Source organism: Tachyglossus aculeatus, chromosome 14 (genome assembly GCF_015852505.1).
Source record: "Tachyglossus aculeatus isolate mTacAcu1 chromosome 14, mTacAcu1.pri, whole genome shotgun sequence".
Classification (NCBI taxonomy): domain Eukaryota; kingdom Metazoa; phylum Chordata; class Mammalia; order Monotremata; family Tachyglossidae; genus Tachyglossus; species Tachyglossus aculeatus.
In genome coordinates, this window is record NC_052079.1 from 27,848,684 (window position 1) to 27,920,772 (window position 72,089).

Sequence of the window (72,089 nt, forward strand, 5' to 3'; positions counted from 1 at the left end):
GAAGACCCATTACCTCCCCACAGTGAGCTTACAGTCTAGAAGGGGAGGCAGACATTAATATAAAGAAATAAATCATGGATATGTACATGAGTGATGTGAGGCTAAAGACGGCTTGAATATAAGTGCCTAAAGGGTATGGATCCAAGAGCAGTGGATTCAAGTCACAAGTGGATAAATGATACTTGCACAGGTCTATAATGGATACCTAGCAGGAAGGAATAATCACTCCACTACAAGAGGAAGGTCAAGGTATTTGTCCTTGGTGGTTGTTGAAGAGGAAGCAGTATGGTTTGGTGGCATCTACTTCTCCTGCTCTAGTGCTGCTGAGTACTGTAGATGGAAATCCAGAATTCAGTCCCAGGTCCCCAATTCTAGACTGTCTCCCCACTTCTAGACTGTCTTCCCCCTTCTAAACTGTGAGCCTGTTGTTGGGTAGGGATTGTCTCTATATGTTGCCAAACTGTACTTTCCAAGTGCTTAGTACAGTGCTCTGCACATAGTAAGAGCTCAATAAATATGATTGAATGAATGAATGAATTTCAGCTTCACCCTTATCTGCTACCTCAGCCCTCTTTTCTGCTCAGTGACCTTACTTTTCCTCCCTCATTGACTTTCCCATCACTGTAGACAACAACACTGTCCTTTATGTCTCACAAGCCATGTAACCTTGGCATTATCCTTGACTCCTCTCTCTCAGTCAATCCACACAGTCATTCTGTTACTAAATCCTGTCAGTTCAACCTTCACAACATCACTAAAATCTGTCCTTTTCTCTCCATCCAAACTGCTTTCACATTAATCCAAGCACTTATCCTGTCTCACCTTAATTACTGTTTCGGCCTACTTGCTAACTTCCCTGCTTTCTGTCTCTCCCTTCTCCAGCCCATATTTCACTATGCTACCAGGATCAGTTTTCGACAGAAATTTTCAGTCTGTATCTTGCCATTACGCAAGAACCTCTGTGGTTACCCATACCCCTCCACATCAAACAGAAACTCCTTACCATCAGCTTCAAAGCACTCAATTAACTTACCTCCTCCTACCTCACATCACTACTCTCCTACTACAAACCAGGATGCACACTTTGCTCTTCTAATGCTAATCTACTAACTGTACCTCAGTCTCATTTATATAGCCCACCTACCTCTCACTTATTTCCTCCTCTGTTCTGGAACACCCTTTCTCTTCATATCCAACAGAGAATTGCTCTCCCACCTTCAAAACCCTATTGAAAGCATGTCTTCTCCAAGAGACCTTCCCTGACTCACCCTCTATTCTTTTTCTTCCACTCTCTTCTGTGTCACCCTGACTTGCTCCCTTTATTCATCCCCACTCCCAGCTTCACAGAATTTAGGTACATATCCATAATTTATTTTATTTTTATTAATGTCTGCCTTCCCTTCTAGGCTGTAAGCTTGTTGTGGGCAGGGATTGAATCTGTTGTATTGTTGTATTATATTCTCCCAAGTGCTTAGTACAGTACTCTGCACATAGTAAATACTAAGTACATATAACCAATTGGTTGATTGATCAGATTATCTTGTAAGCACTCCAGTGCCTTGACATAGTAGGTGCTTTATAAATACCACAATTATTTTTAATTAACAGAAACTTAACAAGTCTCTTGCTGCTATTGTTGTTAGTAAATATATTATTTCTCTCTTGTTTAAATTTTAATTTATTTCCATGGATTTCTAACACTAATCCCTTCCTTGGACCCTTATTCCCACTCCTCACCCTCCAAATGTTTGGGATTTTGTCTAGTTCAATGCCCTTGTACTTTTCTCCAGTGCTAATAGAGTGCCTATCACGTGGCTCAGTGGAAAGAGCATGGGCTTTGGAGTCAGAGGTCATGGGTTCAAATACCCGCTCTGCCAATTGTCAGCTGTGTGATTTTGGGCAAGTCACTTCACTTCTCTGGGCCTCAGTTCCCTCATCTGGAAAATGGGGATTAAGACTGTGAGCCCCCCATGGGACAACCTGATCACCTTGTAACCTCCCCAGTGCTTAGAACAGTGCTTTATGCATAATAAGCGCTTAATAAGTGCCATTATTATTATTATTATCACGTGGTAAGTGCTAAACAAATACTAATAATAATGCTAACAATAATGTTAATAATAGCAACCTCGCTGAGAAGAAGAAGGAGGAGGAGGAGGACAAAGATGAGAAGAAGCGGGAGGAAGAGGAGGAGAAGTGTCAGTTTCCTATTTGTTTGTCAACAGTTCTAGATTCTTATTTGGCTTTGTGTATTACCTTTAAGGATTTTAGACGGACATCCATAGATGTTCAGATCAATGTCACAGGGGTAAAACATCAGAGTTCTCTCCCTAGCACTAGGATCTCACTGGTAGTGGAGACCATTCATCTCAAGCTGTCATGACATTGTCTGTTTTGGAAAGTTCACTGTCTCCGGGGTTTTCATATTGTTCAAGATGCCCTTTGCCTTATTCTCTTTCCTATATTTCTATTTTATATTTCTGTGTATAAAATATGAGTATCCAGGCTTGCTCCTTTTTAGCTTCTCTGTTTATCATTCACGTCATTGAACTCTGTTTTACGGCTGGGGGATATTGAAGTGTCAAACTAGGAAGGAACATGTTTGCCTTTCGTTATAGTAAGAGGAATTATCTTGGAAACAGATCACCCTTAAAGTCTAGTGAGATTATTTGTCCGAAATATGAAATGCCAACTGAGAGGCTAGGGTTGTTTCTCAGTCCCCTATGTTCTGCGTAGCATCAGGAAAAATCTTTCAACTTTTTGGATCTTGGTTTCACCACCTATGCCATGGAAACAATTATACTGATAGTGAGCCTAACAGAACTTGAAACTGCCTCAAAAACATCTGTGTTTGTACCCGTAAAACATTATTAGGCATAAAATTCTAAACTACGATAAAGTGAAACTGAAATAATGGCAATGCTATTTTACACATTTCTCTATGGAGAGAACCAGTGCAGCATTCTCACATCTGTGTTTTGGAAAAGGGTGGATTGATGAGCTTTCCTGCTTTTACAAATTAAGACTCAATTAAAAGCTGCACCTGGGAGCATGTATGTTGATTATTTATAATGAAAAAATGTATGTTATCCACTGCCACAAAATGACACAGTCAGTGCGTGGTCTCAGGTGTTTAAGTTAGACAGGATATCAAATCCAAGGTCTTTTTCTTTCTAATGCCTGGATACATTGCTACTACATTGCTCTCATTTGAAATAAATTTTCTAGTCACTTTGCACTGGATTCTTTTCATTTTAACCTTTGTTTGGTGCTAACATCTCAAGCAGTTAGCTTAATTCCAGAGTTTCTGTGTTGTGAAAAATAACATTCATTCAATCGTATTTATTAAGCGCTTACTGGGTGCAGAGCACTGTACGAAGCACCTGGGAAGTACAATTCAGCAACAGAGACAATCCCTGCCCGCAACACGCTAACAGTCTTGAAGGGGGAAGACAGTTATCAAAACAAGTAAATAGTGTGTAACAATTAGGAATCAATAAATAACCCAATCTATAGTATTTATTGAGCATTTATGTTTTGTAGGGTACTGTACTAAGCACCTGGGAGAGTACAATACCACCGATAGACATGATCCTTGTCCTCAAAGGAGCTGATGGTCTGATGGGGAAGATAAAAATTGAAATAAATTATAAATTGAGGTAAAAACTGAGTAGAAGGATATGTACATAGTGCTCTGGGGATAGTGGGGAGTTATTAAGTGTGAAGAGGGTAGGCTTAAGTGCATGGGAGAGGCAATAAGGAGGGAAAATAGGGTGGGGCAATGAAAGTGTAATCTGGGAGGACTTCCTGGAGGATATGTGATTTCAAGAGGATTTGGAAGATGGGGAAGAGTGCAGGCCTGTCTGACATGTAAAGTGAGGAAGGCATTCCACACAGGAGGGAGGCAATAAGCAGCGTAGCTCAGTGAAAAGAGCACGGGCTGTGGAGTCAGAGGTCATGAGTTCAAATCCCAGCTCTGCCAATTGTCAGCTGTGTGACTTTGGGCAAGTCACTTAACTTCTCTGTGCCTCAGTTACCTCATCTGTAAAATGGGGATTAAGACTGTGCTTAGTACAGTGCTCTGCACACAGTAAGCACTCAATAAATACGATTGATGATGACTGTGAACCCCCCGCCCCCCCCCCACCCCGGGACAACCTGATCACCTTGTAACCTCCCCAGTGCTTAGAACAGTGCTTTGTACATAGTAAGCACTTAATAAATGCCATTATTATTAATAATAAGAAAGGGGTTGACAGAATATGAGTCAAAGGGACAGTAAGTACATTGGAAATGGAAGAGTAAACTGTGCAGACTGGTTTTAGTGGGAGAGGAGTGAAGATTAGTAAGAGGGAGAGACGAAATAACTGGAATCCAATGGCAAAGAGTCTTTGCTTGTTGACAAGGTGGTTGAGCATTGAGGAATGAGAAGAATGGCTCTCAGAGAGCAAAGGTATCAAGATCAGGACACCTCTCTTGATTTCCCTGCCTCCAACCCATTGCTCATGCTTTTCCTCTCATCTAGAATGCCTTCCCCCTTCAACTTCAGCAAATCTCATCTCTTCTTCAAAGTCCTTCTAAAAAGTCACATCCTGAGGGAGTTTTGCCCTGATTAATGTCCCCACTTTCCTAATCCACATTAACTTGTGAACATTTGTTGATTATGTCTGCTGTTTGTCCCAAATGACTGAAAATTCCTGGAGAGCAGGGGTCATGCTGTTGACCTTTTTGTTATGGATAAACAGTAACTTTCTACCCAGAGTTGATGCTGATATCCATATTGATGTTCACATTGTCAAATGGAATTTTGGTTCTGCCTTTTCAACCTCTGTGCCTAGAAATGGACACAGCCCCACTTACTACCACATCACCTTTGAATTAGAAGAGCATATATATATTCTCCAGTACAAAACAAGAGAAACACTATGGCCTCATGGATAAAGCACAGGTCTGAGAGTCAGAAGGACCTCAGTTCTAATCCCAAATCTGCAACTTGTCTACTGTGTGACCTTAGGCAAGTTACCTCATCTGTTAAACGGGAATTAAGACTATGAGCCCCATGTGGGACAGGGACTGTGTCCAACTGGATTATCTCCTACCTATCCTAGTACTTAGTACAATTGCCTGGCACATAGTAAATGAGAAATAAATACCATTTTAAAAAAAGAGAAAACAGTAAAATGTAAGCCTAGTTTTTGGACATTTCTTTAAATGGGAAAAGCTAATAAAAATACAAACTGAATGAATTCTTGTATATTCTCATTTAAATAAAACGTTTTGTTTTGCAAATCGAAAGATTTGAAAAAATAAATTACATAGACCGCCTGCTTCCTCAATTGTAAAGATATCAGTGGCCTACTAATTTGCTCTTTGCCTTACACAAAACTCTCTACTTGAATCCCTCCTGGATTTCCCTATCTCCCAGTTGTGGCACTTAAACTGATTGACAGATGTTAAACAAAGCTCTCTCACTTTGGGTCTTCCTGTGATATGCTTCATAAACACCTTTCTTCCAGAAACAATAGGTGAAGATAAACCTGAAAGCCTTCTTTGCAATTCATATATGTTAATTATCCCAGACCTACTCCAAGTGTCTCAACGAGCTGGTCTGTTCACAATAGCAATGTTCAAGAAACAATTTAAACAGCCAGATTTACACTTTTTAAGCGTGTATGTCGCACTCAAACAAATTCATCATTAAAGCTCCCATTGTGATGGCTGGACCATAATGGAATCTGGAATGGAAACTTCTTGTAATGAGATTTTCTTTGAAAAATGCTTTGGAAGTTGACAGAAAAAAATGAATCCTCATTTTTGATTTCAATCAAGCATCTAACCCCCATTTGTTTTCATTGTCTGTTAATGAAATGATAGATTTGGAGTGGAAGAAACTGTTCTTTCTAAGTACAGTCTGTGAGCATTCTGCAAGATCCAGAGAACATGGGTCTCATCCAAAGACCATCAGTCCACAATGCTTTGCTTAGTTCCCGCCTCCACCACCCCACACTGCAGATGGTCCATTTAGTAATGAACACATTGTCCAGGTTTATGTGTCCCCACTTGGAAAATTACAACCTGGAGAGATCCATCAATAGCATATCTTTGGACTTCAGAAAATATTTTTCTCCTAGTCAGTCGATCGATAGCGTTTATTAGTGTTGACCACGGGTGAAGGCCTTTCCTAATGATGGGGATAGTCCATGTGCACTGACTGAGTTTCTGGCCCAGGGGTGAGGGGATGGTAAGGGGAGAAATCATTATCTAAAGGAGTGGGAAGACAGGAATGTGGGGAAAGTAATAAAATAAATACAGCAATTCAATTCCATGTAACTTGCTATGGCTGACAGATAACCAACCAGCTTAGCAGATGCCATGACATATTCTCCTTTGGGAGAGACAGAGAAGACCAGGATGAGATAGGAGTCAGATTCAATGACTGTGTGGCATGCCAGTTTTATACTGGGTGAAACACAAAGACCCCCATTCCTGATGGGGCATAGCCTAAAGGGAAAGAGTACATGATATGGGATGCCAATAGCCTAAACTGTGTTTGTTTGCCTTATGACCATCCATAGGCTCCCCAGTATAATCCTCCTCCATCCAGTCACTGTAAGGGTTGATTTACGACCCATCCAAGAGCTATGATTGTTTCCTGTAGATGTAGATAGGATCTGATTGATTGGAAGACATGTGCCAACACTTGGACATAGTGAAATCATAGTGGAAACTGGAGATTGAGAGCGTGAGACATAGAGAATGTTTCTGAAAAATCAAAATCCGTAACCTTTCCCCACCCTGTCTCCCCACCATCCTCATCTCCCCTCAACCAGGCATGGAGAGAAATTGCAGGAAAATCTTGGGGTGTCATGTTGCCTTCACCACCACCCCAACCAAGGGACAGAGGAGGTGGGGGCTCTGATGGTGTTGTGCTGGCATCAGCTCCATCACCTCTACCACCCTGGGAGGGGACAGAGAGGAGGTGCAAGATGGAACTGGAATGTTGTGTGGGTGGAGGGGGAAGGAGAGAGGCCACTGCAGGATGGGTAGGAAAGGGATTCACTGAAAGACCAGTGTGGGCAGGGTTGTCTCTCTTTATTGCTGAATTGTACTTTCCAAGTGCTTAGTACAGTGCTCTGCACACAGTAAATGCTCAATAAATACAATTGAATGAATGAATGAATGAATGAATGAATGCCTGCCCCACCTCCATTTTCCCCCAGCTGTGCCCCTTTCTTGTTAGGTCAGCAACTGTGCACTTTAGAGCTCTCATCCTGCCTTGCAATCGCATCAGCATCAACAGTCTTGTGAAATTTCCTCAGGCTAGGCCATAAATTTAAAATGTTGGTACAGATATTGTGTTTGAAGATCTCATCTTGATTACTTATAGCACTCGTTAATATTTTGTTGTGTACTAAGCATTGGGATAGATATGTGATAATAAGAAGAGCGCTTAGTACAGTGCTCAAGAGGTTAGTACAGTGCTCCGCACTTAGTAAGTGCTCAATAAATACAATTGAATGAATTCATTCAGAGCTCATGGTTTAAGAATTAGGGAGAGCTGATCTTCATTTTACAGATAGGGAGTCTGGAGCATTGAGAGGTTAAATTACTTGTCTAAGACACAGAACAGGCAAATGACAGAGCCGGGATTAGAACCCAGGGCCTCTGACTCCCAAGGTCATGACCTTTCCATTAGGATACCTTGTCACTCTTGTACGTTTAGAATGCTTTTTCACCTCATGCTGGGGTATTTTCCTGGAGAAGCATCATGGTCTAATGGAAAGAGAATGGGACTGGGAGTCAGATGACCTGGGTTCTAATCCTGGCTTAGGCAATTTTCTGTTGCATGGCCTTCAGCAAGTCACTTAAACTTTCTGTGCCTCAGTTTCCTCATCTGTAAAATAAGGATTGAATCCTCCTCCCTCCTACATGGACTGTGATCCTCATGAAGGTTAGGGACTATCTAGCTCTTTGCTCAGAACAGTGCTTGACCCATAGTAAGTGCTTTAAAAATATTATTATTACTATCATCATTATTATTATGCTTATCATTATTATTATTATTATTATTATTGCACCTTACCCATCCTAGAACCTACCCTGATAATTAAAGCCTAAATCCAAGTTCACCTAAATCATAAAAGTCAAATTTACAAACATAGTCACTCAAATAGGTACCATTTTAACATATAGTGGGCTAGTTACATATATACCCATGTAACGAGCCCGGATGTCTTAAAACACTTAAAAGGGATGGGTTGGGAACACTTTGTGCTATTTGGAAGCTGGGTTTCAAATAGGGAATTAGGCTAGGAATGGTACTTAGAGGATGGGAAGCAAAAGGGAATGAACCGGGTGTGAAAATTGCATTTTAATGGTTGTTGGAAAGATTTAGTAGGTTTTGAAAGTGTGCTTGATGGAGAAGGAGGAGCAGAAGCAAGAATCTAACTTGAGGTAAAATCTGGGAGCATGTAGCTCATCTCCTCTCCCCTGGAATGGAGGGTGAGAATACTAGTTAGCACACTTTGGATCAAAATACTCTACTGCAACCATGCCCTCAAACCTCAAAGACATTTTACTTGCCTCAGAAATTGTTGTGACTAGTAGACATTTAAAATTTTTAAATAAGAGCCTTGGCCCAGAAGGGCAATTTCTTTAGATCAATGATAATCACCCACGTCCGATAACTCACTTGAAAATAGGAAAGATGTTGTAAATTTTATTCCCCCTTGTAAAAAGTATAGGTCTAAAATAGTTCATAGGTGATAGTTTTCTTTCATATTGAGATGGAAAGCATAAAAGATGCTGCATCATTGTGGACTACATCCAAGTAGCCAACTGGGCCTGGAATGCCCTCCCTCCACATATCCATCAAGCTAGCTCTCTTCCCCCCTTCAAAGCCCTACTGAGAGCTCACCTCCTCCAAGAGGCCTTCCCAGACTGAGCCCCCGTTTTCCTCTCCTACTTCCCCTCCCTATACGACCTGTATATATGTTTGTACTGATTTATTACTCTATTTATTTTACTTGTACATATTTACTATTTTATTGATTTTGTTAATGATGTGCATTTAGCTTTAATTCTATTTGGTCTGATGACTTGACACCTGTCCGCATGTTTTGTTTTGTTGTCGGACTCCCCCTTCTAGACTGTGAGCCCATTGTTGGGTAGGGACCGTCTCTATATGTTGCCAACATGTACTTCCCAAGCGCTTAGTACAGTGCTCTGCACACAGTAAGTGCTCAATAAATACGATTGAATGAATGAATGAACTATTTGTATTTCAATGGTTGAGAACCATGAGAAAAATAAATTTATTCTATGTTTACATGTGTAGCTTTGAATATGGCCAGGCTGCAATATTGAAATATCTGGCAGAAAATAACTTTACTTATGGCAAATTCCAGCATTATAAGCTTGCTAATATAACCAGGAGTTGTTTAAAACTCTCCAGAAAATATCCTTCATTCAATTATTATAACCATATTTTTCTCTGGAAAGAATATTAGAATTTTCAGTTCTTGATACAATGTTGATTACTGTTTTTTTTATGCAGAGCATTTCTAACCCTGCTTAATTGGCTTAATCCAGTAGCTGAGTACTTAGCAACCAAGCAAATGATAAAACAAACATGTGGTAGAACTCAGGAAAAATTACTTGTTTGCAATGATAAGTGTATTGACCTGCTCACAAATAACTTCTAAATATCAACATCCTATTGTGCACCATTAAGAATGTTTCCTCTATGAACATTATTAATGATTTATTCTGAGAAATTTTCATTTTTGAAACTGTGCATAGAGGAACTGAGCACAATATGGAATGCAGTCTTCATGGTTTAGAAGAAACACAGCTGTAAAGGACAGAGGAGGAGGAAGAGGAGGAGAAGGAAGAGGAGGAGGAAGAACAAGAAGAAGAAGATCTGTTAAGTGCTCACCCAGTGCCAAGCACTGTACTAAGTGCTGGGTTAGAAGATAATCAGGTCCCACATGGGGCTTACAGCTTAAGTAGGAGGGAGAAACATATTTTGAATCTCCATTTTGCAGATGAGGTAACTGAGGCACAGAAGAGTTAAATGACTTGCCCAAATTCACACAGCAAGTATGTGGGGGAGGCAGGATTGGAACTCATGCCCCAAGTTCTTTCCACTAGGCCACAATGCTTGTCTTATGTCAGAGGTGAGTTGATGTAAGATGGAATAGGCTAATTTAGGCATTTCTATAAGGCGATTTATGGTAGGGATTCAGTATTTTCATTTAAATGCCGCCAGCTGATTAGGATTAACATGATTAAGTCCCATACTGAAGGCTTGGAAACTTTCATATTGGGGCACATCCAGGGGAATAAATAACATTCTAGACTAGAATGACTTCTGAAAATCCATATGAATCAAATGCATTCTGATGGTTTTGTCAAGCAGCTTGTCTTTCAGAGAGCCTGACAACTACCTCACCGTCTGACCCACAACGGCATCTAATTTGATATCCGGGGAAGCCTGTCAAAAAGCCAGGTGCTGCTACAAATGTGTCTATCACAATTTAGCTTCTGAATCCAGAGATGCTATCGAGCTACAGTAAAGAGTTTAATAGTTCCATTTTATCCTGTGGGAGTAATTATTATTGCACTGTGGAGTGGCAGTGACAACTGCATACTTTACTCCACATTAGCCAGTAGAGTAACCTCAGTGGACTACATGTCTCCAGAAGCTATGCTTTCCTGAATCGAGCAGTTGAGGGATATTTATTGATATCTAGAACAAGCAAAAAAAGAGAGAAAGAGGAAGAGAGAGCAAGAGAGAACAGAAGAGAGAGAGGGAAAGCTAGAGAGCTCATTATCACTTATTTTCCAGGTGACACTTAACTAATAGTAAAATATAATACTAATAGTAGACTGTAAGCTCATATGGCTTAGTAGAGAAGCAGTGTGGCTTAGTGGCTAGATCACGGACTTGCGAGTCAGAAGGACCTGGGCCCTAATCCCTGCTCTGCCACATGTCTGCTCTGTGACCTAGGGAAAGCCATTTAATTTTTCTGGGCCTCCATTACCTCATATGTAAAATGGGGAGTAAAAGTGAGAGCCCCACAGGGGACAGGGACTGTGTCCAACCTTATTATCTTGTATCTACCCCAGCACTCAGAACAGTGCTTGGCATATAGTTTAAGTGCTTAACAGGTACCATAATTCTTATTATTACTGTGGGCAGGGAATGTGCCTACCAACTCCAGAACATTACACTTTCCCAAGTGTTAAATACATTGCTCTGCCTGGAACATTGCGCTCTCTTCAAATCCAACAGACAATTACTCTCCTACTCTTCAAAGTCTTACTGAAGGCACATCTCCTTCAAGAGGCTTTCCCTGATTAAGCTCTCCTTTCCTCTTGTCCCACTCCTGAGTTGCCTTGACTTACTCCCTTAATTCATCCTCCCTCCCAGTCCCAAAGCACTTATACATATATGTGTAATTTTATTTATTTATATTAATGTCTGTTTCCTTCTCTAGACTATAAGCTTGTTTTGGGTGAGGAATGTGTCATTTTTTAATCTCCCCAGTACTTACTACACTGCTTTACACACAGTAAGTGCTCAGTAAATATGATTGATTGACTGACTGACTGGCAAGCAAAACGGCCTAATGGAAAGACCACAGGCCTGGGAGTTAAGGGACCTGGGTTCTCTAATGCCACTCCGCCATTTGTCTTCTGCGCAACTTTGAGCAAGTCACTTCACTTCCCTGTTCTCTCATCTGTAAAATGGGAATGAAGACTGTGAGCCCTATGTGGGTCAGGGACTGTGTCAGACCCGTTTTGCTTGTATGTACCTCAGCACTTAGTACTTTGTGTGGCAAATAGTAAGCACTTTACAAATATAACAGTTATCAGTAGTAGTAATAGAGAAGCAGCATGGCTCAGTGGAAAGAGCACAGGCTGGGGAGCCAGAGGTCATGGGTTCTAATCTAGTCCCAGCTCAGCCACTCATCAGCTATGGGACCTTGGGCAAGTCACTTAACTTCTCTGGGCCTCAGTTCCCTCATCTGTAAAATGGGGATGAAGACTGTAAACCCACATGGGACAACCTGATTACCTTGTATCTATGCCAGCGCTTAGAACAGTGCTTGGCATATAGTAAGTGCTTAACCAATACCAACATTATTATTATTAATAGTAGTAAAGGTTTTTATTTAACACTTCCTGTTTGCAGATCACTGGACTAATGATTCCCACATGCCCAGGCCATGTTGAAGAAAGAGCATTCATTCCATCATTCATTCATTCATTCATTCATTCATTCATTCATATTCATTCATTCATTCAATCATTCAATCATATTTATTGAGTGCTTACTGTGTGCAAAGCACTGTACTAAGTGCTTGATCTCTCGATCAATACAACAACAAACATATTCCCTGCCCACAGCTAGCTCATAATCTAGGGGAGCAGCTAAATCCCAAACATTGATGATCTGCCTCTAAATGCCCTTTCTTTTTTCCCTGTTTCCATTTCCTATCCCTGGACCTTCTCCTTCTCCACCAAAACGCCTTCCCTTTTAGCACCCTCTGGTATCTCACTCCTATATCTTTCTTTCCCACCCACTGTTACCAGTCATCTCCTCTCACCTCCCACAACTCAATTTCCCTGAGGTTTAAGGGTAGACCCATCATGGGTAAACTCTCCTTCATCCTTGATCTGTTTCACACCACCTCCTTCTCTTCACCATCACTTGGCTCTCAATGCTATCTCTCTAGAGGCTCTCTCTCCAGGGCCTTATCTCCTCCATCTTATGGAGAAAGGGAAAGAGTGGACCTTTTCCTGTCTGTATCTGACTGTATCTGACCTGATTAACTTGTATCTACCCCAGTGGTTAGAGCAGTGCTTAACACAAAGTAAGTGCTTAACAAACTCCACAATTATTATTATTGACATCAAAGCCTAATATGGGTGGTGTCAAGTACTTTGGCAAGATCTCTGGAGACTGTTTAGAGTCCTGGTGTTGCTTCAGACACTTCTCTAGATCTACCACAGTGCATAGAACAGTGCTTTAATTAGCTAATTTCTCCTGCATCTACTAGGCTGTAAAGACCATATTGTCATGCTAAATTTCTGCCTGAAGCCACATAGTGATTCAGATAGGGCATGGTGAATTATATCCTCCATTAGAGAAATAGAATAATTCTGATTTCAATTTTACTGCCAAGAGCACAGTGCAATACTCTGATAGTTGCTAGAGTCAGTTATTTCTTCTAGACTTTAAGCTTGTTGTGGTTAGGAATCTTGTCTACCAAATGTGTTGTACTCTCCCAAGATCTTAGTGCAGTGCTCTACACAGTGTAAATGCTCAATAAATGCCAGTGATTGATTTCACCTTTCTTCCCACACCTGTGGTAGTATCTTTTAAATGAAGAAAAAGCTTGTTCAGGGCCCAAGGTTTCTATGTTTTCCCCTTGCCAGATTCTACTGCTTTAGCATTTTTTCATGGCTTTGCCCATGGTTGTCCCTTCTTCAAAAAGTGAAGCTGAGTTAATATCTTCTTATTCTGGCCAGTTTTCTATGCTCCAAAGGGTCTCCTTCTCCACCTCAGTGGTGGGAGGCTTGTTCAGAAGATCGTTGTAATGTACTGCCATCTGCCTCTTAGTTATTAAAGCTGGTTCCATCTGTATGCTTCTGTCATTCTGGGGAGGTGTGAATAGGGAACAGGTGTGATGTGGTTCTGTGAACAGGTGTGAAGCATTTTGGTGATTAGTAAAAGTCATTGGTTTAAGATTAAAAGTCCCACAATGGGGGGGAGGAGTTTTCTTCAGCTCTAGTATGGCAGCCCTAGTAGTAGAATGAGGAGAAGAAGGAAGAGCTTGCTGTGGGCAGGTACTTTGTTGGTTTATTATTATATTGTACTCTCTCAAATGTTTAGTACAGAGCTCTTCACACAGTAAGTACTCAATAAACATGATTGACTGAGGAAGGAGAAGAGATGGGGAAACAAGAAGAGGAGGGGAATGAAGAAGTGGAGGAGGAGGAGCAGAGGCAAAGTAACATTAGTATTTATGGAACATCTTCTGGGAACAATGCACTGTACTGTTTTGCCACCAACTGACCACACAAGTTTTCTAGGTTGACTTTGCATGGCTTTTGTCGAACGCCATCTCTGCCGTCTCTGTAGTCAGATTGATGATGATCATCCCTTGGCCATCTATATCTAGAGTCATCGCCTCTGTGAGGTAGACCACTTCTTTGATCGTGAGAAAAACTCCAGCCTTCATCATAGTTTCGGTGATCGACGTGGCCATAATCATATCTGCTGTAACCACCTTCACCAGGTCTGTCTAGGAGAGGTAGTTTCTTAGGCACAACATTAACTACTCTACAATAGTCTTCCTCAGAGTGAGTTCGCGGAGGTAGTTGCTCTCTTGGAAGTCTTTCATACTCATACCATCCATCAGACCACATTTCATCTCATCCGTATGCCACTGTGTCTCTTCAAGAATCAATTTTTAAATCTTCAAGGAGTTCCTGTTGGTCTGTTGGTGTGTCTGTGTGCCCGTGCGTGCCCGCGTGTCGGGGGCTCTCGGCCACCCCTGGACGGCCCCATGGGGGGCCCAACACCTGCAGGGCCCCAACAGCTGACACCCCTCACCCGCCGACAGCCCGCCGACAGTTCTCGCCTGTCCCGCCGTTGACCCCCGGCCCTTGTCCTCCCCCTGGTCTGGAATACTCTCCCTCCGCACATCCGCCAAACTAGCTCTCTTCCTCCCTTCAAAGCCCTACTGAGAGCTCACCTCCTCCAGGAAGCCTTGCCAGACTGAGCCCCCTCCTTCCTCTCTCCCTCCTCTCCTTCCCATCCCCCCCCCCCCACCTTACCTCCTTCCCCTCCCCACAGCACCTGGATATATGTTTGTACATATTTATTACTCTATTTTATTTGTACATATTTACTGTTCTATTTATTTTATTTTGTTAATGTGTTTTGTTGTCTGTCTCCCCCTTCTAGAGTGTGAGCCCACTGTTGGGCAGGGACCGTCTCTATATGTTGCCAACTTGTACTTCCCAAGCGCTTAGTACAGTGCTCTGCACACAGTAAGCGCTCAATAAATACAATTGAATGACTGAATGAATGGAAGCCACTGGCTTCTTTTTTGTTATCAGCTTGGTGAGCTACAATAATAGTAATAATAATGATGATGGCATTTATTAAGCGCTTACTATGTGCAAAGCACTGTTCTAAACACTGGAGAGATTACAAGATTATCAGATTGTCCCACGGGGGGGCTCACAGTCTTCATCCCCATTTTACAGATGAGGTAACTGAGGCCCAGAGAAGTTAAGTGACTTTGCCCAAAGTCACACTGCTAATTGGCGGAGCCGGGATTTGAACCCATGACCTCTGACTCCAAAGCCCGTGCTCTTTCCAACTGAGCCAAGCTGCTTCTCTAAGGTACAAGGTATGGATGAGACGTTTCTTAGTTTACTGCCTGCAGTTTTTAATCTATGAGCCAATTACATTGAAAGAATGTTGATAATGGATGTGGTGGATTTAAGCAGATCACCAGAAAATATTTCTATTTCTTTGCTGATGCCATTGTACATGGTAGCGGAAAACCTAATTCCAGTTAAGTCCCCCTCCATAGCAAAGAACCTGAACCCTGTGGTTGGCATAAGAATAACGTTTACTGCTTCCTTGTTCTCCTTACTTGTGGATCTTCACAACTTGACCCTAACTGAGGCAAGAAAACTCAGTAAAGGTCAAATGATTCCATTATTTCATTCAATTCTTTTAATTGTATTTATGGAGTGCTTAATGTGTGCAGAGCACTGTACTAAGCCCTTGGAAAGTATAATACACTATAGAGACCATCCTTGCTCACAACTAGCTCATTACTTGTAGCCTAAAGGGTGGCTATGTAATCCCCCCTCACTGTCTCATTGTTCAGATTTGGGAGCTCAGAAATTAAGGACTAATTGCAAATCCAGTGGTTGCATTATGTTGTTCTGAAGAGAGGAGAGGACACTCTAGGAGAATGTGTATTCATAGCAAAGCAATGTGGTCTAGTGGATAGAGCACAGGCCTCAGAGTAAAAAAGACCTGGATTCTAATCCCACCCCCACCCCCCACCTGTCAGTTATGTGACCTTGGGAAAGTCACTTCAATTCTCTGTGCCTACATTTCCCCACCTGTAAAATGGGGATTAAGACTGTGAGCCCCGCATAATAATAAAATGATGATGGTATTTAAGTGCTTACTATGTGCAAAGCACTGTTCTAAGTGCTGGGGAGGTTATAAGGCCATCAGGTTGTCCCACAGGGGGCTCACAGTTTTAATCTCCATTTTACAGATGAGGTAATTGAGGCACAGAGAAGTTAAGTGATTTGCCCAAAGTCACACAGCTGACAGCTGATGGAGCTGGGATTTGAACCCATGACCTCTGACTCCAAAGCCTGTGCTCTTGCCACTGAGCCACACTGCTTCTCTATGGGACAGGGACTGTGTCTAACCTGATTAGCTTGTATCTACCCCAGCCCTTAGTACAGAATAACTGATTAATGAACATCGTGATAAAAAAAAATATCATACCAAATGCCCTATATGTATGAACTGTTCACCAGCCAGTAGGCTTAATTTCCTCAGTGTCTCATTGTTAATTCCATTTCTGGTCCATACAAATGCAGCACGCGACATTGGGAAGCAGCATAGAGGCCAGGCCTAGGAGTCAAAAGGTCATGGGTTCTAATCCCTCCTCCACCACTTGTCTGCTGTGTGACCTTGGGCAAACCACATCACTTCTCTGTGCCTCAGCTCTCTCACCTATAAAAATGGGGATTGAGACTGTGAGCCTCATGTGGGACAGGGAATGCATCCAACCCAATTTGCTGTATCCACTACAATACCTGACATATAGTAAGTGCTTAATAAATACCACAATTATAATTATTATTATTCTCCTTGGGAAGTAACTTGCTATCACCATTATTACAGCATCCGGATAATTTACGATGGCATGAATTTTTTCTTAACATTCATTAGTTTTATATTTGTTATGGGTCTCCAAAACCGAAGGTCATCTGACAGCCACACTGCCTTCTGGGCAACTCCCTCTGGTGTCCTCCAGCGTGGCTTAGTGGAAAGAGCAGGGGCTTGGGAGTCAGAGGTTGTGGGTTCTAATCGTGGTTCCACCATCTGTCAGCTGTGTGACCTTGGGAAAGTCACGTAGCTTCTCTGTGCCTCAGTTACCTCATCTGTAAAATGAGGATTAAGACTGGGAGCCCCATGTGGGACAACCTGATTACCTTGTATCTACCCCAGCAGTGCTTGGCACATACCATTATTATTATTCCAGCGCCTGCCTCCTGATTGGAATGTCAGGAAAAGCCTCAAGAAGATCTGGACATTTCCATAAAGCTGTGGCAACTGCTGTTGTAGCTCTCACCTTGGCTGCAGTTTGACAGTTGGACCCTGGGCTGCTAGGAACTTGAAATTCTGCTCCTTTAGCCACAGCATCCTAGCGATTTGGGGGCGGGGGGCTTGTGTGTAAGTCTCTTGACTTTTAAATTGTTAGATTATTTTATGGTTTCATTGTTGGTTATATTTCTGTTTCCAGTTCTCTCTCTCTACCTTAATATTCTTTGTGAGTCATTTGAGAAATCTGTCTAATTCCCACCCATCCATGTACTCTTTCCTACTACTAATAATAGTCCTGTATATATGTATATATGTTTGTACATATTTATTACTCTATTTATTTTACTTGTACATATCTATTCTATTTTTTGTTAGTATGTTTGGTTTTGTTCTCTGTCTCTCCCTTTTAGACTGTGAGCCCACTGTTGGGTAGGGACTGTCTCTATATGTTGCCAGCTTGTACTTCCCAAGCGCTTAGTACAGTGCTCTGCACACAGTAAGCGTTCAATAAATACGATTGCTTGATTGTTGTATTAAGCACTTGTACGTGCCAGGCACTGTACTGAAGTGATGGGCTGGATACAAGCAAATCAGGTGGGACACAATCTCCATTTTGTAGATAAGGTAACTGAGGCCCAGAGAAGTGAAGTGACTTGCCCAAGGTCACCCAACAGACAAGTGAAGGAGCCAGGATGAGAACCCCTGGCCTTCTGACTCCCAGAGCTGTGCTCCAGCCCCTATGCCATGCTTCTTTTCCTATCACTTCATGTAGTGTTCTGAACTTAATAAGGCTTAACATATACTTTTATTATTATTATATTATGATTTTAAGTGCTTAATATATGTCAAGCAATGTTTTGAGCCCTGGAATAGCTGCAAGGTAATCAGGTTGGACACAGTCTTTGTCCTGCGTGGGATTAACGGTCTAAATAGAACGGAGGACTGGAAACCGGTGAGGCACGGTGAAGTGACTTGCCCAAGGTCACACAGTGAGAAATTGGCAGAGTTGGGATTAGAATCCAGGTCCCCTGACTCCCAGAATCTGGCTCTTTCCACTAGGCCAAGCTGCTTCTATTCCAACTATTCAGATGTGCTGTTTTGTGATTCAGTAAATTGACTTGGGCCATTTTTAGTACAAAATATGATCTGATCCACCCATTGATTTGCTGAGGGAGGTGAAGGGGAGTGGAGAAAAAAGAGTTAGAAAGGCAACTGAGTGTAAACAGTAATAAGTCAGAGAGGAACAACTATGTCCATATGCTGATAATGATCTCTCATTTCTTCATAATGGGGATGGGGCAGAGATATGATTTTTAGGATTACTAGAAATGACATTGCTCCATCGATAGACAAAGGTACTAAAAAACACATTCTTTCTTCTCTTCTAGCTTGAAGCAGCATCCCAAAGTCTCTCCTTCTCCACATACCAAACTTTTCTGAATCTCAGATCCTCTGGCTGTCAGCCTAAGTTAAGCCCTTGTATTTAAATAATTCTGTGTGAGAGCGATGAAAGCTAAATTTGGGTTGACAACCTTACACCCTGCTTAAAATACAGCATCTTTTAGGAACCACATACATATGCCACATGTGAATTAGAGAAATCTTTGCATGAATTGAGATAAAATGGTCAAGTTAGAAACTTGTGGATTTGCCCAAAAAGTAACTAAATTCCCTCCTTCAAAACTGAGGCATGGAAAGGATCCCATTTGAGCATTAAATGACAATATATTTGCCTCTGTTCCACCATGCCAATATCTGATATTTAACACTTTGTAGGTAGCTCTCCTAGAAATAAATAATAAATTCAATTCCCAGAAAGAGAAGCTTGGGAGGACATTTGGAGGAAGAGAAGAAGTTAAAGTATAGTGTGTTATTTGGAATACCTTGTGCCTTTTATAAGCATGGGGCTCCTGTCTCTTGACTTGTACCAATAACTCTTGAATTAATTTCTACAGCAGCAGCAGTAGCTTTCTGTATCCTAATCTTTTAACTCTTGGAACATTTTAAGAGTTTGAGGGAAAGAGATTTGTGGTACTGACATTTCTAGGACAGTTATTTTTTTTGCAATATGGCCCTATCTGCCTTTCTGGATTTTTCTGTTCTACCGTTTTATTATCCACTCTCCTCTAGGCCTCCTTAGAAAAGAAAAGATGAAACATTTTTGCCAACTATACCATTTTACAATCTGTGTAAATGGAACTACAATGTTCACTATCATCCATAGTTTTTTTTACAATTCCACACCCCTCCCTTCTCCTCAAAACCCTCCATTGACTTCCTGTGTCCCTGTGCATCAAGCATGAAGTAGTGAAGCTTACTAGTGGAAATAGCATGGGACCGGGAGTCAGACAGCCTGTATTCTAATCCCAGTATTGCCCTTTGACTGCTGTGACTATGATCAAGTCACTTGACTTCTCTGTGGCTCTTGCCTCATCTCTAAAATGGGGATTAAATACCTGTTTTCCCTCCACCTTAGACTCTGACCCCCATGTTGGGTGGGGCATGTGTGTGTCCACTCTGATTGTCTTGTATCTACCCCAGTGCTCAGTACAGTGTTTGGAAGGTATCACTATTTTTAAAAACTTCTCACATGTGGCTTCAAAGCTCTTTATCAACTCACCACATTTTTCATATCTGCTTTTTCCATCTGATACTTCACCCTTGCTCTTTTCATTAATATCAAGATAATTTTCTACCTCACTGTCACCTCTCATCATCTGTCTTCTCAGATGCAGGGCCTGGGTTCTAATCCTAACTCCGCCACTTGTCTGCTGTGCAACCTGGGGCAATTCACTTCACTTCTATATGCTTCAGTTATTGAGACTGTATAAGCCCCATGTGGGACAGGGACTGTGTCCACTCTGATGAACTTGTATCTACCCAAGCACTTAGAACAGTACCTGGTACATAGTTAATGCTTAATAAATACCATTAAGAAATATTAAGTTGGTGGATATGTTCCCTTTGCCACAAGAATTTTACAATCCAGCAGGAGACAGCCATTAAAATAAATTATGGATACATGCATCATGTTGGGGTTGCTTCTGGAATAGATTCTAAGTTGTAGCATGTTAGTCATCCTTTGATAAACCCACTTATGATATAACCATGGTGATGTGAACTGTCATCAATGTTCCTGTTACTTTAGCATCAAGCTTCTGGCCAAATTGAAGGTCTACAGAGTTGCAGTGTTGAATTTGTTGTATTGCATTTCACTATATTCACTGGTCTTTGGAGCTGGAACTCCATGTTTCTAGTTCCAATAGAGCTGTCATGCTATTCTAACAGAAAGCCTAGCAAAGATGAGCTAAGGGTGTTTCTATTTCTTTCTCTGCCTTCTGACTTCCTTTCTATTTGTCTTGGACTTTCTTTTGTCATTCCTCTCTCTCTCTCTCTCCTCCTCCAATCCTTAGTTTTCTGTCTTCCTTTTATGTCCTTTGGTCCTATAACTTCCCTCTTTGACCTTCTGGAAAATATGATTTCATTAACCAAAAACTAACTGTAATGTCTTCTTGAGGTAAATGTTTGTGCCTAATTGCATTTAGTCAGAACAGAATCAACTGACCTGCAGAGACAGAGTAAGAGAGAGCAACAAAATTGGCAATTTAGGGAAAATGTTGGTGTTTTGCTCAATTTAGGGGAAAAAAAAAGCAAGACCCAATGGAACAAACCAGAAAACAGGCATAGGCACATAATTTCACTGGAGTCACTTACAGGCTTCTGAGACATGAGGAGGACAATTCACCAAGTCTTCCCAGCTGTCAGAACCAGGACAGGTTGATATTTGTTAAGCATTTACTAGAGCCAAGTACTTTTCTAATCAGATCAGGCATAACCCTGTCCTAACCTCATAGTCAAAATAGGAAGGAGAACAGGTATCGAGTCCCCATTTTACAGATGAGGAAACTGAGGCACAGGGAAGTCAAGTGGCTTATCCAGTGTCACACAGCAGGCAGGTGACAGAGCCAGGATTAGAACCCAGATCTCCTGACTCCCAGGAACCACAGAAGAGCCGCCTATTCCACCCGCAGCATGTCCCTCCTGGTTCTGAACCAGCCGCAGCTATGTTCAGCAACCTCCCCACTGTTCTCAGGATTGAGAGGATCCTGCTAGCTGCCTTCTGGTTGTTTTGGACGCAGGCTGTAGTTTTCCCACCCCTTGCACAGATGGACAGACAACTCAGAGCCAATGTGTGTGTTGGTCTCTGAGTAAGCAGAAGAAGTCTCTGCAGAAGCTTTCTGTTTGTGGATAATGGAGGATTTAAGAAGGAAAGTTCCTATCTGATTCGTCAGCAGAAGCTCTGTCTGTTTCTTGAAATGCCAGTTCATCTCAGGCATAAAAATGATTTGTCTGCAGCCCTTCTGAATACAAATCCCTCTCGTGTTGTTTTTGAAGCCCTCAAACATATTTATTGTGGCAGAAGCCTTTAGTCATGAGCTACAGTGGCTTCTTTTATGTAGGTCTTCTGGCATAAAGGAGAAAATGCTCATAGAGTATAGATGAGTATTACAGAATCAGTCAGAGATATTTATTGAGTGCTTACTATGTGTAGAAAACTGTACCAAGCAGTTAGAAAAGTACAGCAGAGTTGGTTGACACAATCCCTGCCCACAAGGAGTTTACAGTCTACAGGAGGAGACAGACATTAAAATAGATTGGGGATAGAAGAAATAGTAGAAATAATAGAGTATAGTACTATATACATAACATGGGTCTGGGATGAGAATCAAATTTCTTAAGAGATAAATAGCCCGAATGCTAAGCATTGAGATTACCTTGTGACAAGAAGCCTAGATGTCCAGGAAGGTTTATGCAGCCCTCTTTTTCATTTTTGAAATAACCATTTTTTTGTTCTTTTTGGTCTTTTGGAGCCTCACTAAGTGAAAAACAGATTACTGAATGGGGCTTCAGGCAAGCCTCGATGTTCCTCTTTCTGTAATAGGGGTAGGAATAATGCCATATTCTTAGACTGTGAGCCCACTGTTGGGTAGGGACTGTCTCTATATGTTGCCAATTTGTACTTCCCAAGCACTTAGTACAGTGCTCTGCACATACTAAGCGCTCAATAAATATGATTGATGATTGATGATGATAGATGTCAATGGACAACCAAAGTGCTTTGAGCATTTGGAGATGGAGGCATATAGAATAATTGTATCTGAATTCAGAATCCAAAATAATATTAAGATTAATTTTTCTCTTAATCTAACCCAAATTATGCATAATAATTAGAATATGTGCTATGATGATGATAGTATTAAGCATTTACAATGTGACAAGCACTTTAAATGCCGTGGTAAAGTCAATCATGTTGGATGCAGCCCCTGTCCCACAAGAGGCTCACAGTCTAAGGAGAATGTAGGACGTGTTGACTCCTCACTCTGAAGATGAGGAAATTGAGTCACTGATAAGTGATTTGTCCAAGGTGACTCAACCAGTAAGTGGTAGAGCTAGGATTAGAACCCAGGTCCTCTGATTCCCCGGCCCACACTCTTTCCACTAGACCACACTGCTTCTCAGGCCTCAGAAACATAGTAGGGGGAAAAATATTGAGCAAGGTGATAGTAGTTGTGGTAGCAATAGTAGTAGTGGTAATACTAGCATTTATTAAATACTGTGTGCAGAACACCGTACTAAATGCTGCGAGAGATTACACAGGGAATTAGACGTGTTCAGTCTCCCTCAGAAAGCTCACAACCTAGGAGTATAAGCAAAGAGAAAGGACTAGAGACAGACACAACAGGAATGATGAAACATTAAAAATAACACAGACAAATACACAAAATAAAACCAAAATCTTCAGGCATCTGTAGCTAGAGGAGCAGAATTTCAGGCTCATCTTGGCTCAGAGTCCAAGATACGCCCTTAGCCACAAAGACTGATACAGAATTCACCGGTCTTTCTGGGGTTTTGTGTTGAATAGCTGTGGGTGCTTTCCTTTTTCATTCACTCAGTCATTCGTATTTACTGAGTGCTTATTGTATGCAGAGCACTGTACTAAGCACTTGGAAGAGGATACAATATAGTAGTATTGATAGGAATATTCCCTGCCCAAAAGAAACTTACAGTCTAGAGGGAGAGACAGACATTTATATAACTAAATTACAGATATGTACCTAAAAGATTTGGGGCTGAGGGAGGGATAAATAAAGGGTGCAAATCCAAGTTCAAGAGCAATGCAAGAGAGAGGAGTTGAGGGATTAAACATGGAAGGCCCCGTGGGGAAGATACACTTTTGAAGGTAGGGAGAGAGAGTGGAAAACAAGAAGAGAATAGAATAGAATACTTTCCTGACATGCCCACTGCCATTCTCTTCTTCCATTTCAGTCCTGTTTATCCTGTTAATTCTAAGTCTGATTCATATGTGTGTTTTCCTGTTTCTTGTGTTCCTTTTTCACTTCTTTATCAAAGACTGGATGGTGAAGGTTTTCTCAGGGCTGGAAATCTCAGGAACTGAAATGGGAAGAAAAACAGCAGTGTGTGTGTTCCCTCTCCCATGATGTACTCTTTCTCTATGTGGGAATTATCAAATATTCAATCCCTCCAGGTTTCCTTGGTCTTTCAATTGATGACATCAGTTATCTTGATTCTAGCAAATTATATAGTCTATAGTACTCAAAGGGATTTTCATAGATTCTTAGTGCCACCTTTATCTGCATGGATTGATCAGGTCACCCTGCTGTGGATTGCTAAAATGGATACAAAAATTAATGCAAAAAGGGTTCCCTTTTGATGATTTTTATTTCAGTAGATTCTCATTTTCTTCATCAGACTCCCACTTTGCTCTCTGGTAATATTATTAAACGGCTTGTGTAAAGGAAGCCCATTGTAAGGGGAAACGGGAAAATGCTTTACTACAAGGCAAGAGCTAATTCACTATTCGGTAGGGACTCTGATATTCATCTATCCTTCAATAACAGCTAATGGTTAAATAGACCCAATGCACTCAGCTAATCTAGGAAGAAGTTGATGCTTGGGAACTGGGATTCAATCAAGGTTCATGCAGAAGTACTATTACTGCATACAAAAGTATACTTACATCTTCTTGATATAAAAATATGACTCAATTTTTCAAAATTAACTGAATGGGGTAGTTTCATCAACATCACATCTCAGATATTTGAAAAGGTGAGGGTTTGGGGATAAGAACGTATTTAGCTTGCGAAGATCTCAGCTAATTGAAAGCATCTCTGGTTTAAGAAATCTATTCATTTTTAAGGGTCTTTGAAAGATCAGAAATATAGAAGTAAAGCTTTTTTTTCCAAACGACCCAGTGACTACTGATTATAGTCTCCTATTCAGCCTTCCTAATAGGAGGAGATGAGTCTTCCCTTGAAAGGTAATTTTGCCAAACACTCCCATGAGAATGAGCAATTTCTTTTTCATGAGTCGTATTTGGTTAAAGTCACTGCTGTGCTATGCATAGCAAACAGTCCGAGCAGGGAGGAAAACAGGAGCAGAGAAAGGAAAAAAACAGCAGCAGCACAAGAAAATAGGGTCAAAATAGAAGCCTGCAGAAGTAAAAATCAGAGTTTTGATTTGCTTTTGTGAGGTTACCACATTAAATGAAATATACAAGCAATCAAGGGACTTGGGAACAGTTATCACAGTATGTGTATTTTGCTATTGTTTGGTCACTGAAAAGATGTCTTAAATATCTTCTATTTAGCCAAAGAAATATTGAAGCAGGACTCCTTGGCCCACAGATCTATAAATGATTGAACCCTATTTTGTTTTAATACATGCTTACAAGTTGAGGATCAAGTAATACTATGTCTATAATTCCATCAATAATATGCTAGAAACTTCAGAAGATAGCTTTATAAACAGTAGCTGCGATTCTAATAATGGTATTTATTAAGCACTTAGTGTGCCAAGCACTGGGGTAAATACAAGGTAATCAGATCAAACATAATCCCTATTTTACAAGGGTCTCTCACACTCTAACTAATAATAATGATAATGGTACTTTTTAAACACGCTCTATGTGCCAAGCACTGTTCCAAGAGCTGGGGTAGATACAACTTAATCATGTTGGCTACAATTCCTGTCCCACATAGGGCTCACACTCTTAATCCTCATTTTACAAATGAGGTAACTGAGGCCCAGAGAAGTTCTGATTTGCCCAAGATCACACAGCAGACAAGTGGCAGAGTCAGGATTAGAACTGGGTCTTTCTGACTTCGAGAACCGTGCTTTATCCATGAAGCCACGCGGCTTCTCTAAGTAGGAAGAGCCCAGGCTTGGGAGTCAGAGGTCGTGGGTACTAATCCCAGCTCTGCCACTTGTAAACTGTGTAATCTAGGGCAAGTCACTTATTTCTCTGTGCTTCAGATACCTCATCTGTAAAATAGGGATGAAGACTGTGAGCCCCATGTGGGACAATTTGATTACCTTGTGTCTACTCCAGCGCTTAGAACAGTGCTTGGCACATAGTAAGTGCTTAACAAATGCCATTATAATTATTATTATTGTTATTATTATTAGAAGTAATAGGACTTAACCCCCTTTGAACTGAGACACAGAGAAATTAAATGACTTGTCCATGGTCACATAGGAGGCAAGTGACAAAGCCAGGGTTAGGACCCAGGTCTTCTGACTCCCAAGCTCTATCCACTAGGCCACACTGCCTCCCATGAAAAATTAATGTAAAATGAACATTCATAAGAGATTTCTGCTGGCAGATACAGTGGCCACACACTCCCTTAAACCCGCTCTTTCATTTACAAGTTATTGAATCTCTGTCCATGAAATAGACAAAAGGCTAGTTTGGTCCTGGTAGAATCCAGAAGTGTTTTAGATTTCAAAAGGGACATTGGCCTCAAATAGATTTGGGCTTAGTTTAGCAGGTAGGTTATGATGCAATTACCTGTTTGTTGAACTTGGCCATCTAGTATAGAGGTGCATACAACCAGTGCTCTGTAAATGCTATTTATAATGATGGTGATGATGAGAAAGAGGAGGATGAAAGGAACAGCGATGAATCAATCAGTTAATAAGCAAGCAGAGAAAGACATGTGTTGGGGTGACTTAACTATGAAGGTGTTGAAATGTATGCATCAGTACCTAAAAGGTACATACATTGAACAGTGCAGAGATAATCCTTGTAGGTGTGAAAATACATTTTCTGAAAAGTGTCTAATTTGCTCCCAAGTCCTCTGCTCAGTAGTTGGATTTTTAGTCAATTAATCATTAATTATTGTCACTGCATCTTTTAACAATAAGGTCTCCTTCCATGATGGAAGGGCTTGCATGAAATTTTGAAGCATTTTGAAGTAGCAAATAGCTGTGAGTCCTGTTCCAAAAGTTTTACAATGAAGTGAATAGAAAATGAATATTAAAACTACCAAAAGCATTATAATGCAACGAAACCAATAGACTATCAATTTCAGGCTTAGAAATATCACAGAATGGTAGAGAAATCATGTTTTGATGGGTATCGATGCAGCAATTAAACAGCCAAACCTGGAAATGTCATCAAATGGAATTATGCCTTCAACAAAAGCCAGTTTAGCACATGGGTACAGCTGGGATTATTTAGTCACATCATCATTACTGTCATCATCTCTGGTACTTACTGAGCATTTATTGTGTGCAGTGTATCATATTACGCCCTTGGGAGAGTAAAATTCAATAGAGTTGGTAGACAGGTTTCCTGCCCACAACAAGTATGCAACTCCTTCAGCTGAAGAACCTCCCACACACTGTATATAGCCCCAAGAAAATATTCTCAGAAACTGTGTGCCATTTAAACTGTCCATAAGTTTTGCTTGTGAAGCATATGCTGGCTTGTAAATGACCACTTACAAACCTGATGGATCTGTATTTCATAGTGAAACAAATTATGATTCATTACATTTCCATGAAGGCACCTGTTAGTAATAATAATAATGATAATGGTATTTGTTAAAAACTTACTATGTCAGGCACTGTACTAAGCACGAGTAATTATAAGCAAATTGAGTTGGACATAGTCCCTGTTCCATGTGGGGCTCACAGTTTCAATCCCCATTTTACAGGTAAGGTAAATGAGGCACAAAAAAGTAAAGTGACTTGCCCAAGGTCACACAGCAAACAAGTGGAGGAGCTGAGATTAGAAGCCATGACCTTCTGACTCCCAGTCCTGTGCTCTATCCATTATGTGATGCTGCTTCCTAATAGCCATAATAATAATATTAACAAAAAAAATCATTGAAAATTAAAAATGTTAACTCTGAGCCATTTGGACTTAATGTATGTAAATCGAAAGACGTCCCCTATTCAAATATGCTACTTGAAAGCTCAAATTCTAAGTCAGTGTAAACTTGTAGTACATAGAGGCGGGGTACTGGTAAATAACTAGGTTAATACAATCCCTTAATATTCAAGTGCATAGGATATAGAAAATAAGTAAGCATGGGAAAAGAACACAATTTTTTTTTGTAATAAACGCATATTAAATTTCCACCTTCCTCATCTGTTTTTGTAGACAGTACTTATTCTGCTTTTTAAATGTCATCCATATTTATCAGACTGCATGATTCTTGACATTTAGGGATATTTTTTCATCGAATTGTAACTGAATCTTTGACAACAGGAGCCAATTATCAAGGGACTGACAGAGGTTTTTGTTTTAATTTTTCTTTAAAGCTATAGATTATGGGGGGAAAAGTACAAATTACCAACTACTTCAGAGACTCTTGCAGGTAAAGATTTCTGTTTACCATTAAAACATATTTAATTCAATTTTGAAATGTTTAACTAGAACTCATTTTTCTCAATGGAAGGTTTGCAAAACAGTCTGTGCCAAGCTAGGTTCTCAGGGCTAGTTTCTCAGATCTTCGACTACAGCTATCATCTGTCCTGACTCAAACAAACAAGGGAAGGGAGAAGGAAAAAACTCCTTTATAAATAAAGGCATTTAAATTAAAGCCATTACTTGCCTGTTCTGTGACTTTGGTCAAGTCTCAACATTATCATTATTATTATTATTAATTTTAGCTATTGAGTGCTTACTGTGTGCAAAACACTGTAGTAAGCTCTTGGGAGAGTACAATACAACAACAAACACGTTCCCTGCCCACTGTGAGCTCACAATCTAGAGGGAGTTTTCTCATCAATAAAATTAGGAAAAAACACATGTTCTCCCTCTCCACAGACAGTGAGCCCCATAAGGGGTTGGGACTGTGTCTGATATGGTAGCATTTTATGTACCCCAGTACTTAGCACAGTGCTGGGCATATGGTAAGTGCTTAACACATAGCACAATTATAATTAATAATAATAATGGCATTTATTAAGCTCTTACTATGTGCAAAGCACTGGAGAAGTTACAAGGTGATCAGGTTGTCCCAAAGGGTGCTTAATCCCCATTTTACAGATGAGGTAACTGAGGCCCAGAGAAGTGAAGTGACTTGCTGAAAGTCACACAGCTGACAATTGGCAGAGCGGGGATTTGAACCCATGACCTCTGACTCCAAAGCCTGTGCTCTTCCCACTGAGTCACGCTGCTTCTCTAGAGAAGTGCTTAATAAATGTCATCATCATTATTATTATTATTATTAATTATGTTGCCGAAGCAAGAACAGGAATCCCCATCAATGGGACAATAGTGACTTCTCAAATTTGAATTGGAATCTTACTAATTTGCCTGGGAAATTCCATGACCCTTACTTTGTTATCCCTAAACAGGATGTCTCCATTCCCACATGTTTAGTAGAGCCTCCTGCTTTCCAGACGTCCTCACAGACTCCTCTCTTCCACTCCAGCCCTCTCTGGCATTGATTTCATAAGGTTTATATTTTTGTGGCTTCTACATGGTGGACTGCTTGATGCTGATGCCACTGTTGACACCGTAGCTCTTTCCACGCCGGGGTATCAACCTCCATCCATCCCCCAGCCACAAAGCTGGAGGGTCAAAGCTTGGCCTAGCAGGTTAGAAGGCGGCAGAGTCAAAAGTGGAGGTTCACAGGTGGAGGGATCTTGGGAGAGGAGGGGACTCGAGAAAATTCAAAGCGCTTTCCCACATCCTCCTCTTCCACTACTTCCTCTGCCTACTCTCCGCATATTGTCCTGTCCCATTTCTGTCTTGGCACTGTGACTTTGAGGCTATGTGAAAGCTGAAGGACTTTAGGATGGCAAGGTCTGAAGTGAGAGTGGGATCTGTCACATGGGAACTACAGAGGAGGAACTGGAGTTGATTGGATTGGGCATGAATGTGTCTGCTGTTATATCGTATTCTCCCAAGCACTAAGTACAGTACTTTGCACACAGTAAGCACTCAGTAAATATGAACGAATGAATTGGATGTGGAGGAGGATCCAGAAGGATCCAGGGAGGGCTTGGGGACAGAGTGTGGGATGTGGAAAACAGTAGAGGAGTTACCCGGCTCCACCAATTGTCAGCTGTGTGACTGCGGGCAAGTCACTTAATTTCTCTGTGCCTCAGTTACCTCATCTGTAAAATGGGGATCAAGACTATGAGCCCCACATGAGACAACCTGATCACCTTGTAACCTCCCCAGCACTTAGAACAGTGCTTTGCACGGAGTAAGAACTTAATAAATTCCATCATCATTATTATTATTATTACTGTTGGATGTCCCGCTGACACCTCAAACTGAACATGTCCAAACCAGAACTCCTCTTATTCCCACTCCTGTTCATTCATTCATTCATTCAATCATATTTATTGAGCGCTGCAGAGCACTGCACTAAGCACTTGGGAAAGTACAAATCAGCAACATATAGAGACGGTCCCTACCCAACAATGGGCTCACAATCTAGAAGTGGGAGACAAGCAACAAAACAAGTAGACAGGTGTCAATACCATCAGAATAAATAGAATTATAGCTATAGACACATATTAACAAAATAGAGTAATAATAATGATAATGGCATTTATTAAGTGCTTACTACTTGCAAAGCACTGTACAAAGAGCTGAATAATAATAATGATGGTATTTAAGTGCTTACTATGTGCAAAACACTTTTCTAAGTGCTGGGGAGGTTACAAGCAGTGTTGCTCAGTGGAAAGAGCATGGGTTTGGGAGTCAGAGGTTGTGGGTTCAAATCCCGGCTCTGCCGCTTGTCAGCTGTGTGACTTTGGGCAAGTCACTTCACTTCCCTTTGCCCCAGTCACCTCATCTGTAAAATGGGGATTAAGGTTGTGAGCCCCACGTGGGACAACCTGATCACCTTGTAACCTCCCCAGCACTTAGAACAGTGCTTTGCACATAGTAAGTGCTTAATAAATGCCATCGTTATTATTACTATTATTATCACCTTGTATCCTCCCCAGTGCTTAGAACAGTGCTTTACATGTAGTCAGTGCTTAACAAATACCAAGAGTAATAAATATGTACAAATGTACGCAAGTGCTGTGGGGAGGGGAAGTGGGTAGCATAGAGGGAGGGAGGGGGCAATGAGGAGGAGAGGAGAAAAGGGGGGCTCAGTCTGGGAAGGCCTCCTGGAGGAGGTGAGCTCTCAGGGCTTTGAAGGGAGGAAGAGAGCTAGTTCGGTGAATGTGTGGAGGGAGGGCATTCCAGGCCCGGGGTAGGACGCGGGCCAGGGGTTGGTGGTAGGACAGGAGAAAACGAGGCACAGTGAGGAGGTTAGTGTCAGAGGAGTGGAGTGTGCAGGCTGGACTGTAGAAGGATTGAAGGGTGGTGAGGTAGGAATGGGCAAGGTGATGGAGAGCTTTGAAGCCGAGAGTGAGGAGTTTTTGCTTGATTCGAAGGTTGATAGGCAACCACTGGAGATTTTTGAGGAGGGGAGTGACATGCCCTAAGCATTTCTGTACAAAGATAATCCGGGCAGCAGAGTGAAGTACAGAGTGAAGTGGGGAGAGACAGGAGGATGGGAGATCAGAAAGGAGGCTGATGTAGTAATCCAATCGGGATAGGGCGAGAGATTGAACCAGCAAGGTAGTGGTTTGGATGGAGAGGAAAAGACAGATCCTGGTGTTGTTGTGGAGGTGAAACTGGCAGGTTTTGGTGATGGATTGGATATGTGGGGTGAATGAGAGAGCGGAGTCGAGGATGACACCAAGCTTGCGGGCTTGTGAGATGGGAAGGATGGTAGTGCTGTCTACAGTGATGGGAAAGTCAGGGAGAGGACAGGATTTGCGAGGGAAGATAAGGAGCTCAGTCTTGGACATGTTGAGTTTTAGGTGGCGGGCAGACATCCAGATGGAGATGTCCTGAAGGCAGGAGGAGATACGAGCCTGGAGGGAGAGAGAACAGGGTGGGGATGTAGAATTGGGTGTCATCAGCGTAGAGATTCATTCATTCAATCATATTTATTGAGCACTTCCCGCGTGCAGATCACTGTACTAAGCACTTAGGAAGTACAAGTCAGAAACATATAGAGACAGTGCCTACCTGAAGCCTTGGGAGTGAATGAGTTCACCAAGAGAATGAGTATAGACAGAGAACAGAAGGGGACCAAGAACTGACCCTTGAGGGACCTCTACAGTAAGGGGATGGGAGGGGGAGGAGGAGCCCATGAAGGAGACTGAGAATGAACAGCCAGAGAGATAAGAGGAGAACCAGGGGAGGATGGAGTCTGTGAAGCCAAGGTTGGATAGCATGTTGAGGAGAAAGGGATGGTCCACAGTGTCGCAGGCAGTTGAGAGGTCGAGGAGGATGAGGAGAGAGTAAGAGCCATTGGATTTGGCAAGAAGGAGCTCATTGGTGACCTTTGAGAGGGCAGCTTTGGTGGAGTGTAGGGGATGGAAGCCAGATTGGAGGGGGTCTAAGAGAGATTTGGAGTTGAGGAATTAGAGGCAGTGAGTTTTGACGACTCATTCTAGGAGTCTGGAAAGGAAGGGTCGGAGGAAGATAGGGCGATAACTAGAAGGGGCAGTGGGGTCAAGAGAGGGTTTTTTAGGGTGGGAGATGTGGGCATGATTGAAGGCAGAGGGGAAGGAACCAATGGAGAGTGAGCAGTTGAAGATGGAAGTTAAGGAGGGGAGGCAGGAAGGGGTGAAAGTTTTCATAAGATGAGAGGGAATGGGGTCTGAAGCACAGGTGGATGGTGTGGCACTTGAGAGGAGGGAGGAGATCTCATCTGAAGATACTGCTGGGAAGGATGGGAAAGTAGCAGAGGGTTGAGAGTGTGTCTTCCCATCACTCTAAACAGCACCACCATCCTCCCTGTGTCACAAGCTCATAACTTTGGCATCATCTTAGTCATCACTTACATTTAACCCACTTATTCAATGTCACTAAGTACTGTCGGTTCTACCTTCACAAATTGCTAAAATCTGCACTGTCTTCTCCATCCAAACACTACTAAGCTGATCCAAACACTTATGCCCTGCCTTGACTACTTCCTACCTCCTTACCTTCCATCTCTCCCAACTCCAGTCCATACTTCACTCTGCTGCTCAGATCATTTTTCTAAAAAAAAGGTCAGTCCACATCTCCCCACTCCTCAAGGACCTCCAGTAGTTGCCCTTCTGTTAATCAAAGTACAACTTCTTCCGCTCTTCTTTAAAGCACTTAATCAGCTCACCCCAGCCTGCCTTACTTGGCACCTCTACCCTCGATTTCCTTCTGGACCAGAACTCCCTCCCACTTCATAATCCAATACACCACCACTCTCCCCTATTCCCTCTCCCTTCTACATCACTTACGAACTTAGATCTGTATCCCCTAAGCGCTCAATATTCCCTCCACCCCCAGCCCCATAGCACTTATGTATATATCTGCAATTAATTTTACTGTCTCCCCCTCTAGACTGTAAGCTCCTTTTGGGCACAGAATGTGTCTGCCAATGTTGTTTTATTGTACTCTCCTATACATCTAATACAGTGCTCTGCACACAGTAAAGGATCATCAATAAATACCATTGATTGATGGAGGTGATCTTTTAAGAAGCTCACAATGAAGAATATGTAATGAAAACCTTATTCTGAAACTAGGTGTTTTGCAGTATAAGTATCTTGATGGCTCATGTATAGATAAATTATTTCATGAAAATATAATTAATAATTTAATTTTACATTTAATCTAAGTCTCTAGTGGTTCCTCTTCCTGTCAGAATGTAAGAAATGAATGTTTCTTCTTTAATGGTTCCTTTTCCTCTGCCCTCAAACATGAGCATGGTTAGTGGAAAGAGCAAGTGCTTGGGAGTCAGAAGTCATGGGTTCTAATCCCTGCTCCGCCACTTGTCTGCTGTGTGACCTTGGGCAAGTCACTTATCTGTTCCTCAATTCCCTCATCTTTAAAATGGGGATTAAGACTGTGAGCCTACATGGGGCAACCTGATTACCTTGTTTCTACCCCAAAGTTTAGAAAAGTGCTTGGCACATAGTAAGTGCTTAACAAATATTATTATTATTATTATTATTATTATTATTATTATCTTTCCCTATCCTAAAATCTACTGCCCCTGCAGCTATAGCTCAGTTTCCCTTCTTCCATTCATCTCCAAACTCTGTGAAAGGGTTGAATTCACATTCCTCCTCTCCAACTCCATTCTCTACTCATTCATTCACTCATGTTTACTGAGCTCTTACTGTGTGCAGAGCACACAGTACTAAGTGCTTGGGAAAGTACAACAATGAACAGACACATTCCCTGCCCATAGCTAGTTTACATTTATCTTCTCCTTACCTCAGCAGATTGTAAATTGTGATTTAGTGACTCCTTTGAAGGTGTAGGGCAACAGGGAAGGCAACAGAGGCTAGTTGAAGGAGATAAATTAGTGGCATGAGACCATTCCCCAGGGTTCCCATTCAAGCACCCAGCTACTCACTTGATTATACTTCTCGATCACTTGTACTCACTTAAATCTGGTTTTCTGCTCTTTTGCTCTGCTGAGATTGGACTCTCAAAGATCACCTATGATATTCTGCTCACCACATCTAATGGCCTCCACTCTTTGTAATCCTCCTTTTCTGTCTTTCATTAGGTATGACTGTGGGCACATGCAAAGGTACACAGAATTATCCTAATAGAATGAAAACCAAACTTCCTTCTATCATATAGCAAATAATGTCTCTATGGTTATATAAAAATAAATGGCCATTTGTTCCATATCATTCTGTTACCAATTCCCAAGTACTATGTTTTTGTCCCGTGATACCTGCAATGATAGAATAGTTTCTTTCCTCTGCTCTTTTGGACATTTTAGATTTATAGTCTAAAGGCATTATGTAGTACTTTGTTATGCCAGCAACACTGGTTTGTTTTGTATTTTAAGATGACTGTAGGCATTTTGCTACTCCTCTTCAAGGAGCACATTTTTATGACATGAATAATAAAAATGTTAATATGCAGAAAATTTGGAAATGCTTTCAATAGTTTTAAATTTAGATTGAAGACAATTAAAATTCCTGGTAACATTGAAAGGGACATTTGTAATGTTAAAAGTTCCTACTTAATTAAAATATGAACAGTGATTGCTGAAAGTCTGAGGCTTAAAAGTACACAAATCCATGCCTTTGTGATTTGGGATTTCCATATATAATAATTCTCTAATCATTATCTTTCCTAATCCCAAATTATCCCAGTCCTGAAAGTAGATTAAGTTACTGCTGCTACCTATTGGTCCAAATCTTTCTAGAAGATGCTTGCATAGAGTCTCTACTTTGTAATCTCTTCATGAATTTCCCATTTAGCATTTTATTAATCTATTATGTATTTCAAAATAATCAAATAATTTATCTCCAAGGTTGTTAATTTTGCTCTTTAGGTTAGTTGAATCTTCAACTTCTTGTCATTCTTAAATATCATCAGAAGTCATCCACTAGGTATAGTCTTTACTGTTTGCTCCTTCACTCACTAGAGAAGCAGCATGGCGTAGGGAAGAGAGCATTGGCTCGGGAGTCATAAGGTCATTGTTTCTAATCCCTGCTACTTGTCTGCTGTGTGACCTGGGGTAAGTCACTTCTCTGTGACTTAGTTTCCTCAGCTGTAAAATAGGGATTGAGACTGTGAGCCCTGCATGGGACAGGGACTCTGTCCAATCTGATTTGCTTGTATCCACCCCAGAGCTTCATACAGTGCCTGGCATATAGTAAGCACTTAACAAATTCCATTAGTATTGTTATTATTATTACTATATTATATGAAGGCCTCATTAACAACTGAAGCAACTAGATCACTTGGGGTGATTATAAACCTTGAATTAAAGATTAATTAATCATAAATTTTATAAAATTTATAGAATTCAAAATTGTGGGTCCTAAAGCGCACACTAATACTTATACAAAATGAAACAGTAATATAACATGTGATTACATGTGCCTGGAATTTATTTTATGAGTAGGAAATACTACACAACACCACGTGTTTATATTCAGAGTGGATGCAGTGGAAACCAAAAATTACTGTCACACCACCCTGTTTCATTGCAGCTTTAATGGCACCAGAGAGGCATATTAAAGCAGAAACTACAATGGAATGGAAATTGGGTGGCGTGTCTTTCATAATATATTTTTTTCTCAATTTCCATCTCCAAGGATTGATTTGTTTTTTTAAAAAAAAAAAACATTTCAACACTTTTCCTTATGGAAGTCTTATTATAAATCCAGTATTTTTTAGGTTGTTATATAACCCTTGTCCTTCCAAATGTGAATGGTACTGAACCATATTAATCCATAGGGAAATGTCAGGAGTTTTTTTTTAATCAACAAAAGAAGAGGCCCTATTTCAACATCATATAAAATCAGGTACCTCTTACAAGATAAAAGAAAAAAATGATTCATAAGTATTTGTCTTCCTCTAAATCACACAAACATGATGCAAACTGATAATAATATTGACAGTGGTGTTTAAGTGCTCACTCTGTGCCAGGCACTGTACTAAAATGCTGGGGTAGATACAAGTTAATCTGGTCAGATACAATCCCAGTCCCATGTGGGGCTCCATCTAAGCAGGAGGGAGAACAAGCTTGAATCCCCAATCTACAGATGAGGAAAATGGGGCTCAGTGAAGTTGTGATTTTTTTTTTCCCAGGTAACACAGCAGGCAAGTGTCACATCCAGGAATAGAAGCAAGGTCCTCTGACTCCCCGGCATATATTCTGATTGATTGGCAGAAATGCACTGTTCTAAGTGCTTTGGAGAGTGAAATACAATATGTTTGGTAAACATTCATTCATTCAATTGTATTAATTGAGTGCTTACTGTGTGCAGAGCACTGTACTAAGCGCTTGGGAAGTACAAGTTGGCAACATATAGAGACGGCCCCTACCCAACAGTGGGCTCACAGTCTAGAAGGGGAGACAGAGAACAAAACATATTAATAGAATGAATATGTACAAGTAAAATAAATAAATAGAGTAATAAATATGTACAAACATATATACATATATACAGGTGCTGTGGGGAAGGGAAGGAGGTAAGGCAGGGGGGGAAGGAGAGGGGGAGGAGCGGGAGATGAAGGAGGGGGCTCAGTCTGGGAAGGCTTCCTGGAGGAGGTGAGCTCTCAATAGGGCCTTGAAGGGAGGAAGAGAGCTAGCTTGGTGGATGTGGGGAGGGAGGGCATTCCCGGCCAGGGGGATGATGTGGGCCGGGGGTCGACGGCAAGAATGAGGCACGGTGAGCAGATTAGCAGCAGAAGAGTGGAGGGTGCGGGCTGGGCTGTAGGAGGAGAGAAGGGAGGTGAGGTAGGAGGGGGCAAGATGATGGAGAGCCTTGAAGCCGAGGTTGAGGAGTTTCTGCCTGATGTGCAGATTGGTAGCCACTGGAGATTTTTGAGGAGGGGAGTAACATGCCCAGAGCATTTCTGGACAAAGACAATCTGGGAAGTAGCGTGAAGTATGGATTGAAGTGGGGAGAAACAGGAGGATGGGAGATCGGAGAGGAGGCTGATACAGTAATCCAGATGGGATAGGATGAGAGCTTGAATGAGCAGGGTAGTGGTTTGGATGGAGAGGAAAGGGCGGATCTTGGCAATGTTGCGGAGCTGAGACCGGCAGGTTTTGGTGAAGTCTTGGATGTGAGGGGTGAACAAGAGACCGGAGTCGAGGATGACACCAAGGTTGCAGGCTTGTGAGACGGGAAGGACGGTAGTGCCATTAACAGTGATGGGAAAGTCAAGGAGCAGGCAGGGATTGGGAGGGAAGACAAGGAGTTCAGTCTTGGACATGTTGAGTTTTAGGTGGTGGGCAGACATCCAGATGGAGATGTCCTGAAATCAGGAGGAGATTACGAGCCTGGGGGGAGGGAGAGAGAGCAGGGGCAGAGATGTAGATTTGGGTGTCATCAGCGTAGAGATGATAGTTGAAGCCATGGGAGCGAATGAGGTCACCAAGGGAGTGAGTGTAGATCGAGAACAGAAGGGGACCAAGAACTGAACCTTGAGGAACCCCTACAGTAAGGGGATGGGAGGGGGAGGAGGAGCCTGCAAAAGAGACTGAGAATGAATGACCGGAGAGATGAGGAGAACCAGGAGAGGACAGAGACTGTGAAGCCAAGGTTGGATAGCATGTTGAGGAGAAGGGGGTGGTCCACAGTGTCGAAGGCAGCTGAGAGGTCGAGGAGGATTAGGATAGAGTATGAGCCATTGGATTTGGCAAGCAGGAGGTCATTGGTGACTTTTGAGAGGGTAAACATGATCCCTGCCTGCAAGGAGCTTACAGTATAATGGGGGAGATGGTTAAAATTCCAGACCAACTTTTGGTTTCCACTGCATCCACTCTGAATATAGACATGTGGTGCTGTGTAGTATTTCCTACTCATAAAGAAGGCCTTCTCATTAGAAGTGGCTCTGGTTTGGCCTTAGGCAGTCTGTCCCTTTAAAAGTGTTATCATGTCTTGGGTATACTTCCTGTCATGGAAAGGTTTGAATTTGTTGCCTACTGCTTTACCAGCTCAAGAGTTAACAATAGATGCAGAGGTATCCTGTAAATAGAATTAAGGTTGTGTTTTCCCATAGCTATTGTCATGAGTGGATGAGAGTCCAGGAAAATGGATGGCAAGAATGAGCCAAGCATTACTTGTCCTCAAGTCTCCCATACCTGAGACTTGCAAGTCCAAGGAGTCCTTTAGGCCTGAGTGTCAGTGTCCCTCACACTTTCCTAAAAAATCAGTTAATCAATCAGTCATATTTATTGAGCCTTTCCTGTGTGCAGAAGACTGTACTAAGCACTTGGTTGGGGGGTGGGGGGTGGGGGTGTACAATACAATGGAGTTGGAAGATATGTTCCCTGCTCACAGTGTGTTTACAGTTTATGAGGGGGAGACAGTCATTAATATAAATAAAGAAATTATGGTGTTATATAGAAGTGCTATGGGGATGAGAAAAGGGTGAATAAATAGTGTTTTGTTCTGTTGTCGAATTGTACTTTCCAAGCATTTAGTACAGTGCTCTGCACACAGTAAGTGATCAATAAATATGATTGATTGAATGAATAAATGAATGACAGTGCAAGTGCAGGCATGATGCAGAAGGAAGTGAGGAAGGGGCAACTGAGGGGTTAGTAAGGGAAGATCTCTTGGAGGAGGTGTGCTTTTAAGGTTTTGAAATTGAGGAGAGTGATTATTGAACAGATATGTAGAGGGAGGGCATTCTGGGCCAGATGCAGATTGTGGGCAAGTCGTTGGAGGTGAGATAGACAAGATCAAGATACAGTGAGTAGGCTAGCATTAGATATGTGAAGTGTGTAGTTCAGATTATAGTAGGAAAGCAGCAAGGTGATTGAGTGTTTTAAACCTTCTTGTAAGGAGTTTGTGTTTGATGCAAAGGTGGATGAGCAACCACTGGTGGCTCTTGAGTATGGAAACATGGACTGAACGTTTTTGTAGAAAAATTGTCTGGACATCAGAGTGAAGTATGAACTGGAGTTGGGAAGAGACAGGAGGCAGGGTGTTCAACAAGAAAGCTGCTGCAGTAATCAAGGTGGGGTAGGATAAGTGCTTGGATCAACATGGTAGTAGTTTGGATGCAGTGCAATGGGTGGATTTTAGTGATCTTGTGAAGGTTGAACAGACAGGATTTGGTGACAGATTGAATATGTGGTGAAAAGAAAGAGATGATTTGGGAATAATACCAAGAATATGGGCTTAAGAGACAGAGAGGATGGTGATGGAAAAGTCAAGGGGAAGACAGAGTTTAGGTGGGAATTTGTGGACTTCTCTTTTGGACAAGTTAGGTTGTAGGTGTTAGTAGGACTGTAAGCTCTTCGTGGTCAGGGAATGTGTCCTTTTATTGTACTGTACTCTCCCAAGAGTTTAGTATGGTGCTTTGCACACAGTAAGTGTGCAATAAATATGATTGAACGACATCCAAGTACAGATGTACTGATGGCAGGAAGAAATGCAAGACTGCAGAGAAGGAGAAAAATCAGGCTGGAGATGTAGATTTGGGAATCATCTACCAAGAAATGGTTGTTGAAGCCATTAGAGTGATTGAGTTCTCCAAGGGATTGGGTGTAGACAGAGAATAGAAGGGGACCCAGAACTGAGTCTTGAAGGACCCCACAGTTAGGGCATGGGAGGCAGAGGAAGAGCCCACAAAAGAAACTGAGAATGAGCTGGCAAAGAGATAGGAGAACCAGAAGTGGACAGTGTCAGTGAAGCCTAGTTTGGAAACTATTTCCAGGAGAAGGGGGTAGTCCACAGAGTCAAACGCAGCTCAGAGGTCGATGAGGTTTATGGTGGGATGAAAGCTGTTAGTTCTGACAAGAAGGTGATCTTTGAGAGGGCAGTTTCTGTGGAGTGAAGGGAGCAGGAGCCAGGTTGGAGGGAGGTCAAGGAGAGAACTGGAGGAGAGGAAGTGGAGGCAGAAGGTGTAGACACCTCACTCAAAGAGTTGGAAGAGGAATGGTAGGAGGAGTTTGGGGTGGTAACTGGAGGGAGCCATGAGGTCAAAGGAATGTTATTTTAGAATAGGGAAGACTTGGGCATGTTTGAAAGTAGTGGGGAAGAAGCCATTGGAGAACGAACAATAGAATATGGTTGTTAGGGAGGGAAGAAGGAAGGGGGCAAGAGTTGTGATAAGGTGCGAAGGGATGGGGTCAGATGTCCAGGTGGAGGGGTGTATTCCGAGGGAAAGCAGGAGATCTCCACTTGAGATACTGCTGGGAAAGATGGAGAGTTGAAGAAGAGGCTTGAGGAGAGAGTAATTGGAAAGGAGCAGGGGAGATTTCAGGGAGATGATGCCTGATGGAGGACAATCAAGGTCTAACACTTTGAGAATCAAGCTGGGCCTCTAAGAGCAGAAGATGACTATATAGCCATAGATTTTGACCATTGGTAAGGAATTGATCAATTTGGTCATTTGGGTTCATTCAATCTAGAATGGTAAGTAGGCATCGAACCAGAATTCCAATCACCTCCAAGCAGCAATGAACTGGCAAATGTTCTGCTGGTGAAATTTCAGTCATTGAATATTGTCCAGTTTATTTGATGTTATGAGCTTTGTTCTCACTTTTAAGTTGAATCTGTGGGCCCCTGGTGGACTCAGAACTGTCTTCTATCTATCTTCTCACAGTTCAGGTTGTTGTCTCGCACGTGATCATGCTTAATAAATGATAATGAAGAAATGATTATGATGATGATGAAAGGAAGGTAATTCATTTTAAAAATGACTTTAAGACCAATTTTTATAGTTTATGTAGATATGAACAAAGAGTTTGCATAAATGATGCTATGAAAGTGATCTCCCTGAAATAGTTCAATCAATCAATTTTGCTTATTAATAATGATGGCAATTGTTAAGCATTTAATATATGCAAAGCACTGTTCTAAGCGCTGGGGAGGATACAAGGTGATCAGGTTGTCCCACGTGGGGCTCACAGTCTTAATCCCCATTTTACAGATGTGGTAACAGGCACAGAGCACTTAAGTGACTTGCTCAAGGTCACACAGCTGATAATTGGTGGAGCCAGGATTTGAACCCATGACCTCTGACTCCCAAGCCCGTGCTCTTTCCATTGAGCCATGCTGCTGCTCATATTGAGCACTTACTGTACGCCCAACTCTATTCTAAGTGCTTGGGAAAGAACAATACAACAGAGTTGGCAAACATTCAGTAGACACATTCTCTGCCCACAGTGAGCTTACAGTCTAGAGGGAGATACAGACATTAATATGAATAAATAAAAAATGGCTATGAGAAATTATGGTTATAATAAATTACAGAATTGCCAAAAGTGGAAAAAAAATCCACTTTACCTTACATGACATAGTTATTCATTAACTAACCTCCCTTTCCACTTTTCCTCTAGCTCTCCTTTCAATCTCCCCTCCCCGACATTTATTGAGCATCTACTGTGTGCATGGTATCCTTGTGGTAATCCAAGTATCCTTGGGATAAACTGGTAACATTGCACATAATTACTTTCTGAGTTATAAATCTAGAATTTAATGAGAGTGAGAGAACAAGTCCAAAGGGAAAATTGGGAGGGATTTTGCATATCAAGATTCTTTAACAGCATCTCGCATTCCATTTCTCTCTTCCATGTTTGAAGATGCTGTGGCTGTTCTTTTCTTATTCTCAAACCACTCAGCCAATTAATCAATCCAAAGGATTGATTATCTCTTATGTATGAAGTCCCATACTAAACACTTGGGGATGTACAATAGAAGCAAAAGACAAAGGAAGCATCATGGCTGAGTTGATAGAACAAGGGTCTGAGAGTCCGAAGGACCTGGGTTCTAATACCGTTTCTGCCCCTTGTCTCCTATGTGACCTTGGGCAAGCCACTTCTCTGTGCCTCAGTTACTTGATATTTCAAATGGGGATTAAGACTATAAACCTCATGTGGCACATGGACTGTGTCCAACCTGTTTAGCTTGTATTTACTCAGTACTTGGAACACTGCTACAAACATAGTAGGCATTTAACAAATAGCATCATTATTAAGGTGCCTACCTTCAAACAGCTTACAATATAATGAGGGAGACAGGAAAATAAAATGATGTACAAATAATTCAACAGGGTGGATACAATAAAACCAGACAAGATGCATATGGAGCTCAGAGTCTAAGATGCATAAGAAGCATTTAATCGCCATTTTATAACCAAGGAAACTGAGGCACAAAGTAGTGAAGCTACCTGCCCGAAGGTCACCAAGCAGCACAAGTGGAGGTCTCAATTTCATTTCTGCTCTCTTTCCATTATGCCACTCTCCTTTGCTAATTGGAAACCATCTCCAGTTACAAGTATTTATGGAGGACTACAGTGCACTAGGTGCTTTGGTTACTTGGTAAAATCAATTGATTAATCAATCAATGGTATTTATTAATAATAATAATGATGGTATTTGTTAAGCACTATGTGCAAAGCACTATACTAAGCACTGGGGAGGATATAAAGTGATCAGGTTGTCCCATGTGGGGCTCACAGTCTTAATCCCTATTTTGCAGATGAGGTAACTGAGGCACAGAGAAGTTAAGTGACTTGCCTGAAGTCACACAGTTAACAATTGGTGGAGCCGGGATTCAAATCAATGAGCTCTGACTCCCAAGCCCGGGCTCTTTCCACTGAGCCACGCTGCTTCTCTTATTTTTTTTATGGCATTTATTAAGTGCTTACTATGTGCAAAGCGATGTTCTAAGCACTGGGGAAGTTACAAGGTGATCAGGTTGTCCAACATGGGGCTCACAGTCTTCATCCCCATTTTATAGATGAGGGAAATGAGGCTCAGAGAAGTTAAGTGACTTGCCCAGGTCACACAGCTAAGTGGCAGAGCTGGGATTTGAACCCATGACCTCTGACTCCAAAGCGCGGGCTCTTTCCATTGAGCCACACTGCTTCTTATTGACTTCTCACTGTGTGATGAGTACTGTACTAAGAGCTTGGGCAAGTACAATGTAGCAGAGTTGGTAGATTTGTTCCCTGTCCACAAGGATCTTACCTTCTAGAGGGGGAGAATATCAGAGATTAAAGGAAGAATGCTGGATAATAGTTTTGAATTTAGACAGTCCACCTTATTGATGACAATTTTTCATTTTATGTGGGAGGGGAGGTAAAAAGATGACTAGGATTTTTAATGGTATTTGTTAAGTGCTTTATTATGTGTCAGGCACTGCTCTAAGCGCTGGGGTTTCGTTTTATGCCGTCAAGTCATTTCCAACCCATAGCAACACCACAGACACATCTCTCCCACAACACCCTGCTCTCCACCTGCAGTCATTCTGGAAGTGTAGCCATAGAGTTTTCTTGGTAAAAATATGAAGTGGTTTAACATTGCCTCCTTCTGCGCAGTCAACTCGAGTCTCTGTCCTCAACTTTCTCCCAGGCCACTGCTGCCCAGCAAGGGTGAGTTTTGACTTGTAGCAGATTGCCATCCACTCGCTAGCCACTGCCCAAGCTAGGAATGGAATAGGTAGGCCTCTGCTTGACTCTCCCTCCCATAGCTGAGACTGGTAGATTACTGGAAGCTCTCCAGGTGTGACCCTGAGAGGGAAAAGAATTGAGGTAGATACAAGCTAGTTAGGTTGGACACAGTTCCTGTCCCACAAGGGGCTCACAGTCGAAATCCATTCTACACTCACTCCCTTGGTGACCTCATTCGCTCCCACGGCTTCAACTATCTTCTCTATGCTGATGACACCCAAATCTACATCTCTGCCCCTGCTCTCTCCTCCTGCCTTCAGGACATCTCCATCTGGATGTTTGCCCGCCACCTAAAACTCAACATGTCCAAGACTGAACTCCTTGTCTTCCCTCCCAAACCCTACCCTCTCCCTGACTTTCCCGTCACTGTTGATGGCGCTACCATACTTCCTGTCTCACAGGCCCGCAAACTTGGTGTTATCCTCGACTCCGCTCCCTCGTTCACCCCTCACATCCAAGCTGTCACCAAAACCTGCCGGTCTCAGCTCCACAACATTGCCAAGATCCACCCTTTCCTCTCCATCCAAACTGCTACCCTGCTCATTCAAGCTCTCATCCTATCCCATCTGGACTACTGTATCAGCCTCCTCTCTGATCTCCCATCCTCTTGTCTCTCCCCACTTCAATCCATACTTCACACCACTGCCCAGATTGTCTTTGTCCAGAAACGCTCTGGGCATGTTACTCCCCTCCTCAAAAATCTCCCGTGGCTACCAATCAACCTGTGCATCAGGCAGAAACTTCTCACCCTCGGCTTCAAGGCTCTCCATCACCTCGCCCCCTCCTACCTCACCTCCCTTCTCTCCACTCCCTTCCTCAAAAATCTCCAGTGGCTACCAATCAACCTGCGCATCAGGCAGAAACTTCTCACCCTCGGCTTCAAGGCTCTCCATCACCTCGCCCCCTCCTACCTCACCTCCCTTCTCTCCACTCCCCTCCTCAAAAATCTCCAGTGGCTACCAATCAACCTGCACAACAGGCAGAAACTTCTCATCCTCGGCTTCAAGGCTCTCCATCACCTCGCCCCCTCCTACCTCACCTCCCTTCTCTCCTTCTACAGCCGAGCCCACACCCTCCGCTCCTCTGCTGCTAATCTTCTCACCATGCCTCGTTCTCACCTGTCCCACAGTCGACCCCCGGCCCACGTCATCCCCCTGGCCTGGAATGCCCTCCCTCCCCACATCCGCCAAGCTTCCTCCCTTCCTGCCTTCAAGGCCCTACTGAGAGCTCACCTCCTCCAGGAGGCCTTCCCAGACTGAGCCCCCTCCTTTCTCTCCCCCTCATCCCCCTCTCCACCCCCCCGCTTTACCTCTTTCCCTTCCCCACAGCACCTGTATATATGTTTGTATGTATTTATTAGTCCATTTATTTATTTTACTTGTATATATCTATTCTATTTATTTTATTTTGTTAATATGTTTTGTTTTGTTCTCTGTCTCCCCCTTCTAGACTGTGAGCCCACTGTTGGGTAGGGACCATCTCTATATGTTGCCAACTTGTACATCCCAAGTGCTTAGTACAGTGCTCCGCACACAGTAAGCGCTCAATAAATACGATTTATTGATTACCCATGAGGGAACTGAGGTATAGAGAAGTTTAGTGACTTGGCCAAGATCACACAGCAGACAAGTGGTGGAGCCAGGACTGGAACCCAGGTCCTTCTGATTTCCAGGCCACTGATCTATCCACTGGACCATGCTACTTCTCTTAGATCTTAGTCGTGAGTGGAACTTAGGAGTGGATTGTGAGAGGATAAATTCTTTAAGAACTAACAGTCAAGAAAGACATCTTCTTAAGTCTTTTCAACCCCTGACTGGTCCCACAACTTTGGAATTGTCCTTGACTACTCTCTCTCATTCAACCCACATATTCAGTCTGTCACTGAATTTTCTTAGTTTTACTTTCACAATATCACTAAAATCTTCCCTTTCCACTCAATTTGAACTGCTATCATGCAGTTCAGGCACTTGTCATATCCTGGATAGAGCCCGGGACTGGGAGTCCAAAGGTCATGGGTTCTAATCCCTGCCCCGCCACTTGTCTGCTGTGTGACCTTGGGAAAATCACCTCTCTGTGCCTCAGTTACCTTATCTGTAAATATAGAGATTTAGACTGTGAACCCCATGTGGGACAGGGACTGTGTCCAACCCGATTTGCCTGTATCCACCCCAGTGCCTCAGTACAGTGCCTGGCACATAGTAAGTGCTTAACAATCAATCAATCAATCGTATTTATTGAGTGCTTACTGTGTGCAGAGCACTGTACTAAGCGCTTGGGAAGTACAAGCTGGCAACATATAGAGACAGTCCCTACCCAACAGTGGGCTCACAGTCTAGAAGGGGAAGACAGAGAACAAAACCAAACATACTAACAAAATAAAATAAATAGAATAGATAGGTACAAGTAAAATAAATAAATAAATAGAGTAATAAATATGTACAAACATATATACAGGTGCTGTGGGGAAGGGAAGGAGGTAAGATGGGGGGGGTGGAGAGGGGGACGAGGGGGAGAGGAAGGAAGGGGCTCAGTCTGGGAAGGCCTCCTGGAGGAGATGAGCTCTCAGTAGGACCTTGAAGGGAGGAAGAGAGCTAGCTTGATGGATGAGAAGAGGGAGGGCATTCCAGGCCCGGGGGAGGACGTGGGCTGGGGGTCCATGGCGGGACAGGCGAGAACGAGGCACAGTGAGGAGATTAGCGGCAGAGGAGCGGAGGGTGCGGGCTGGGCTGTAGAAGGAGAGAAGGGAGGTGAGGTAGGAGGGGGCGAGGTGATGGAGAGCCTTGAAGCCGAGGGTGAGGAGTTTCTGCCTGATGCGCAGATTGATTGGTAGCCACTGGAGATTTTTGAGGAGGGGAGTAACAAGCCCTGAGCGTTTCTGGACAAAGACAATCTGGGCAGCAGCATGAAGTATGGATTGAAGTGGGAAGAGACACGAGGATGGGAGATCAGAAAGAAGGCTGATGCAGTAGTCCAGACGGGATAGGATGAGAGCTTGAACTAGCAGGGTAGCGGTTTGGATGGAGAGGAAAGGGCGGAACAAATACCATTATCATTGTTATTACTGCCTCATACTATTTGCTGACCTCCCTGCCTCCATCCTCTTCCCACTCTGTTCCCTACTTCATTCTGCTGCCAATATCACTTAAAAAAAATTGTTCTGAGCACATCTTTCCACTCCTCGGAAACCTCCAGTGGCTGTCCATCCATTTCCTCACTATAGGCTTTAAGGTCTCAGTTGGCTCCTTCCCGCTGCCTAACCTTGCTTCTCTCCCACTGCAACCCACTTTGCTCCTCTAATACCACCCTAAACACTGTGTCCTGTTCTCTTCTCTCTCACCACTGGCCCCTTGCTTATGTTTCCCTCCTGCCTGAAACTGCTTCTGCTTTCATATGTGAGAGACCACTGCTCTCTCCATCTTCAAAATCCCTCCTAAAATCATATCTCCTCCAGGAAGAATTCCCTAACCAACATTGTATCTCCCCACCCTATCCCCCCTCCTTTCTGTGTCATTCCAACCCTTGAGCCTGAACCCACTAAGCATTTTGATAATTCCACCCTCCCCTCTCACCCACAGTACTTATGTTATTGTCTTAAACTGAGTCGTCTCTGAACCATAGTGATGCTAAGACCACATCTCTCCCAGAAACCCCGAACTCCATCTGCAACCATTCTGATTACATATACTTATATTCTGTTTGCCCCTCATCTATAATTTATTTTAATGTTTGTCTCCCCCAGAGGCCCCTTGAGACCAGGGATAATGTCTACCAACTCTATTTTACTCTCCCAAGCCCTTGTTATAATGCTGTGCATATAGAGAGCTCTCATTAAACACCAGTGATTGATTGATTGATTGAAGTCTTGTTAGAGTGAGGCTGAGGGTCCAGCTTCTAAAACTGTGGGAACAATGTTGATCCTCAAACCCATGGAACTGTCCCCATACTCTATCATTCAAGGCCTTTCAATTCATTCTAGCATGAGCAATTCTTAAATTCATCAAACTTTGCTTTTGAGTTGAATTACACTTCTCTCCTAGCAATGGAATGCAAATACAATTTATCTCTCAGCCCTTTGCATTGATTTTTGTTTTTGTCTAGAATTTGTATTTCAGAATGCAGTCATCACAGATTGGTGTGCAAATGAAATAGGAAAAATTCAGAAGAATGCTGCAGACTTGAGGAAAAGACTGATGGTTATCACAAGCTCCCACAAAGAACAGATAATCAGAGATTTTTCAATTCACTTTGCATTACATTACCCAGGCTTCTCCTTTCCATACATCCCTAATATCCAGAATATCCCTGCTCTGAGTAGTTGCTTGAATAATTCTTGTTTGGAAACGATCTGGCAAACCATCAAATACTTGGATGTTTATGAGAAATTTGGTGTCTTTCTTCAGAAGCTAGATATCTACTTAATAGGAAAGAGAGAGTGCTAATTGTGCTAATCAAATCTCCAGCCCTCTACCCAGTTCTTCTGTGCAAGTTTTCAATCATCCAGTCTTTCCACCTGGACTATTTTTTGTCTGTCATTTCTGTCTGGAGACTATCAAGAATACTAGGGCAGGAGGAATATAAAAGGAACTGGTGGGAAAAAAAGCACTTTTAATTGCTTTAATTTTCTCCACTGCTCTTATTTTAGGGAAAAAACAAAGTCTATTCTTCTCTTTGGCTTCTGGAAAAAGTCCCAGCCATAAGGTTAAATAAGGCCAATTAAGGTCATATTGCATTTCAATCTGACCATGTAATAATCTTTGTGTCTAGAACTGCTATTTGTGCAATCTGGAGGAAATTTTTGCATAAACTCAGGAAATTTAATTCAAGTACCAAAATCACTTTGGCTTTTTGACTAGCTCACATAAGACTACAACATTTTTAATTTTTATATAACAAAATAATTTAGAATATGAGCATTTATATTTTACTCTGATGAATCATTTTCCTATTGGCCCCTAACAAAATGCTGAAAGAGCTAACACTTTTGTCCCTTCCCCTTCATCTTTTCTGGACTATTAACATGGGCATTGACTGCTCAGGGATCCAGCCATATTCTGAAAGAAGCCTCAGGGTTGTTGTCTGATGCCTTTGATGTTTAAGGTCCCTACAAAATTTCCACTTAGCAAATTGTCCCATTATTTGTCCTCCTTTCTGCCTCACTTCCAAAATTTATCCTCCCTTCTGCGTCACCTATGCACTTGGGTCTGTAACCCAAGCCCCACAGCACTTCTATAAACATCCACTTCTAATTTCTTTTAATACTTGTCTCTGACTCTAGTCTATAAACTCCTTGTCAGGGATTATGCACCCTAATTCAGTTTTCTGTACACAGAAAGTGCTCAATAAAGACCATCAAATGATTGATAGGGGGTGGATGTGTCCCTGTGATATCACCCAACAGTATGTCAGGACTAAAATGACTTAGCATTATGCTTTATTGCTCTGGAGAGGGCAGAATCCATCTCCAGCTCCCCACCACTGCACTGACAATCCAGAACTGGAATTCCTGCTAAGAAGTGAGCAACAGGAAAGAAATGTCAGCCTGGATTGGAGATGTCCTTGGGCAAGGCCTCTCCAGGTTCCGACCACAACTGCTTTTCAAATGCACCAAGGTCAGTTCAAATTTCCTTTTCAATCAATCAACCATGCAGTATTCATTAAGTGCTTACTGTGTGCAGAGCACTGTGCTAAGCACTTAATAGTGATGGCACTTATTAAGCGCTTACTATGTGCAAAGCCCTGTTCTAAGCACTGGGGAGGTTACAAGGTGATCAGGTTGTCTCATGGGGGGCTCACAGTCTTTATCCCCATTTTACAGATGAGGTAGCTGAGGCACAGAGAAGTTAAGTGACTTGCCCAAAGTCACACAGCTGACAATTTATGGAGCCAGAATTTGAACCCATGATCTCTGACTCCAAAGCCCATGCTCTTTCCACTGAGCCACGCTGCATCTCTTGTGAGAGGTCACTACAGTTAGTAGACACAGTCCTACTCTCAAAGAATGTGGAGTCCAGTAGAGAAGCCCACGTTTTAGCCAATTGTTTCAGATCACTGGATAGTTACGGAATGGAAACAGAATATGTATACACATGCAATCAAAAACAAACTTGTACTTTAAGCGATACGTACTAAATTGATTTCTCCTTGCATAACTCTTCACATATCTGGAAAATATGGACATTCTCCCATCCTCTACAGTCCCACTCTCCCATCCCATTCTCTACAGTCCAGTTAACTTAAACTAACAGTAAGAGATTTCTACTGTAAAAACAACCTTGTCATTTTACATATTTGATCATTGAAACTCCTATTTCCAATAATGGCATGATAAGTATTTAAGTATTTTCAAAACTCTGCTTTTGACAGCATTTTAATTGTTTTTTTTTTCCTTAGTGGCTATTGGCAGATAAAATAGAAAGTTGTATTTTTTTCTTTTTACTTAATTGCAAGGTGGTCTTAACAAAAAGGGGAGTTTGATTTCTCTCTTCTGAAAACAAGTGTAAAAATTATAATCCCATAACTTAACTAACCATTTTTATAGTGATAATAATAAATAATAATAATGGCATTTGTTAAGCACTTACTATGTGCAAAGCACTGTTCTAAGCGCTGGGGAGGATACAAGGTGATCAGGTTGTCCCACTTGGGGTTCACAGTCTTAATCCCCATTTTACAGATGAAGGTAACTGAGGCCCAGAGAAGTGAAGTGACTTGCCCAAAGTCACACAGCTGACAATTGGAGGAGCCGGAATTTGAACCCATAACCTCTGACTCCAAAGCCCGTACTCTTTCCAATGAGCCACCAACTGAGACCCTAACATTTAGTGATAAATGTATAAACTGGAGACATAGTTGAAAATGTCAGATTTTGACACCACTGATACGTAAGCTCAGATAATTGAAAATCAGTTGATAATTTCTAAATGGATTAATGTGTTTGCATACATACTAGCAAACTGTAATTCTTCTTTTTTTATGGTCATTGTTCATCATCATCATCATCATCAATTGTATTTATTGAGCACTTACTATGTGCAGAGCACTGTACTAAGCGCTTGGGAAGTACAAATTGGCAACATATAGAGACAGTCCCTACCCAACAGTGGGCTCACAGTCTAAAATACTTAAATACTTACTATGTGTCAATCACTGTTCTAAGTTCTGGGGTAGATACAAGTGTCATGCTTGGGGCTCACAGTCTAAGTAGGAGGAGAACAGGAGAACTGAGTCACAGAGAAGTTATGTGACTTATCTAAGATCACCCAGCAAGACATTGGCAGAGTCAGAATTAGAACCAAGGTCCTCTGACTCACAGGCCTGTGTTCTTTCCATAAGCCATGCTGCTCCTGTTAATATTAGCACAATATTGTAATACAATTCAAAATTACTTAAATATAACCCCACAATATATTTTAATGCTCTTTACCATTCTACTTTCTTTCCCCCTAATTTATATTGAAAACTAATTGAAGTCCTGCCTTGTAGCACTAATAATTTAGGCATTCCATTTTACTTTGGTATCTCTAGTCTGATAGCTAGCATTTCCAGTGTTATAAAGAGGTATTTTATATTACAGCCCAGACAATTCTAATGTGAGTTTAATTTAGTTTGGAATTTCTTAGTAGTCTGATAAAACAGATTAATTTCATTCCATAAAAGTTCCTAACCTGTTTCTTTACCCCCTTTTCTTCAGAAATGGAAAAGAGGATGTAAAATGTGTTCTCTTTCTCATTACAAGGTCATCAGAATGACTCACTTGTACCCATTTCTATGTGTGGTGACAAAAGCCCAGGACTATATTATTTCTCTGTTGCTATTGTGAATGAAATAGAGAGTAATATAATGGAAAACAATGACTCAAACATAGATGTGTATATGGTAACTTGATATATTGTCAATTGTGTACTATATGTGTGTACTGTGATGCTTCCTTATAATGTCCTCGTTTTGTAACGGACTTTGTTCTGATGGCCCACTTTCTATATAAGTAGTTTTTTTAAAGTGCTTACTATGTGCCAGGCACTGTACTAAGTACTGGGGTGGATACAAGTAAATTGGGTAGGACAAAGTTTCTGTCCCACATGGGGCTTAAAGTCTTAATCCTCATTTTACAGACGAAATAACTGATGCATTGAGGAATGAAGTGACTTGTCCAAGCTTTTCATGAGTAGGGAATGTGTCTGTTAATTGTTATATTGTACTCTCACAAGGGCTTAGTACAGTGCTTTCCCACAGTAAGCACTGAACAAATGTTCAATGGAATCACACAGCAGACAAGTGGTGGAGCCGGAATTAGAACTCAGTTCCTTCTGACACTCAGGCCCATGCCCTATCCACTAGGCCACTCTGCTAGTGTGTTTTACCCCTCATTATGCATCCTTATTTGTTGCACATCGGGTCCCAGTTGGTTCTGCCTGGAACTGGCTCACGTGGGCAAAGACTGCATGATGTACACTGCACAGTGTGAGACATTCCTGCCCACCTATTTAGTCATTGTCCAAACAGAAACATGAATGACAGACATGAGTGTCCCTGAGAAAGCTACTAAATAATATAATCAGATTTCCAAATCACCACCCTATTTTCCCCAGCTCTTGAGTCTCTGGAGAAGCAGCACAGCTTAATGGAAAGAGCATGGGCTTGGGAGTCAGAGGATGTGGGTTCTAATGCCAGCTCAGCAACTTGTCTGCTGTGTGACCTTGGACAAGCCACTTAACTTCCCTGTGCCTCAGTTACCTCATCTGGAAAATGAGGATTAAGACTGTGAGCCCTATTTGTGACAAACTGATTACCTTGTGTCTACCCCAGCACTTAGAACAGTGCTTGGCATATAGTAAGTGCTTAACAAATACCATAATGATGATGATTATTATTATTAGGTACTCACATTTTAAATACTTACATCATCTCAAGCCACTCCTCCACTAACAACATTTATATACGTATCTTTAAACCCTGCTCTTTCTCTTTACCTACTTTTTACTTAATTACCTGTCTTCCCTATTAGATTGTAATCTGTTTGAGGACTGGGTTTGTGTCTGCTAACTCTGTTGTATTCTCTCAAGGGTTTATTTCAGTGCTCTGCACAGAGAAAGCACTATATAAATAATACTGATTGATAAATTGATTGACTGGAGGCTTAGGACTCAAGCTCATTGATCAGTCAAGACAGGAGACTCCATCACTAAAAATCAATCTGCCCATACACGTCATTTTCATCTACCTGTATTATTGTGTGTGGGTGGTGAGGGGTTAAGCCCTGAAAAAGTGCAGTATGTGTTAAGTCCTTACTATGTAGAAAGCACTCTAGTAGGGATAACCAAGATCATCAGATCAAAAACTGTCTCTGTCCCACATGGGGCTCACAATCTATGTAGGAGGGAGAGCAGACATTGAATCCTGGTTTTACAGATGAGGAAACAGAAGCACAGAGGTCAGGTCTTATAATTTAAGGTTTTATTAACTGCCTAATCTAGGCATAGGTGGTTCTAATTATATTTCCTTTTTCATGTTATGTTTTCAAGAATTGTTTAATAACGCTGTCCATATAACTATTGTAGCTGGCTATATTTTAACTGGAGGGGCTCGAGGATAAACAACAAAAAAGATCCAGACTTGGGAAGTGACATCATTTTAGAACATAAAAGAAGAGGGGAGAGTGGCCAAATCCTCTCTGATGTATCAGCAGCAGCCCTCTAGAAGTTGGGGTGTGCTGGGTGAGACCCCGAGAATTGATTCCATATTCTATTTCACCATCTCTCAAAGAATGCTTGATGATACTTTACAAAGAAAAGTCAAGCATATAAACTAGGTGATAGAAATGTTCAGTTTTAAGTACAGACATTTTTCCAGGAACACAAGAAAATTAATACTGTTTGCTGAGGGCTAAAACTAAGCCAATTTCACAAGTCTGTTACTGACTGAGGCTAACCCATTTATTTCAGGGTATTCAAAGTTATCCTCCTCTGCAAATTGTTCTGCATTTGCTTCTTGAATTCCTTCTAGTTGTACCTCATTCTTAACTCTCCCATTTCTAACTCCTCAGTCACATTATTCTCCAGGCTTGGAAGTCCCTCCCTCCTCATTTCAGAAAGACTAAACTCTCCCCCCCATTCAAACCCCACGGAAAATCCCACTTCTTCCAAAAGCTGTCCCCAATTAATTTCCCAGCATACCATGCCTTGTCATGAATTTTTTATACCCTCCTTAGCATTCATGTATAAATATATGTATACACAGACATACATATACATATATCTGGTCAATTTATTCATTTTGAGACATGCAGGGATAACTTTTTATGTTTGTCTCACCTCGTTAGAGTTTGGGCAGAAAATGTGTCACCTCATTATTCTGTACTTCCCAAACCCATAATACAGTGCACTGCACCAAGTTGGCCTTCATTAAAAGCTACTAGTAGTAGTAAAAGTAGTAAGAGTGCTGCTACCACTAGTATGATCATTCAATTGTATTTATTGAGCACTTACTGTATGCAGAGCTCTGTACTAAACACTTGGGAAGTACAAGTCAGCAACTTATAGAGACAGTCCCTACCCAACAACGGGCTCATAGATTGAAACAAACGAATCCATTAAAAAAACCCCAACAATTGTATTCAAACTGAGATTTAGAAATAGGAATTTCAATAAGTAAGCCACAGGGATTGATCAACCAATGGTATTAATTGAACACTTATTGGTGTGCAGAGCCCTGTTAGCTGTTCCCCTCCTATAGGGATACTTGTCATGGCAGGAACTAACCTTCCTGAGAGAAATCTCAGTGGCTACCTGGGATTCACTAGGAATAGAGGGATAATATCTATCCATTGCAGTTGGGGAGAATAGATCCATACTTGTTTGGCAGACAGTCAGAGTCACATTTCACTGATGTTGGGCCCCTGGATTGGATCATCTAGTACGGACCACCCTCATGAGGCCCATGATGATGTCTCTAATTATTATGATTGCAGTCATAGTGACACTTCCATGAGTCAAAACGACAGACAAGCAAACACACACAGAGAATCAATAAATTGATCAATAGCATTTATTGAGCATTTACTGTATGCAGAGCACCATACTAAGTGCTTGGGGGAGTACAGAGAGTTGGTAGGCATGTTTCCTGCCCAAAATGAGTTCACAGTTTAGAGGGGAAACAGACATTAATATAAATAAAGTATAGATATGTACATTAGTGCTGTAGGGCTGAGGGAGGGGTGAGTAAAGGGAGCAAGTCAGTGTGATGCAGAAGGGAGTGGAAGGGTACAAAGCAGCTTCACTGATACAGTAAGGTGATTCATAAATTGGGTATTTTCTTGTGAAAGGCTTATGATCATGGTCTGTGTACAATCTAATTATCCAGAATCTATCCTCATGTTTAGTAAAGTGTTTGGTCCATAGGACACACTTAACAAAGACCATAAATATTATTTTCATTGTTGTTTCTGATATGCTTATGATATATACCAGCCAAGGGAACCCATTAGGATTGCTAAGATCCTCCAAGGGTAGAGGCAGGATCTTATACATTTACCATGCTCTGCCAAGTGTTGAGATTCACTTTAGGGCAGTGGAGATAGTTGGGAGATGGAACTGATGGATTCTGGCTATTACCATGAACCCCTTGAAGCTTCATCTGAAAGTTTCTCGGAATGGTCCATAGTGCCCCAATTTTGATCAGATGGGAATGTGTGTGGGTTCAAATTATAATTAGACTTGTCTCATATGGTAGCACATAGCTTCCCAGACAATCACTTCTGGAGTTTATTATTTTTGTTGTTATTATTATTATTATTATTATTATTGAGTTGGTCGATTTTCTTTGGGGTAAGGATTAACAGTCAGGAGGAGTTTGATAGACCAGTGTGTTTACTAAAAAAAAAAAAATTGCTGCAATATCTAAAAAGTGGGAGTAAGTGCTTATAGTTTCCCAGCTACATTTTCTTCAAGTCATATTAGTCATCGTTTATGTAAAATAGTTCCTACAAAAGTTAAAAGGAAAGCAAATCAAATAAGCTGTCCAGACCTTTGCTTATCCTCAAGTAGAATTGGTATACACTAATAAAAGTTAAGCAGTCTGTTGATTTGCTTCATAGTCTTATTTAAATTATTTAAAAATATATTAGCCACTTCTGTGTGGGTGTGAATCACTTTACACTGGTCTGTTGAAAGCTTAGAAGGGTGTGTATAATCTGAAAGAAATAATTATACCTACAGGTTGAGAATAACAAGGAAAAAACAAATGAACAGATGCAAGGTATGAGGCCAAAAATATTCGTCTATGGATAATGATTCATTTGCTTCTGTCGAATTGTCATTTTTACCACATAGAGGATTTTTAAAATGGAAAATATCGGTGCCTAGGATCTGTGAGGTGAGGTCTCAGCAGGGTAGGGAGAAAGGTGACTCTTCAGGTGACTTGGGCCACTCAGGTTCTATATCTAATTCCCACCTGTATACACTTTAACAGTACTTAGTACAGTGTTCTGCACACAGTAAGCACTTAAATACTATTGCTACTACCTCACCTACCTAATATTAGCTCTCTTGAGTCCAGCTCAAATTCCTGAGACCTAAGGCAACCTTTCTGTTCTCTGTTAGGATAAAATGGACTTCATCATCATCATCATCAGTGATACTTATGAGCACCTATTGTGTGCAGAGCACCCATACTAAGAGCTTGGGAGAGTACATTACAACAGAGGAGACAGACACGTTCCCTGCCCACAATGAGCTTATCGTCTAGAGACAAAGATTAATATAAATAAATTGTAACATATACTTCAATCACTCAATCAGACAAGGGAACTGAAGCACAGAGAAGTGGCTTGCTCAAGATCACACAGCAGGTTATGTGGTGGAGTGTGGATTAAAACTCAGAACCAATCTTTTCCTAGGACGCTTCTTTTAACTTATGAACATCATGTGTCCAGGAAAAATATCTGGCAGGATTTAAAAGGAAAGAGCCCAATTATGAATCTGTTACATTCCCAGATTAGTTTCATATCCTAGCATGACTCCCTCACAGAGGATTTTGATGGGATCTAGCATGCAAATAGCCATTTTCATGTGGCTTTCTTATCACTGAATCAAGGAAATAGCAAACTGGATGAGGTGTATATGAGCAGGATTGCTTAGACATATTTAGTGGAATGACATAAGGATTTTGTTAAAGGAAGTATTCAATAATTCCCGAGGGGATAATCCCTGTCAAGGCACCCTGCTATGTGAAGCAATTTTGTGCTGATTCTGGCAGTCTGACTTTCAAATCCATGAATCTCTAAATGTATTTAAATTACAGTTTTTAAAGAGCTGAATTTTATGTCCATGAAGATGGCTAAAAACTGCTTTGAGGTAGGTTAAAATGGAAGTGTATTTGTTTGAAAATTAGTATTTCTTTTATCTCTATTCATTTTTTACCTTTAATTACTCACTGTTTCAGGTTAGGTACTTCATTGATCACAAAGTCATAGGTAGGTAGAGATCAGAGGTCAGGAATCTTTTTGAATAGAAGAGCCAAACCAAATGAAAGCCTTGAACAGCTGGTGCCCCAAGCCATATTATTCAGTGTCCCCTCAACCCCCATCCCCCACGTGACTCATGACATCATGCAATGTGAAATGAGATGACGTTGTTGCAACCATAGCTATTTGAAAGTACCAGCTGTTCATATTCCATTCCTGCTAGCAGAGCTGGGTGAGGAGCAGAGGGTGAGAGCAGGAATTAGGTAAGATCAGATGAGGAGACAAGGAGAAAGGAGAGAGAGAGAGAAAGCAAAGAAATATTTGGAAGAAAGTTAGATCTGGTTGTGTTCTTTTTATATTTGTATGGTATTTAAGTGCTTACCATGTGACAGGCAATGAATTGGGTGCAGGGGTAGATACAAGCAGATGCAAGTAGAGAAGCAGTGTTGCCTGGTGGATAGAGCACAGGCCTGGAATTCAGAAGGACCTGGGTTCTAATCCTAGCTCCACCACTTTTCTGCTGTGTGACCTTGGGCAAGTCACTTCACTTCTCTGAGCCTCAGTTTCCTTATCTGTAAAATGAGACTGAGAGCCCCACGTGAGACAGGGACTGTGTCCAACCTGATTTGTCTGTGTCCACCCCAGTTCTTAGAACAGTAGACCAGACTTCTAGACTGTGAGCCCGTTGTTGGGTAGGGACTGTCTCTATATGTTGCCAACTTGTACTTCCCAAGCGCTTAGTACAGTGCTCTGCACACAGTAAGCGCTCAATAAATACGACTGAATGAATGAACAGTACCTGGCACATATTAAGTGCTTAACAAATGCCATAATTATTATCATTATTGCAAGCTAATTAGATTGGACGCAGTCCCTGTCCCACATGTGACTCACAGTCTTAATTCCCATTTTACAGATAATGGAACTGAGACACAGAGAAGTGCCATATTGTGCCATATTTTTAGACTGTGAGCCCGCTGTTGGGTAGGGACTGTTTCTATATGTTGCCAACTTGTACTTCCCAAGCACATAGTACAGTGCTCTGCACACAGTAAGCGCTCAATAAATACGATTGATTGTACTTTCCCAAGCACTTAGTACCATTCTCCACACACAGTAAGCACTCAATAAATATAATCGATTAAATGAATGAAATAAATTGCCCAAGATCACACAGCAGACAAGTGATGGAGTCAGGATTAGAACCCAGGAACGTCTAACTCCCAGACCTGTGTTTCTATCTGCTAGGCAGCGCTGCTTCTCAGGCTGTTCTTCCTCCTTATCTTCCTTCTCCGCTGCTGCTTAAGCACACTAATGGTGGTCAGGAGTGGGAGCCCACCATGAGTGCCCATGGCACATGGCCAAGAGATTAGACTCACCCTCAGCCCCTATTCTTCCCTCCAGGTGAGTGTGGGTGGGAGCATACCAGAGCAGCATGTGCAGGGTGGCAAAGCCATCTTGCCTCACCCATTTCTGATTATAAACGATCTCTGCCAGCCATTTGCAACATGCACACCCTGGCCCGTCCCCTCACTCACTGCCCTCTGTGTGGAAGAAGGCAATGAACAGGAAGGAAAGAACATGACTGTAGGGAAGGGAAAATGTGAGAGGAGCTGTGCCAGCTACAATCAATTACCCTGGGCACATCCTGAGGTCTCCAGACTGAATCTTGTTCTTCATTCTTGGCAGGAGATTCCATCATCAGTTGCCCGACTATCAACAGCGCTTCCACCACCTGGAAAAGGTAGGAAGTGTTGCCTAGCTCAAAGACCACAGGCCTAGGAGGCAGAGGATCTGGATTCTAATCCCAGCTCTGTCGCTTGTTTGCCTGCTACATCCCAATAAGGTCTACTAGGAACAAGGGGATTCGTGACTCAGCTCTGTAGGCGGAATAAACGACAATATTCACTATCACAGTAAGAAACCATTTATTTGTCTTCCTTGTCTTATGCTGTCAAGTCATCTCAGACCCATAGCAACGCCATGGAAACATCTTTCCCAGAATGACCCACCTCCATCTGCAATTATTCTGGTAGTGTGTCTATAGAGTTTTCTTGGTTAAAAATATGAAAGTGGTTTACCAATGCCTTCTTCTGCAGCCAACTTGAGTCTCCACCCTCGACTCTCTCATATGCCACTTCTGCCCAGTATAGGTGTGTTTTGATTTGTAGCAGATTGCCTTCCATTTGATAGCCACTGCTCAAGCTAGGAATGGAATAGATATGCCATGGAATAGAGAAGCAGCGTGGCTCAGTGGAAAGAGCCTGGGCTTTGGAGTCAGAGGTCATGGGTTCAAATCCCCGCTCTGCCAATTGTCAGCTGTGTGACTTTGGGCAAGTCACTTAACTTCTCTGTGCCTCAGTTACCTCAACTGTAAAATGGGGATTAAGACTGTGAGCGCCCTGAGGGACAATCTGATCACCTTGTAACTTCCCCAGTGCTTAGAACAGTGCTTTGCACATAGTAAGCGCTTAATAAATGCCATCATTATTATTATTATTATCATTATTACATGCCTCTGCTTGACTCTCTCTCCCATAGTTGAAACTGGTAGAGTACTGGAAACTTTCTAGGTGTGACTCTGAGAGAGGAAAACATTTATTAGCATAATGGATTTTGCTTCTATTAAGCCCTCAATCCAGGGGCAGTGAGATCTCTGATACCATTAAGCCCTCAAACCAGGGGTATTGAGAATTCCTCCTACCGTGAGATACTTAACACCAAGGAAATTAATTCATTCACTAATAAATATGATTGAATGAGTTAATTAATTTCCTTGGCATTTGGTAAGAGGACAGACAGAGATCAGCACAAGCGTCCTCAGAGAAAAGGTCTCCACTGCCCGGGCTGTCTCTACCCTCTCTTCTAAAGACAGTGAGTAGTAGTGACAGGCATTTCCCCCAACAGCCTTTCTACTATGTTGACCCTTATATAAAGCTGCATTCATTCACTCATTCAATCATATTTATTGAACGCTTACTGTGTGCAGAGCACTGTACTAAGCGCTTGGGAAGTACAAGTTGGCAACAAAGAGATGGTCCCTACCCAACAATGGGCTCACAGTCTAGAAGGGGGAGACAGACAACAAAACAAAACGTAGACAGGTGTCAATGGTCAGAACAAATAGAATTAAAGCTATATGCACATCATTAACAAAATAAAGAGTAGATATGTACAAGTAAAATAGGGGATTAAGGCTGTGAGCCTCATGTGAGATAGTGTGTGTCCAACCTCATTATAATAATAGAAATAATAATTTTGGTAGCTCTTACTATGTGCCAGGCATTGTACTAAGAGTGGAGTGGATTCATGAAAATCAGGTGGGACATAGTCCCTGTCCCAAAAGGGGCTCACATTCTTATTTTGCATTTTACGGTTGAGGTAACTGAGGCCCAGAGAAATGAAGTGACTTGCCCAAGGTCCCATAGTCAACAAGTGATGGAGCCGGTCTTAGAACCCAGGTCCTTAGTCTATCCACTAGGCCATGTTGCTTCTCTACTTTGTTTTCTCTTGATTATCTTGTATCTATCCAGCATTTAAAATGTGCTTTAAAAAGTGTGTGTGGAATAGCAGCTCCCTCTACCCACCAAATCAGAGTCCGAGTCAGGATCAGAAAGAGTCTTTATTCTTTCTCATGAGAAAGGGCACTACCCCCATCGCTCAAACAGCATCAGCCGGGGAGTGCGCTTGTTGATTGTACGAAGTCGATCTTCATAGCCCTAACGCATCCTCTTCCTCCCACCGACTATCCCCTTTCTCCATTGTCTGGATACTTAGGGCGTACAATTTAATCGCGGCGGCTAGCACCCAACACGCGCTCACGTATAAGGCTGACAGTGGCCTTGCGGTTTAACCTGCATCCTGTTTTTCGGTTTGCTGCACCCAGTTTTTCGGTAAACAGGTCCTACAATGTGGCTGTTTTATTTCCCTTTATCTCCTTCCGGTTTGTCGTATCTGGTGTAATCCGGCCTGGCCCGGGGAGATAGCTTCTGCCTTCCCTCCTGGGGTCTCATGAGGTAACTTCACTGGGTTCCATCCCTCACAAGTGCTTAAAGATACCATTAAAAATAAAGTAGAATTAAAAAAAATAAAAATACCCTTCTTGGGTTCAAATGGTCAGTGGAGTCAGGGGCAGTGTAGAATCAGTGACATCACTGCTCAGAGACTGGGGAGACTCTGGACTAACAATAGTAACTAAGGTATTTGTTTACTGCTTGCTATGTTCTAAGTGCTTAGATAGATGCAATTTAATCAGATCAGAAATGGTCCCTGCACCACATGGGGCTCACAGTCTAAAGAGCGAGAACAGGTATTTCACCCCCGTTTTACATTTTGGAAAACTGAGTCACTGAGAAGCTAAGTGACTTGCCCAAGGTCACATAAGAGGCATGTTATTTATTTGCACTGATGTCTGTCTCCCCAACTTTGGACTGTAAACTCACTGTGAGCCAAGAATGTCACTGTTTATTGTTGCATTGTACTCTCCCAAGTGCTTATTGCTTTGCACACAGTAAGTGCTCAATAAATAAGAATGAATGAATGAAAATGTCAGTCTCCCAACTCCCAGTCCTGTGCTCTTTCTGCTCGGCCACATTCCGGCTTCCCCATTTCAATCAATTGTATTTATTGAGCATTAACTATAATAATAATAATAATAATGGTATTTGTTAAGCGCTACGTGCCAAGCATTGTTCTAAGCACTAGGGTAGGTGCAAGGGCTCAGTCTTAATCCCCAATTTACAGATGAGGTAACTGAGGCACAGAGAAGCTAAATGATGTGCCCAAAGTCACACAGCTGACATGTAGTGGTGGCGGAATTAGAACCCACGACCTCTGACTCCCAAGCCCTCGCTCTTTCCACTAAGCCACACTGTTTCTACTATGTGCACTGTACTAAGCACTTGAGAGAGTACAACAGAATCAGCCCACACGTTCCCTGCCCATATTGCTTAGGACCCAAGTTCCAGTGGTGAAATAGAAAAAATGACCAAGTCCATTTGCACTTGGGAAACTGCTCTTGTGAATTGGACAACGGTGTGTAAATTTCTTGCAAGATGTACTGAAATGAACTAAGACCACTGAAGGCAAAACAGTACTCAACATAAGAAACCATTCTATCTCCATTAAGAAAAACCCTCAGCAGCCAAAGAAAAAGCCTGCAAGATTGCTTCTGTTTCCATTTAGTGAGATGTTCTGTGGCTACCAATGGCTATCTCCAGTGGCTACCAATCTATCTGCACATCAGGCAGAAACTCCTCACCCTGGGCTTCAAGCCTGTCCATCACCTCGCCACCTCCTACCTCATCTCCCTTCTCTCCTTCTCCAGCCCAGCCCACACCCTCCACTCCTCTGCTGCTAATCTCCTCACCGTGCCTCGTTCCCACCTGTCCTGCCATCGACCCCCGGCCCACGTCATCCCCCCGAGGCCTGGAATGCCCTCCCACTGCCCATCCGCCAAGCTAGCTCTCTTCCTCCCTTCAAGGCCCTACTGAGAGCTCACCTCCTCCAGGAGGCCTTCCCAGACTGAGCCCCTTCCTTCCTCTCCCCCTCGTCCCCCTCTCCATCCCCCCCATATTACCTCCTTCCCTTCCCCACAGCACCTGTACATATGTTTGTACATATTTATTACTCTATTTTACTTGTACATATCTGTTCTATTTATTTTATTTTGTTAATATGTTTGGTTTTGTTCTCTGTCTCCCCCTTTTAGACTGTGAGCCCACTGTTGGGTAGGGACTGTCTCCAAATGTTGCCAACTTGTACTTCCCAAGCGCTTAGTACAGTGCTCTGCCCACAGTAAGCACTCAATAAATACGATTGATTGACTGATTGATGTTCTGGTACCAGAATCAAGGTCTAGCCTTGAGTCATCACAGAGTGAGTCTCCCCAGAGAGGTGAACTGGGAAGGGTGTTACAGGACAAATTCATTCTGCATGGCTGATGGTGTGATTGTATAATTAGAGTTGTGAAGAATGCTTTCACACCTCTGCCTGAGTTGAAGAAATGAATGACTCCAGAGGAGGTATTTTTTAAGCCCTAAAGGGTTTTTATATCATCTGTGTGTTGTTTATCAAGTTGCTTAGCACTTCATACTGTTCAAGTTACTTTTCTCACTTGGTACCTTAGAGATGCACCTTTGTAAGCTTCCTGCCTACTGAGAAAGTCAGAAATGGAGAGATTTACTGATATCACGCAGTCTAGGTCACTGGGGGATCCTAGAGGCAAATCAGTGTCAACTTTTCTTCTCTGGGTAGATGTCACCCAAAACCAACTTGAAGTACTTGGGGGGAAAATTGAAAATTAGAAAAACTGAGTTGTAAAATGCATGGTTTGTCAAAAAATGGCTTTTAATTTAGGGATGACTTGAGCATAGTGGTTTGAGGATATGGGTTTTTGGTTTATTGAGTTTACTCTTGCCTCTTACTCAGCTCTCCCTCTCCTATCATCTCACCCCCTCTCTTATCTTACCTTAGTGATTTCCTGTTACAATCAGTCAGTTGTATTTATTGAGCTCTTACTGTGTGCAGAGCTCTGTACTAAGCACTTGGAAGAGTACAATATAACAAAATTGGCAGATATGTTCCCTGCACACAGTGACTTTACAATCTAGAGGGGGAGACAGACATTAATGTAAATAAATAAATAAGTGCTATGGGCCTGAGATTGGGGTGAATAAAGGGTGCAAGGGCAATCCAGAAGGAAATAGGAGACAAGAACAAATTGTGAGATGTAACTTTGAAGAAGAGAACTAATTATGAGGTGTAACTTTGAAGTACAGAAACATATTAAAGTACCCTTGAACTCTTTGATTTGTTATTGATGAGAGACATGGAACTGTCACAGTTGTCATAAGTGACTTTCAAAATAATTCTAATGAAATACATAACCATAGGCAATACTTAATATCAAGACGTAAGATAGGGCCAGATTTCTTTGCAGGGAGTTGCAAAAGAACTAAAGCCCATGGTTCTTAGGGACTTTGGGTGGGGGAGAAGAGGGCTAGCTGAATTCCAAAATTATATCTTCTTTTACCATCATGAGTGCTTCTTGAAACACTACAGAAATGGTACCCATTCTAACATGGTCAACACAAGCCAGTCCTTGCCAGTTGCCTGCTCTTTTATGGGGCCTTGTCCTTCTCCCTCCACATATCCACCAAGCAAGCTCTCTTCCTCCCTTCAAAGCCTTACTGAGAGCTCACCTCCTCCAGGAGGCCTTCCCAGACTGAGCCCCCTTTTTCCTCTCCCCCTCTCCAGCCCCCCCGCCCTGCTTCTTTCCCCTCCCCACAGCACCTGTATATATGTTTATACAGATTTATTACTCTATTCTGCTTGTACATATTTACTATTCTATTTTGTCAATGATGTGCCTCTAGCTTTACTTCTATTTATTGTGATGACTTGACACTGACCACATGTTTTGTTTTGTTGTCTGTCTCCCTCTTCTAGACTATGGGCCTGTTGTTGGGTAGGGACCGTCTCTATATGATGCCAACTTGTACTTTCCAAGTGCTTAGTACAGTGCTCTGCACACAGTAAGCGCTCAATAAATATGATTGAATGAATGAATTGCAGAGAATGGGTGGCATTAGAGAATAGCTAAACTTTTCTCCAGATCTGCTGCCTCCACCTCCACTTTCTCTTCCTCATTCTGTTCCATGATCCCACTGAAGAGAGTAGTGATTAACACAAATAGGTGCTAATCCCTGCTGAAGCCCCCTAACTCTGTCTCAGTGAGAAATCTTTTAGATTTCTTGGGCAGCAGAGGTGATTCATTAAACAGAAAATAGAGAGGGGGAGAGTGAGTTTGGCATTGAGGCAATTGGGGGATTAGGTGAAAAGCTAAGTGAGAAATATCTGCAATGCAGAGGTGAATATGTTTCCTTCCAGTGGAGATTTCTAATACGTGCACCTGTGTGTGTGTGTTTATTTCCTTATTGGGATGATGCCCCACCACAACTGGAAGGAAAAATAGAAATGTCCCACTGCTCCATCCCTCCCCCAGCCCCCCATTTCACTGCTGACTTTGTATTCAGGGGTATAAACCAGAGGGAGATGGAAGAGGGAGGAAACACCCTCAATCACAATTGCAGGGGATTTCTTGGTCCCTGCTCCCTCCAAGGATGAAAAACATTCCAGTCCTAGCTGACCCTCACTGGGAAGACTGACTGTGGGCAGTTGCTCTGACCTATCGTGGCCTCAGCTGCTTGGCCTAAACTTCAAATCAAGGGATAGAGGCTCCAGTACAGAGGGGACTCACGAGTGTCTGTCTGCCTGCGTGTAATTATCTGTCAAACATGAAGGGGGAAGGTATTCTAGCCCAGAAGCAGGACATGGGCCAGAGGTCAATGGCAAGACAGGCGAGATTGGGGCACAGTGACAAGATTGGCACTAGAGGAGTGAAGTGTGTGGACTGGATTGTAGAAGGAGAGAAGTGAGGTGAAATAGGAGGGGGCAAGGTGACAGAGTGTTTCAAAGCCAATGGTGAGGAGTTTTTGTTTGTTATGGAGGTTGATGGACAACCACTGGAAATTTCTGAGGATAGGGAGAGAAGCAGCAGGGCTCAGTAGAAAGAGCACTGGCTTGGGAGTCAGACGTCATGAGTTCTAATCCCAGCTCTGCCTCATATTGGTTGTGTGACTTTAGGCAAGTCACTTAACTACTCTGTGCCTGTTACCTCATCCGTAAAATGGGAATTAAGTCCGTGAGCCCCATGTGGGACAATCTGATCACCTTGTATCCCCCAGTGCTTAGAACAGTGCTTTTCACATAGTAAGCACTTAACAAATACCACCATTATTATTATTATTAATATGGGGGTGACATGTGCCGAACGTTTTTGTAGAAAGATAATCTGGGCAGTGGAGTGCTGTAGGGACTGAAGGGGGAGAGACAGGAAGTTGGACTTTCAACAAGGAGGCCGATGTAGTAATCTAGGTGGGATAGGGTGAGTTGCTTGCTATGTGGCCTTGGGCAAGTCACTTCACTTCTCTAGGCCTCAGTTACCTCATCAGTAAAATGGGGATGAAGCAGGTGAGCCCCATGAGGAACATGGATTGTGCCCCATCTGATTTGCTTGTATTCACTCAAGCACTTAATACAGTGCCTGGCAAATAATAAGCACTTAACAAATACCACAGTTGTTGTTATATTGTTATTATTATCTTTATTTGCTATCAGAAATACACCACTCCCCCCATTTCTGGGGCCCTCCACTGGCTATCAGCAACATCAGTCAAAGGTTTCTCTACCGATCTGCTGACCGCACCAGTGCTTGTGATGTGCTCATCTCGGGTCAATGGGGACAACGGGGTTAGTCTGGTCAAGCCCAGCCTGACAGAGGAACACACAAAATGGTTCCAGCCACTCTTGGTAATAAAATCAACAGGTACTTCCCAAGCACTTAGTACAGTGCTCTGCACACAGTGAGCGCTCAATAAATACGATTGAATGAATGAATGCAGGAGCAAACTTCAAAGTGCCTCTTAAGCAAAAAGAGCTGCTACCCACACTTTGATCAGAATAACTAAACCCACATGCATTGATAAAATCTCATCAGCAGGAACTTCATTTGGGGGCAGAAGTATACATAAATACGAATATTTTTCTCTACAATCTTATAAGTATATATGTAGTTTCAGAAAGATTTGTTTAAAGTACAACATTAGGGTTAATCTACTTACTACAGAATTAGAAACCTAAATTAAGCTTTAAAATTCCAATCATGCAAAATAAAGTTCCATCTGAATCTAGGTCACACACACATGCATACGCCAGTACACACACACACGCACACACACACTTTTTTTTTCAATATATTTTGGCTAGAACAAAAGGACTATTCTCCTAACAGTACAACAATTAATAAAATACAAAGCGCTTAGTACTGTGTTCTGCACACAGTAAGTATTTAATAAATATGAATGACTGAAAGTGTCTGTGTGATCAACAAAATGCACATGTTCATTAATCCAGGTTTCTTCAATCACAGTCATATTTATTGATCAATTATCATGTGCAGATTGGTGAGATCAATATACAGTGAGTCGGTTGGCATTAGATGAGTGAAGCATTTGGGCTTAATTTTAGTAGAAAATCAACCAGGTAAGGTAGGAAGGGGTGAGCTGATTGAGGGTTTTAAAGGTAATTGTGTGGAGTTTCTTTTTAATGTAGAAGAGGCTGGACAATCACTGGAGGTTCTTGGGTTGTTCTTCATGAACTCTGCTGGCTCACAGAGGCACATTGGAGCTTCCCGTGATCTAAAACAAAAACTCTGATGCTGCGGCATTTTCTCTCGCTAGTCCAGCCCGGCCACAGGCCTGACCTTACAGCAGCAGTGGGCAGATGAGTTGGGGAAAGACAGGCAGACGTCCTGGTTGTTCGACTTCTTTTCACCAGTGCTGGTTTTCTGGTCTTCCCTACTCACCCCCAGCCAAACCCCGGACCACACCTCCCTCCCAGCCCAGCTCTCCTGGAGCAGTAGCCATAGTCAAAATATAGTAATAATAATAATAATGGCATTTGTTAAGTGCTTACTATGATGTCAAGCGCTGTGCTAAGAACCAGCGGGAACACGAGCGAACGGAGTTGGACTCAGTCCTGTCCCCATTTTGCAGGTGAGGTAACTGAGGCACAGAGAAGTGAAGTGACTTGCTCAAGGTCACGCAGCAGACAAGTGGTAGAGATGCAGTTAGAACTCATGACCTTCTGACTGCCAGGCCCATGCTCTAGCTGCTAATAATAATAATAATGATGGCATTTGGTAAGTGCTTACTGTGTGCAAAGCACTGTTCTCAGTGTTGGGGAGGTTACAAGGTGATCAGATTGTCCCCCGGGGGGCTCACAGTTTTAATCCCCATTTTACAGATGAGGTAACTGAGGCGCAAAAGTGACGTGACTTGTCCAAAGTCACACAGCTGACAGTTGGTGGAGGCAGGATTTGAACCCATGACCTCTGACTCCAAGGCCCATGCTCTTTCCACTTAGCCACGCTACTTCCACCGTGATACCGCCTGCCAGCCTTTCCCTGAGCCCTGATGTAGTCATCACCTCCCTAGTGGGGACAGAGTGGACAGAGTGAGTCAGGGACCTAGGACAGTGGGGCATACACCCCCAAAACATTATCTCTCCTGTACCAGACTGCCTGCATCCCCCAGATCTCCACCTTCTCCCCCTGGGGTCATTTCTTCCAAGCTGACACTGCCTTCATCTCCTTCATTAGATCTAGCTATGCCCCAATCATTCAGTCAGTATTATCCAGTGAGTTCATCTTCTAGACTGTAAGCTCACTATGGGCAGGGAATGTCCCTACCAACTCTGTTATATTGTACTCTACCAAGCAGTAGGGCATACTCCCCCAAAACATTATCTCTCCTGTACCAGACTGCCTGCATCCCCCAAATCTCCAACTTCCCCCCCTGGGGTCACTTCTTCCAAGCTGCCACTGCCTTCACCTCCTTCATTAGATCTAGCTATGCCCCAATCAGTCAGTATTATCCAGTGAGTTCATCTTCTAGACTGTAAGCTCACTATGGGCAGGGAATGTCCCTACCAACTCTGTTATATTGTATTCTACCAAGCACTTAGTACAGTGCTCTGCACATAGGAAGCACTCAATACAATTGTTTAAGTGCCTGTTGTATGTAGAGAACAGCACTAAAATCATGGAAGGGTACATTCATTCAGTCGTATTTATTGAGCTCTTACTGTGTGCAGAGCACTCTTGGAAAGTACAATAGAATTAGTATGCAAGATACTTCCCTCAAAGATCTTAGTTTAGCAGGAATAAATACACACTTAAAAATAACTTAGAGAATGATGAAGGAAAAGGATATGTGATATGAATTACTGCCTGAATAATAGGCCGTTTAAGATATGTATAAATATGGCAGATGAGGGAATAGAAGCAGAGGGATAGTAAGTGCTCAATAAACACCAGTGTTTGGTTAATTAAAAATTAATCACGGGAAGGCCTCCTGAAGGAGATATTTCAGAAAGGCTTTAAAGATGAGCAGAACTGTGGGCTCTTTTTCATCAGTACTGAAAATGGACCCTGAAATAGTAATAATAATAATAATGTGATATTTAAGTGTTTTCTATGCACCAGGCATTGTATTAGCGCTGGGATGGATACAAGCAAATTGAGTTGGGTACGGTCCCGGTCATTCATTTATTCATTCATTCATATTTATTGAGCACTTTTTGAGTTTACAGCACTGTACTAAGCACTTGGAAGATTACATTACAACAATAAACACACATTCCCTGCCCACAGTGAACTTACTGTTCCATACGGGGCACACAGTCTTGATCTCCATTTTACAGACGAGGTAACTGAGGCACAGAGAAGTGAAGTGACTTGCTCAAGATCACACAGTAGAAGAGTGTCGGAGTTGGGATTAGAACCCACGACCTTCTAATTCCCAGGCCCATGCTCTAGCCACTATTCCATGGTGCTTTTCTGTAACTGGCTGCCTCAATGCAACAAGCACCATTCTCATTTCTAGGCGACTGCTGATTTCATTGCCAAACAGTGTCTGATTTCCAGATGCATTCTGGAATCAATCAATTATATTTATCGAGTCCATACTCTGTACAGAGCACTATACTAAGCACTTGAGAGAGTACAATATAATAGAGTTGGTAAACATGTTCCCTTCCCACAAGGAGTTTACAGTCTTGAAGGGGAGACAGACATTAATATAAATTAATTATATATACATACGTAAGTACTGTTGGGCTGAGGATGGGGTGAATAAAGGATGCAAATCAGAGTGCAGGGGCAAATTGTGCTTGGTAAGTTTCTATTTCCTTGTGATTCTGTACATCAAAGTTACAGCTCATTATTTTTTCTCTGGTGAAAGTTGGCTATTTGGAGGCACATTTCTCAAGACAGGAAATTTTAAGGGAAAGCTCTGCTCATTCCTTTTCCATTTGGGGTGATCAGTGTGTTCTTGAATATGAATTCTCATATGTTGATATTGTTTCTACTGAAGATTCCTGCCTCTTCACCCGGCCAACATCCAAATTGCCTAATGACATAGGACTTTTTGTATCAGGGCATGTACTGAGTTGCTTTCTCTTAATCATGATGGGTTGGCTTGAACCCAGTTCTCTTTCCTTGTCCCCCAGATGGCAAGAGCACATTGTAAAATGGCTGGATGGGGTTAGGAGAAAAAAAAACCTTGTGCTAGTGAAGGAATTTCTCTGTATAATCTTCAACAGCAAGCGGTTGAATAAGATGTTCACTTCTGCTTTAAAAACTGTTGGGGGTTTTGACATTTAGGGAAGATAGTGATTCTTTCATCATTCAGGGACAGGTCCAAACACATTCCATCCTCTTGCATGTCCGCATCTCATGTCTTCTGCTCTGGGGAAGTGGGAGGGGTGTTCCATTTAAGTAATCCTCAGTGACATAAACCATGAGATGAACAGTAAGTGCTCAATAAATACGACTGAATGAATGTTCGAATGAATGAAAATTGAGATTTTGGGTTGGAAAACTCCAAACCAGGCTTTTTCTGGATTGTCATCTTTTCTAATGAGAAGGAATTGCAGGCTACCATTAGAAGATTCTCTTGGTCTTGAGACATTCTTTCCCTACCACTCATATGTTACAATAATAATCATCCTCTTATAATTAAGGAATTTTATTCTTTGACCTTCTACAATGGCCCAATTTGCTACATCACTACTCTCATTGATTCTAAGTTAATGAAATGAGAAATTCAAGGTTGGGAGGCTATCATTCATGTAATGTGGTGATAATTTGAGTTTAAATTGTCTATGGGTACTGTATTAGAAGAACCTTGTGATTCTTAAGATTAGACTTTCTCTTAACCCTCTGGTATAACATGGTGAGTAGGCAGTTGTTGGAATTTGAACATTAGCTCTGTTGTAGTCATAACTAATAAAAAATTATGGTGCTTGTTAAGCACTTACTATTTGCCAAGCATTGTCCTAACCACTCGGTTAGATATAAGGTAATCAGTTTGTCTCAGGTGGGGCTCACAATGTTAATCCTCATTTTACAGATGCAGTATGGCATAGTGGATAAAGCCTGAGCTTGGGAGTCAGAAAATCATGGGTTCTGATCCTGGCTCCGCCACTTGTCTGCTGTGTGGCTTTGGGCAAGTCACTTCACTTCTTTGGGCCTCAGTTACCTCATCTGGAAAATGGGGATTAAGACTGTGAGCCCTCCGCATGACAGGGACTATGTCCAACCCGATTTGCTTCTAGCCACTGCCATGCTTAGTACAATGCCTGGTACATAGTAAGCACTTAACAAATACCATAATTATTATTATTAATATTAATCAGATTGGGCACAGTCCCTGTCCCATGTGGAGCTCACAGTGTAAGGAGGAGGATGTAGGATTTAATACTCATTTCACAGATGAGAAAACTAAGGCAGCAAGAAATTGTCACTTGTCCAAGGTCACACAGCAGATATGTGCCAGAGCCAGGGTTAGGACCCAGGTCCTCTGACTCCCTTTTCACTAGGCCATGCTGCAGCATCATCATCATTGTCATCTTTGATGCTTACAAAACTCCTACTGGGAAAAGAACAAAATATTAGGCATTAGAAAAATACTTTTGTTTTTTTTGCCATTTTTGTGGAGAGACGACAAAGTCACAGTCAGGATCCTTCACAATACTGGCACTCGCTCTTAGTTGCTGGGATTTTATCAAAGAGGTTGGTCACTCAGGTCAACTCTAAATTCTTCATCCTGTACCACTTCCTGGTCACTTCCATGCTGACTTCCATGATCACTGACACCGAGTCACCAGGGTGACATCACGTATGAGACGGTTATTTTTGTCTGTGCTGGATGGGGAGAAAAGATATGTAAGAATATCATCTTGACCCTGAAAATCAGCTCCTACAAAACTTTCAAGTACCTCGATACGTGATGAATCAATCAATAGTATTAATAAATACTATTCACTATGTGCAGAGCTCTGTACTAAGG

The 72,089-nt window shown here is 42.1% G+C and overlaps 1 non-coding gene across 1 annotated transcript; it reads right to left on the reverse strand.

The window, feature by feature from the left end:
* Positions 1-43,590: 43,590 nt before the first annotated feature.
* LOC119937373 lies at positions 43,591-43,728 on the reverse strand. The gene has a single exon (XR_005454047.1). It is a non-coding gene; the product is annotated as a small nucleolar RNA SNORA7 (small nucleolar RNA).
* Positions 43,729-72,089: the final 28,361 nt, after the last annotated feature.